Consider the following 70,715-nt stretch of genomic DNA (forward strand, 5'->3'; position numbering starts at 1 on the left):
AAAGTAATGGCCAATGATTCTACCACAAGAAGCTAAAAAAATATATTTAACCCAAAGTAGGAGAAAGAAAATAAAAGAGCAAAGAATCAATGAAATCGAAAAAAGAAAATTAACAGAGAAGTCCAACAAAGCAAAAATTTGTTATTTAAAATTAATAAAATTGGCTAATGTCTAGTTAGAATTATCAAGGCAAAAGGAGATAAAACACAATATTAATATACGGAATAAAAAGGAGAGTATTATGACAGATCCTACAGATATTGAAAAGATAATAGGGGGATATTATGAAGAACTTTATGTTAATAAATTTGATAACTTAGAAGAAGTGAAAAATATCCTTTGAAAAACACCACCTTATGAAACTCATACAAGAAGAAAGAGAAAATCCCATCTTTGCTAGCTGAATTTGTAGTTAAAAACCTTATACAGATTGAACTTCAGACCCAGATGTCTTCACTGATAGATTCCTTTTTTTTATTATTTTATTTATTTATTTGAGAGAGAGAGAGAGAGCACAAGCAGAGAGAGGGGCAGAGGGAGAGAAAGAAGCATGCTCCCCACTGAGCCGAGAGGCCAATTCGGGGCTTGATGCAGAGCTGGATCCCATGACCCTGAGTCAAAGGCAGATGCTTAACAAGCTGAGCCACCCAGGCACCCCTTCACTGATAGATTCTACCAAACATTTAAGGAACAAAGTAATAGCACCACCAAAAATGTAAAAAGGCAAGCCACAGGGCGCCTGGGTGGCTCAGTTGGTTAAGCGACTGCCTTCGGCTCAGGTCATGATCCTGGAGTCCCGGGATCGAGTCCCGCATCGGGCTCCCTGCTCGGCAGGGAGTCTGCTTCTCCCTCTGACCCTCCTCCCTCTCATGCTCTCTGTCTCTCATTCTCTCTGTCTCAAATAAATAAATAAAATCTTTAAAAAATAAAAATATAAATAAATAAATAAATAAATAAATAAATAAATAAATAAATAAAAAGGCAAGCCACAGACTGGGAGAAAATATTCACAGCACATATATCTGGCAAAGGATTTGTATTTAGAATATATAAAGAATAGAGAACAAATATATATAATATATAATACATATTTTATATATATAATATACATCATACATATATATACAATATATAAAATAGTAATAAGTCACCCCAATTTAAAAAGAGGAAAAGGAATTGAAAAGGAACTTCACAAAAGAAAACATTGAATGGCCAACAGATATATGTAAAGGCGCTCAATATCATTATTCATCATGAAAATGCAAATCAAAACCATAATGAGGTACCACTGTTCACCTGCAGGAGCAGCCAAAAGTGCTGGTGAGGATGTGGAGCCCCTAGAAATCTCATACATTGCTGGTGAGAATGTAAATTGACATAACCTTTATGGAAAACTGTCCATTTCTAATAAAGCTTCGTGACCTATTTTATGTCCTAGCAATACCTCTCCTATGTTTCATATATATATATAGTCATGTACATATTCATATATACATGAAACATACATCCAGAAAAAAGACTTACACATGAAGGTTCATAAACAGCTGTATTCACAATAGCCAAGAAGTAAAAATAATCCGAATATCCCTCAATAAGAGCATAAATAAATAAAATATGGTATTTGGTACTACCCAGCAATAAACGGAATGAACTACTGATAATGTGCAAGATGGACAATCTCAGAAGTATTATACTGAGAGGCCTGACACAAAAAAATTCATACTGTAAAATTTCATTCATAGGAAGTTCAAGATCAGACAAAACTACTTTATGGATATAGAAGTCAGTGGTCACCTTTGGTGGGAAATAGGCAGCTACTGGTGGAAAGGAGCACAAGGAAACTTTCTGAGAGGTGGAAATGTTCCCTATCTTTATATGGATGGTGGTTACATACATAAAATGTATACATATGTAAGAATTCATTAAAATGTGTGCATTTTAGGGAAAAAGTCTCTTCAACAAATGGTGTTGGGAAAACTGTACAGCCACATGAAAAAGAATGAAACTGGATCGCTTTCTTACACCATACACAAAAATAAATTCAAAATGGATTAAAGACCTAAAGGTGAGACCTGTAACTCAACACCAAAAAAAACCCCACAAATAATCCAATTAAAAACTGGGCAGAAGACGTGAGCAGACATTTCTCCAAAGAAAACAACCAGATGGCCAACATATACATGAAAAGATGCTCAACATCACTCATCATCAGGGAAATGCAAATCAAAACCACAATGAGATATCACCTCACACCTGTCAGAATGGCTAGAATTAAAAAAAAAAACAAGAAATAACAAGTGTTGGCAAGGATGTGGAGAAAGGGGCCTGTTGCTGGGAATGCAAATCCGTGCAGCCACTGTGCAAGACAGTATGGAGGGTCCTCAAAAGATTAAAAAGAGAACTACCCTATGATCCAGGAATCAAGCTACTGGGTATTTACCCAAAAAATACAAAACACTAATTCAAAGAGATACATGCACCCCTATGTTTATTGCAACATTATTTACAATAGCCAAACTAAGGGAGCAGCCCAAGTGTCCATCAATTGATGAATGGGTAAGGAAGATGTGGTGTATGTGTATATATATATATATATATATATACACACACACGGAAATTATTCAGCCATAAAGAGGAATGAAATCTTGCCATTTGTGACATGGATGGAGCTAGAGAGTATAATGCTTTGCAAAATAAGTCACTCAGAAAAAGACAAATACCTTATGATTTCACTCATGGAATTTATGAGCAAAGAAAAAAAGAGAGAGTGACAAACCAAGAAACAGACTCTTACTAGAGAACGAACTGCTGGTTACCAGAGGGGAGGTGGGTGGGGGGGATGGCTGTAATAGGGGATGGGGATAAAAGAGTACACTATTCATGATGAAAAAAATTAAATTTAATTTAAATTTAAAACCACAGCATTCATCATAAAAAATTGTGCATTTTATTGTACATAAATTATGTCTCAAAAACAAAACCCCACATATATCTCATTTCTTTTGAAAGCATGAGACAATCTGGCAACACAGAGCCCACATTTGGCCACAGTTGGCTGAGGGAGTGCACATGCCACTTCACCACAGACCCCACCACTCTCTGTTGCTCACCCCCAACCCATCCCACTCATTTCTGCTACCTGCCTGCGCCCAGATCCAACCACTTTAGCACATGGGTCAGGATGGGAGCCCTGATGAGGGGACCACAGCAACCGCCCACACAGACCACCAGCTATCGGACTAATCAAACTCTGGTTGTTTTCTGCCTGGCATTTGGAAGTAGGTCTCCTTCCTTCATACTGAGCCAACAATTCAATGGGGGCAGGAAGCCTCCAAAGAGAGATCCTGAACTTCTGAATAATAAAGACTGCTCAAGCAATTAACTGGAGAAATTAAAGAAATGTGACAGTATTTGCATTCCAACCTGGTGAAGCAGTTCACATTGATTACATTTTTTAATCATTTAAGCAAATCATGTGCAAACTCTATTTTAACAGTAATGTGCACTCCCTGTTGCCCAGTTCAACCTCCAGATACAGAGCTCGCTCTTTGTCTCGTGGCTGTGCTGGGGGGGGGCACTGTGAGCAGGAAGCTGACAGTGGTGGGCCCGGGCATCACGTCCACAAGCCAGGGTCACTGGGCCTACTGGCCTGGCGCCTCTCGGTTGCAGGCTTGTGATATTCGAGTGATTTGCCTACTGGTCAGGCCCAGTCTTGACCCTTCAGAATGAATATTGGCCAAATCAGGGGGACAGGGTTAATGGGCCCATGGGAGGTCTGGGAGGAGCATGATGGAAGGGGCCAGGGCTAACGGATTCAGAGGAGGACTCATGAGGCAGTGCCTATTTACCAGCCAGTATGAAAATTTGTAATATTTATTAAGCAGCCTTATCATACCAGTGGTACTGGGCTGGAGCTCCCGCCAACTCTTGAGAGCCAGATGTGGGCACCTCTTCCCAATTCCTCATTTAGTGACACGACAGTGGTGGCTCAAAACTGGCCACAGTGGGAATGTTTACACCGTGGAGATTGGCAGGAACTACAAAACAGCACTCCCACCCCACTGCCCACCACCTCCAAACACCTGTTCGCTTGCACACTGGTGAGAATGACTAAATATCCCCACAAGTATGTCCTACTTATATTCCCATTTTGCAGATAAGGAACTGAGGTGCAGAGAAGTCAAATGACTTGCCCAAGGCCACCTAGCTATTGGCCACTCAGCTATTAAGTGACAGAGCTGAGCTCAAACTTCACCGTTTAGGGGCGCCTGGGTGGCTCAGTCAGATAAGCATCTGACTCTTGATTTCAGCTCAGGTCATGATCTCAGGGTGGTGAGATAGAGCCCCGTGTCAGGCTCCATGCTGGGTGTGGAGTCTGCTTAAGATTCTCTGTCCCTCTCCCTCTCCCTTCTCCCACCCTCCCTCTCCAAAAAAAAACCCCCAAAAAACGAAAACTTGACCATTTAGAGCCAGAGTCCATACGCCTCACCTCTATATGACACTGCCCTTCTTCACTTCTTCCTCCCTCAAAAGCTTCAGTGGGCTATGGGCTCTCTGTCAGCCATGAAAGCAGAGAGCCTAAATTACTAGCTATAGAAAATCTGGCTTCCATTCCTCACAGGCAGGGAAGGCCCAGGCCTTCAGAAGCACACTCCATTACTCGGGCCGCACTTCTTGTTTTTTTTTTTTTTTTTTTTTTTGAGGTTTTTTTTTATTTATTTGACAGAGAGAGCAAGCGAGAGAGGGAACACAAACAGGGGTAGTGGGAGAGGGAGAAGCAGGCTTCCCACGGAGCAGGAAGCCCGACGCCGGGCTCGAGGATCATGACCTGAGCCAAGAGCAGACGTTTCACGACTGAGCCACCCAGTCGCCCCTAGGGCCGCACTTCTTAAGGAGGACAAGAAATGTTTGCATCTAATTGGGAAAAATTCCTCTCCCCCCACCCCAACCCCAGAAATGTGCCTAATGATGCCTTCTAAAATGCAAGGTTGAGTTTTCATTACACAAACAGGTGGACCATCCATACGCGGTGTTATTGGTAATGAATGGGTATCCACATTCCCGCTGGAGCTACAGCTGCCCCGTCCTGCCTTCCTCACTCAGGTACTGGGTGCAGAAACCCATCCAGACCCCTTGGACAATCCTGGCCTGGCCCTGGGCATGACAATGTCGTCCAGCCCTGCATGGGGACCTGAGAAGGTTTCTGGGAGATTCTGGCCAGCGGCGCCAAGACCAGATGGCCAGAGAGATTACTGCAATTTGATTTCCACAAAACCCATAAACTTGGATGAGCTAATGTTCCTTCACATGCATTATCTTGTAATCCCAGGGAAAGCTGTGCAGAGCATAGAGCCTGGCTCTCTCTACCTCCACAGGCGCTGGTGTGCTGGGTAATCCCTGCTCTCCTGGGAGGGGGTCATAAAGGCCAAGGAGCCCTGCCAGGGGGCTGGGGAAAGATTCACCATGGCCCTGCTGGCTCCTCAGAGCCTGGAATTTGAGGACAAGAGGGGAGGACCTCAGGTTCTCAGAGCCTTCCAGAAGGAACTGGCTGTCATGCTGAGGCCAGGCAGACTCCACATGGTGTCTAGACAAAAGCCCCAGGCTGGGAATCAGGACTCCCTGGGTCTCTCCCCTTTGCCTCTGGCTCTGCGTGAGACCTAAGACAAGAGACCCCTTCTCTGGGCCTCATTACCCTAACTATAAAGGAATTCACCTGCTCTGCCCACTGCTATGTGAGAATCTGGCCAGCACCACCTCCTTGTAGCATGTCAGGAGCTGCTGCTGGCCAGATAGGATCACTTGAGGCCACCCTGAGGCAGGTGACCACCCTATTGACTGTGCCCAATACCCAGAGGTGTCCCTCCTGGCTGACGAGGACTTGGATTTAAGTCCCAGCTCAGCCACTTTACTTCCCCAGCTCTTGGCTCCCCCTGTCTGTCCATCAGGAATACTGATATGGCCCTGCCTTCCTCAGGCATGTTGTAAAGTTCACATACATGTAGGACACTGGACAACGGAGGATGCGGCGTAACCGTCTGCTCAAAGTAAAAATATGTTAAAATGAATCAAATACCTGTGAAAATGTTTGGATGTTGGCATTATGCTTTTTTTCCCTGGCTCTGTGTTCCCTTTCAAATTTTACCTCCCCTGAGTTCCCACAAGCTCTTCATAATTCTGCCTAATCGTTATGAGCCCATGCTAACGTGTGAATGCCTTAGTTGGTGACTTCTGCCCCACCATTATCATTGCATATTTGCATTGGCCTTCGGTGCCTTAACTCAATTTGCAACAGGCAGTTGGCCACTCAGAGGCGCAGGCATGCAGGGAGGCTCTGCGGAAGGGCACCTGGGGCTTTCTGAAGCTGCGGGCAGCACAGCTTTTGGCCTGGAGGGTCTGGGGCTGTGTATGCATTTGTGTGTAGAGCCTCCCTGTGGACAACACATGTACTGCCTGGGACCCACCCTGATCACCAGCACCTCATCACCGGCCCATGACAGCCCCCATCAGCATTGGGAATCCAGCCTCCTAACATCGCAGATGAGAAAGCTGAGGTTCGCCCTGGGGTGGGGCATACGACTTGTTCCAGATCAGACAGTTCCTTAGACATTCTGTAGACAGGAATGAGTGATGGGTAACAGTTGCTTACGATTCCACAGGCAAGAATGCCGAAACAAAGAACAGCTTGCCCCAGCCAGTTTCCGAACTAAGAATTTAGATTGGGGGGGGCCAATGCACAGAGCACAGGTGCACCCAAACACCTGAAATCAAATTAGGGAAAGAGATCCCCATCCTCTCCTATTTACCTCGGGTACTGAGAGTCTCTGTGTTTCTGAAACGATATCTAGCCTACTGATGCAAAACCTGGTTACACATTAGGCTCCGGGAAAGTTTCCATGACTCAGTCAAAGGCTGTTCACACTCCACTCTCCAAATGGGCTCTGGCTGGAATGACCTGGATCCCATGAGGCTGGGCCCACTGCTGTCATTTGCTACCCATCCAGAGAGGGCTGAAGATGCCCTTGAGCCACGTAGTTCAAGAATACCACAAGCTCCGACCCAAAAATATCCGGGAACAGGGAGGAGGGGCCACCGTACTCATTTATTCAACAAATACCCAACACCTACTCCGTGCCAGGATTTGATCCAACAAAGATCCGAGAGCAGTTGGAATAAAACCTGTCGGTCAGGGAAGAGAATATCCTTAAGTGTGAGTGTCAGCAGAACAGCAAGTCGGGTCCAGTTAGGGGAAAAGTCACCCAAGCCAGGTAGGTAGGAAGAGGGAATTTAATCCAGGGAACTATTTACACAGGTGTTTGGAAAGACTGAACAAGAACGGGATGGTCAAACAATCCAGAGATGAGCAAGAGTAGAGGCCACCACCACCTCCGGAATGGAGGGACCGAGGAAAGAGGTGGTGCTGCCAGGAGTCTTGACTGTCCTGCAGGAATTGGAATCGAGAAGGCTGCTGGTGGGACTTGGGATCACAGAGGGGATACTGCCACCTAGGCAAAGAATGAGGAGAAACACGTGGCCCTTCCTCCACCCTCCCATCTCTAACCAGTACCTCTTACTGGCCAAACCCAACTGGAACCCAATGGCAAGGAAGCTTGGAAAATGCAATTTTCAGAGGTCAGCACCCGCCTCGATGTGTGCGTGCATACGCATGCGCACACACACGCTCTAGAGCACAGCGGGCGAAGGGTGAGGAGCGGCTTTGAGAGCAACAGGCAAATGACCCGAACGGCATGTGAGGTGAATATTCAAGTCTGTGTGTGATGTGAATGCTCAAGAGCACGCATGTGCATTATCAGTTTCAAAGCTGCGTGTGTATAGAATGTGCATGTGCATCTTTTAGTGTGACTGCTCAAGGGTGTGTGTGGATCAGATGGATTTCGAGGATGTGTATAAATGTGTGATAGGAAACCAGCATCCAAAGGTTTGTGTGTGATGTGAGCGTTCAAGGGTACGTGTATGTGTGATGAGAATATTTAAAGCTCTTGGGGTGTGTGTGTGTGTGTGTGCTGGGAATGTTCAAGGAGGTGTGTGTGTGCTGTGAATGCTCAAAGCTGTGTGACATGATGTTCAAGGGTGTGTGTGTGTGTGGCTGTGTGAGAGGACTGGTGAGAAGTGGGGATAGGAGAAAGGAAGTGTACAGAAACATTCTTTACGGACGTGGTAGAAAATGTGGCCATGTGTCTTTGTCAGGGACAGAGATGTATACAAAACTTGTCATTGTCATCTATGTCATCTTAATTTTTTTTTTTTTTAGGAAAATAATTTTCCATCCCAATGAGTGTCCCCTGCTCCCAAGCATTCACCTTTTAAAAAGTTAAATTCTTATTTTATTGATGCAGCTGCGGCTCAGGGAAGTTTTTGGACCTGCTTTCAGCCAGTTTGTGTGCCATACATAAAATCTACAATCATTGCTACAATCACCCCATATTCTTACTGGGTGAGGCTAGAATTACCCAACTTAAATCACTCCCATCTCTGGCTTAAGAACTTTTCCAAAACCCAAATCTCTCTCCTTAAAAAAAAAAAAAAAAAAAAAAAGTGCCAATTTGTCAGCCTTATGGCCAAGTCTCTTTGGGGTATGTGAGTTAAAACATACGCTTCATCGCCTGATAATTAGCCACTGCCGGTAAGAGTGTGCGGGGAGCCGACAGAAACAACTGGGAACCAGATAAATACCATAGAATCACATCATATAATTTTGATGTGATTATATAACTTTGACTCTTTAGAATTCAAACTACTGTTCAGGGATTTTTAAACGTGAGACTAATAATGTGTAAACAGTATGGGCATTTCCACTCACTGTAAATGAGCCTCCTGCTCCCACGGGCTCCTGCTCTGGAGTGAGCCTGAGATGGGTAAGGCAACTCCATCTTGGATCCTGAACGCCTATCTTTGTGTGAGCATCTCGTGATAACTGAATGTGGGTCTGAATGTGTTCTTCCAGACTGCCCCAATCTGGGCTTTTCCTCGGGGTACATACACCTGCAATTTCCCCTTGGTGACAGATACGGGAGTCCTAGTATTTTATATAACCTAGCCCCTAAACCCAAGCCACGGGTTAATCCTGTGCTCAACCAAATAAACCATGATTGGTTCCATCACGGGAGGAAACACCAGCAAAGTCTTTCTAAAGGATAGTTCAGTAGTCACTTTGTACATGATTTTGTGCACTGGCTTTAGAATCCAGCCCCTGGGAAGATGGGGCTTCACTGTAATAAGAGATCATGGAACCCATTCTCTTGGTTGGCAGGATGGAAGGATGGAAGTCATCCTTCAGATAACACAACTCTTAAGCATCTTCAAGATATTGTAAAATAATTCCCACACGTACTGCACTCCAGCCTCACAGGACTTCTTTCAGGCCTCTGTGGGCATAGGCTCCCTACTCCTTCCACTGCCCCAGCTCACTTCTCCTTGCTCTTCAGGCCTCGGCTTGGCCATGTGTGTCTGGGAGGCCTTCCCTGAGCCCCAGACCAGGCTGGGTGCGTAGCACTAGTGTTTCCATGGCCCCGTCCCCTTTGCTGGTTAATGGGTCTGTTTCCTTCCCCCACCCTCAGCCCTAAACCATTGAGAGGACTTTGGCCAGGAGCATTTTGATCAACATTTTATCCCCAGAGCTTGGCAGTCAAACCACCTCCTCCACAAATATTTGCTGAATGGTCACTGGAATGTTTCAGGAATTCACTTTGATGTTTAATAAACCTAAACGTCAAGGAATTCGTCTCATGTTGTAGTCTCCTAAAATCTCTCCTGCTGCATGCAAAGCTTACTGCCTCTAATCCAAAGGAGACTGACCAACTTCCCTTGTAGAAGTAACATACACAGTTGAGGACCACGACTCTTGTCATTCTCCAAGTTCAGTGGCTTCAACCTCTTCAGTCTCATTGTTCTCAACTCCAAATCCTCTTCATATGCTCCCAAACTACACCCATTCAGGCCTTTCCAGGGATCCGTGGGCCTGCAGCAGACTGGCCCTTGGTGACTGGTGCGGGAACTCGATGATACAAAGACAACTGTCTAGGCAGCATTGGGCAGCGGGTGGCTTTAGAGTTCAATCTTGGCTCCACCACACATTAGCTATGAGGCATTCATCCCTTCCTTCACCACCCCAAGCTGCTGACCAAAACGTGGGGAGAATAAAAGCTGCCATGTAGGGCTGACAGGAGAATCCAGTGAGGCAGTGGATGTGAACACGCATCTGTGTTGGCCGGTGGCACGTTGGCTTCAGGCTACCCCTTGACCCCAGGGGACATGGCACTGGGGGTTCTGCAGATCCTGGGCAAGGAGCCTCTCTCCAAGGTGGTGGCCTAAGGCCAGGCGCTGTTGAGATTGCAAGGGACAAAGTGGTTGTCAAGCAAATTCTGCCACCTTGTGGTACTCATGCATAAGATCCAACCCCACCTGGATCCTGAAGCCCCGCCTTACCCCTCTCCACCCCCACCCTGCTTCTTAGTGGTGGTGGTGGGGGCCCTCTCTCTTCTCAGCCCTGTCTATCCCAAGGCTTCCTGACCTGGAGGTGTCCTCCCAAACCCTGTAGTCCCAGGATGTTCCCAGTTTTGTCTATCAGTAGACCAGTCTACTCCATGGTCCATGGGTTGTATTAGGGCCATTTTCCCCCTGCTGGGCCAAAGGAGAACCCGAGCAGGGGTTCTCTCCGCCCACCTCAGTCCCTTCTTCAGCCACCCAAAAGCTACTCGGTGCCTGGGCATCTGATTCTTCAGCAATTAATGGTGTGTCTGTACTTGTAAATCTTCTCAACAAAACCTGCTGCTGGCTCCTCTGGCCCATTTGAGGAGGACTTGGGGCAGGGTAGCTAGTGTGTGCATGTGTCCGTGCGTGTGTGTGTGTGTGTGTATGTGTGTACATGCACACGGACCTACCTATTCCTTGCTCTGGACTAGTAATGCCCTTCCTGGCCATCTACAACCCAGCTCATAGGGCGCCCCCCACTGCCAGGCCCTCAGCTGCAGCACTGCTTCAGCTGCCAGGGCCTCTCCCTGAGCCTGTCTGTTCTGGATACCTCTCCTGGATGCAAGAAGAGCAACTCCCCTCTTCCCTTCCCCTGGGCCTCGGCACTGACATTCCAAGGTAGGTGGGAGGTGACTGATGCCTGCAGGTACTGGCTATCATCCAGGCTTCCAGGAAATACAGCAGAGAAGGGGGGACAGAGGCTGCCCTCAAATTTTAGGCAAACAGCCTTTATCTTGCTGTGTGTGCTTGCAGCTTAGTGATCTGTGAGCTCTTAATAATTAGGTCGCTGACCTTTTCGCTGGGCTTTTCCCCCTGCTGGGGTAATAAATGGGTCCGCGAGTCCATTCTGTTGTTAGTGCTCCACCGGCCAGCACCTAACGATGGCTCTGGATTGCCTGGCCCGGGGTGGGACAGGGCTGGCATGCCCAACCAGCTGGATGTGGTTATGGGACTGACCTGCCACCCACCCATTTTGAAATCGGCTGCTGGAATCCATTAATCTCCAATTCCCCATGTCCCTTTCCAAATAGGTCAGAAACGTTTGGTTGCCACAAGGTATCACCTGGAAAAGGTGAGAATGGGAGCTGCAAAAGCTAAAGATGGTACAGGTGGGTTCGGGAGAATTCAGGAGCCTAAATATGTTGGGTGGGGCAACATTAGCTTAGTGTTTACAACAAGGCATGCGCAGTGCGAAGTATTCTCACATACATGATCACATTACCTGAGAAAGAGGATCACCTTCCTCTTACAGATGAGAAAGGTCAAGTCAAGAAAACTTAAGAACTAGCTTTGTGCACGGATCTGAGCTCAAATGCTGATCCCACGGCTTACTAGCGAGTCACCCTAAGCAAGTTAACTAAGCTCTCTCTGTTCTCACCTATGAACTAGGGCTAATGTTGCCTGCCCTACTGGTTTGGATAGAAACGTATGCTGTAGGTACGGGCCCTGGTACCATTTCTCTGCTTGGCCAATAGTGACAGTACAAGTAACTTGTGTAAAAGGAGATTTCAGGATGGAGCAAGCAAGCCTAGTTGAGAGAATGTCTTATTTTTTTAAAGATTTTATTCATTTGAGAGAGAGCGAGCGTGCGTGCGTGGGGTTGGGGGCGGGGGGAGATGGGGGCAGGAGGAGCAAAGGTAGAGGGACAAGCAGACTGTGTGCTGAGTGTGGAGCACCACGTGGGGCTCCATCTCACAACCCTGAGATCATGACCTGAGCCGAAAGCAAGAGTCAGAGGCTCAATCGACTGCCCGGAGAATGTCTTTTAAAATAGGGTCGGGAGGCCACAAGGGTGGAGGAACTTAGGCCTGTCCTCATCCCTCATGGGGTGGGGGCGGGGGGGGGGGGGGACTAGGAACTTCTTGCCAGCTACAAGCCTTCAGCCTGGACTTCCCTTACTCACCACCCCTGAATCATTTCCATTCTTCACTTTGAAAAGAGCCAATTCAATCCCTCATTTGCATTAACCTAGTTTCAATCCCTATTTTGCATTGAGGACCTGAATGAGAGCTGTACTTGTGACCTTTGGCCTTTTTCACTCCTCAGGATGCACAGTGAGGTTTTTGCCTGAGACCGGGTATCCCAAATGGCAGAACTAATTGCCCAAATAAAACACCTGTTTGCTTAAATTTTCAGTGAATCCCTTCTAGGTTGACACTTGCCTAAGGTCATAAAACAAATTCAAACCCAGGTTTCCTGACTCCCAAGTTCAGGGCTCAGGGGGAAGGAGGCTGGTTCACTTAAATATTTTTTTTAAAGCGTGGCCACTGAAGCAGGCTCTGCCCTAGGATTTGGAAGTTCAGTTAGGTGTAGGAGCCACACAACTCATTGTCCTATAAAGTGCTAGGTCTAGAAGCACATACATGGTGCAGAAAAGGCACAGCAGGAGGGTCTCCTGAGGTGAAATTACCAGGAAAACGAGTTCGTAAGAGTGGTACTATTTTCTCCATACTACCAGCAAAGGTAAAAAATAGAAGTGACTGGAAATCACTTGGGAAGGCAAAGACCAGGAGGGAGTTCAACTTTTAGAGCAGGCTTCTAGTGAGCTGGGTAGTCTGTTTTACATGTCTTTTACACACACACACACACACACACACAGTGGCATTTTCTTGAGGGTGAACAAGCATGCCTCAAACCGTAAGTCCTAATCCCCACCTCTCACACCTTACTCTTTCTTCCTCCCACCGTCTTCTTGGAAGGTGCCCATCCCCTGAAACACAGAGAACATCACCTCTTGGTTCCCTAGTGATCTCCCCAAAGGATACACTAGAAACAATTTTTTGGTCATGTCTGGCAGCCAGTGGAAGATTCGAGCTGGCATTCAGCATATACAGTCATTTTGACCATAATGCCAAAAAAGCTTGCATTCTGTAAAATCAAACTCCAAAAATAACAAGGCTTCTGGGAAAGGGGGGCTAGGGCAGACCACACAGAAACAATGGGATTTTTGTGGCCAGAGCACAAATAAAACAGGACCAAGCCCAGTGACGTTACTGCAGTTAAGCTCCCACTGGCCACATGCACTGGTCCCTTGCACCCCTACTCCCGGGGCTCATGCTTCTTCCTGACACACAGAGACTAGTTCCATCAAAATAAAAAACGTGATCCAGAAAGGGACCTTCTTCATCAATTCTGTAAAACAAAGGGGAGGGTGGTGCCTTCCCAGCATCTTTCTTTCCACTCCATTTCCCTAGACAGCCTAACACAGTGGAGATGCTAATAGGGATTTTTGAAGCTACTAAACCAGCCTCTAGTCATAATAAAGGAAGGTACTTCCATAAAATTTCCGGCCTTTTTCTTAAGGTAATTCAATCCTGTCCCTGATCACTTCAAAATATTAATGTTCTGGGGAAAATGTTATAGGAACTAACCTAATTTCGGGTTATTCTGACACCATTTCTCTATTTACCAATTGTATATGTTATTTCCCATTAAAGAAACAACTTTATACCAAAACAGAGCATCTTAAAAACAGTCGTTATTTCTGGTACCAATTCCAATGCGTGAGTTCTTCCCACACAAAAAGCAATTCTCAGATGCTAGCTGGGTGTCCTACAATTCAGCTCAATTCTGACACCATCTACCTGGAGAAAGCATCAGATCCAACAGGTTAAGGGCTCAGTCCTACAAGATACCCCCACCCCCACCCTGCTCCCCCAACCCATGAGATGCCAATCACCTGTCCAGGCACCTGTGCTTCTGAAAAAGAGGTTCAATCGGACGTTCCAAGGACCACCCCCAACTTGGGTTCAAATACTTTGCTAGAATGGCTCACAGAACTCAGAGAAACATGTTACTTACTAGAATACTAGTATATTATAAAAGGACGTAACTCAGGAACAGCCAGATGGAAGAGGTGCGCAGGGCAAGGTAGGGGGGAAGGGTGCAGACCTTCCATGCTGTCTTGGAGCGCGCCACTCCCCCCAAATCCCCAAGGGGTCACCAACCCAGGAAGCTCTCTGTCCACCCAGCCTTTTGTATTTTTATGAAGGCTTCATTTCATAGGCAAGACTAATTCCATCATTGGCCATCGGTGATTGAACCCAATCTCTAGCCCCTCTCCCCTCCCAGGTCAGGGGGTTGGACTGAAAGTTCCAACCCTCTAGTCACATTGCTAGTTGCTGGTTCCCTGGCAACCAGCCCCAATCCTTAGGTTACCAAGGGGCTTTCTAAAACTTGCCTCCTAAACATAATGAAAGACACCTTGATTGCTCTCAGCACAGGAAATTCCACAGGTTTTAGGAGTTTTGTGCAAGGAATGGGTACAGAGACCAAATATATATTTCTTACTATAAATCACACTATCAGTCTTGAATATAGTCTCCACCTCACTCTGGTGATTCCTTCCCTTCTAGACTGGAGGTCCCTGAGGCGCATATGCAGCATAGTTCATGTCTACAACTCACCCCAAAACCCAGAAAGAGAAAAGCACCCCTGGTCCTATGTCTGCCCTCTCCTAGCACCCATGTTTCACTCCCGGGGCAGCACGACTGCCTGTGAAATCAGCAAGCCTCAGCTCGGGGACATCTCCCCTCTGCAATGAGGTTCAGGGCAAGGAGGACATATCAGGACTAGGCACCTCAAGTTTGATCACAGAAAGCAACCTCCCCGACCCTGAGTGAGAACACAAGGCTACATCGGAAGCAGAAACAGAAATCCCATTTCACCAGCTTACATCACACAGGCCAGCTGTCTGAGGAAACCAGGAAGCTGGGATCCAAGATGCAGCCTGGCTACTGGAACCATTATCCTACGCAGACGGAGGCATGCCTGACACCCGCCCTCCCTTCCACTCATTTAGCAAATGTTCACTGAGTGCCTTCCGCGTGCCAGGCACTGGGACCAGTGATGACTCAAGCAACACAAGGGGATCGAGAGCCCCAGCCCAGAAGCAAGAGATCAGCCTTCTCCTCCTGTACCATCAGTGACGTCAGACTCTTAGCCGAGTCCCATCTAGCCATGATTTCCCCTTTTGTAAAATGGAGGGGACAATCGGAGCCTGTTTATTTCACACAATTGTTTCAAAACAGATAGGACTAAATTGTTTAAAAATTGCTTAAAGGGCGCCTGGGTGGCTCAGTTGGTTAAGCAACTGCCTTCGGCTCAGGTCATGATCCTGGAGTCCTGGGATCGAGTCCCACATCGGGCTCCCTGCTCAGCGGGGGGTCTGCTTCCTCCTCTGCCCTCTTCCCTCTCGTGCTCTCTGTCTCTCATTCTCTCTGTCTCAAATAAATAAATAAAATCTTTTAAAAAATAAATAAATAAATAAAAAATAAATAAATAAAAATAAAAATTGCTTAAAAATTAAAAAAGAATGAAAGAAAAAAAAACAAGAAAGAGAAGAAAAGGGGGAACCTGAGTGGCTCAGTCAGTTAAGCACCTGCCTTCAGCTCAGGTCATGATCTCAGGGTCCTGGGATCGAGCCCCACATCGGGCTCCCTGCTCAGTGGAGAATCTGCTTCTCCCTCTCCCTCTGCAATCCCGCTACTCCTGTATGCGCGCGTGCTCTCTCTTTCTCTCTCTCATAAAAATAAAATCTAAAAAAAAGGAAAAAAGGAAGAAATTTTCCTAGGCTAGGCAGATACACTTTCATATCAAATACAAAGTGAGGAAAACACAAAATGGCTAATGGCTAAGGAACTGCATAGAACTAGTTTCTTTGCATGAGCCTAGAAGCTTTCACAGAACTCAGGGTTTTTAGAAGGTCAATTCATTTCCTTCGGTTCTCTCTTTCTGGGTCCAGGAAGCTAACTGATTCACTATGAAGTAACGCAAGACTCAACTCTCAGCCTGGAAACAAGGGAAATCACCCTAAGAGACGGCTCTCTCTACACAGGGAAAAGCCAGTCGTCCTCAAAGGACAAAATCAGCCGAGACCCACAAGGTGATAAACTCGTTTATTTCTCTGAATTTAGTTGGCTGCGTGCTGTTCCCTGCAAAGACGGGACAAGCACATAATGTCCTCGAGGTCCCGACCACAGGCCTGGTCGAGTATTGTCCACTGGCGGCCCCGCCCATCAGAGGTCCAAGAGAAATCTCCTAACCTGGGCCAGGTACTTCGGTTTCAAATAGTCACCCAGCTCCTCCTTACAGACCCAAACATGATGGCCCTTCTTCCTGGTCTGGGAGAAGTCTCCAGTTAATAGCAGTGCTTTGAAGAAGAATACTTTGGCCCCGAGGCTACTCTCTGTCCGCATAGCTTGAGGGAACTTGAACTTGTAGTGGCCACAGGGGGCATTTCCCAGGAACTTGGCTTCCAGGTTGTTTTCTGAAGGGAAGAGGGGAACATTTGGGAGATGAGGATGCACCCACCTGTTTACTCTGGCTCCCCAAATCACTGGGGGTCTCTGTGAGAGCCATTTCCAGCGCGAGGTAAAGCAATCCCTGAGAGTGAGGATGAGGGTCATTCCTGAAGAGCCTGTCCCCCTCTCCATCCATGGGCTCACGGGCTCTAGATTCACTGGGTCCATCCCATGTGCCAAGCTACTGCTCTCAGACTGAAGTCAGCGATGCCATTCAGAGACCACTACCTGGAATCAGAGCACCAAGCTTCTAGACTCAGCTCAGCCACCGTCTGCTGATGAAGGACCAAGACACTTAGTATCTGTAAAGCAAAGCTCATTAGCCTTTCAAAGGGAGTGTCATTTGAAAAGCATAAAAAGGACCCAATTTGACTACTGTGGGGTGAAAACACTGTAACCAAAGTTAAAAGACAAAGACAGATGGCTGGATATTATCTAGATCTATAACAAAGGGTTAACAGCAACCGAGCCATTTCAAAGGAAAGGGGAAAGGACAGATGAATGACAGCATTTGGAGAGCCAGCTAGCTAAACAGGAAAAATAAAGCTGGATTCCACCAACCTCAGTCCTCACATCAAAAATGATACCACACGGACCAAAGATTTAACAAGAGAAATTTCACTTTTGTAAAAAGACTGTGTATTCTGGATGGTGGTTTCATGGATGTTTAATCTTTTCTGAATTTTTCTGTATTTTCAAATTTTTCATTAAAGGAAAAAAAAAAACCCGAAAGAGTACTAGAAAAAAATGTGGGATACTTTCCGTATAATTTTTGAGAGGGAAAGCCCTCACCAAGACACAAAATTTTAAAAATCCATAAAAGAAAAAACTACTGGGGCGCCTGGGTGGCTCAGTCGTTAAGCGTCTGCCTTCGGCTCAGGTCATGATCCCAGGGTCCTGGGATCAAGCCCCGCATCGGGCTCCCTGCTTGGCCGGAAGCCTGCTTCTCCCCCTCCCACTCCCCCTGCTTGTGTTCCCTCTCTCGCTGTCTCTCTCTCTCTGTCAAATAAATAAAATCTTTAAAAAAAAAAAAAAAAGAAAAGAAAAAACTACATAAAACTAAATCTTTCTACAAGGAAAAACGAAGCATAAGAGTCAAAGGCAAAATGGCACACTAAGAAAAATATTTTCAACACACTCCACAAAGGAAGGGTGTCTTCAGGTGTAAGAAGTACTGAGGAAAAAGCCAACAAATCTACAAGAAGAGTGAATTAAGCATATGAACAAGGAGTTCACAGAAAAATAAATACCACTGACCTATAAACTCATTAAAAGGTGCTCAATCTTATTAACAACTAAAGAAATATAAATTCAAACAACAACATGTCATTACTGAAGTCCCAAAACTTGGGAGCTATCCACTGCCTGTCAAGGACAAGAGAAAAATGGGCACTCTCACACGATCGGGAGGGGAGAAATTAGTGTGAACCACTATCTTTGGCAAGAGTTACCAATTTTAGGGCGCCTGGGTCTCAGTTGGTTAAGCGACTGCCTTCAGCTCAGGTCATGATCCTCGAGACCCGGGATCGAGTCCCGCATCGGGCTTCCTGCTCGGCAGGGAGTCTGCTTCTCCCTCTGACCCTCCCCCTCTCATGCTCTCTCTATCTCATTCTCTCCCTCAAATAAAAAAATAAAACCTTAAAAAAAAATCCTTTAAAAAAAAAAGTTACCAATTTTAATTATGCATACCCTTTCATCCAGTGACTCTGCTTCTAGAACTTGATCCTCCCAGATACATTTCTCTGCCCGCATGCACAAAGGTGACTACACAAGGACGCTCATTACAGCTTACTTGTAAAAGCAACAGACTGGTGAAGTAAATGCAGTACACGTGTATTATGAAATCGTATGCTAGGGTTAGAAAGCGTTAAGGTATGGCTTCACATGCTGATAGACAAAGATGCTTAAAAGCTGCATAGAAGAGAAATGAAGGTATATAACCATGCTCCTACTATGTGGGGGAGAAAAATCAGATGAAGTATGTATGTACTTGCAATTTCTAAAAGGATATACCAAAAAAATTAAATAAATAAAAAATAAAAGGATACACCAAAAACTGTTAACAGGGGGTGTCTCTGAAACAGGAAAATTACTTCTCACCCTGTATTACATTTACTAGACACTGTTTTGATAATTTTCTTTTCACCATATATAACGAATTGCTTCTCTCAATACTAAAAAAACAAAAAACAAAAAAACCACTATTGGCCTCAGAAGAGGAAGTGATATATGATGTGAGCTCACCTACAACACAAAATGCCAATAGGGGGTATCTGTGAATAGTGGAATTACACTGGCTTTATACTTTATACTTTCCTGAATTTTCTCCTTATTTCACTGAATATATACTTATTTTTCTATAATCTGGAAAAAAAAGTTAAAAAATATAGTCAAATCAAGAAGAAAAAATAGTTCATTACAAACTGGGTAAAGAATCACAAAGAAATGCAAGTAGCCAGTAAACACATGAAAATATGGTCAATCTCACTAACAATCAGGAAAATGTTAATCCAAAAGAGATCATTTTGTACTAACTAGATAGGCAAAAATTAAAGAGACAAGTCCACGTGTCGGTGGGGTCTAGACAAACGGGTATGTACATTCTGCAGGACAACTGGACAGTACCCGTGGAAAACTTCAATGTGTTCATCCTTGACCATTAATTCCACCTCGAGGAATTCCATCTTGCAGGACTTGGGAGTGAGGTGCCAACGGGGAGGAAATAAATGGACTCTTTTACATGTATGTATATATATACACATACACACACACACATTTTTACATTTTTTGAGCTTTTCTTAGCCATTTTAATTATTTTCTATTATTTGCCGTTTTAATAACTTTGCAATAAATCAACATGTTTTCTTCGTTATGCACCTATTTAACAGTGGTATGTCATTCGTAGGTCTCCTCTCATGCCTATTTATTACAGCAGGAACGTTACAAGGAGGACAGTGAGTTCCGAGGTGGAAGCCCTTTCCACGTGGCACACGGGAGGGAGAGCAGAGCATCCATCATGTATGTGTGAGGGAAGCTGAGCACCTGAACAGTGATCCCGGTGAGAAACCCACATGCCACCTCCTCAGGGACAGCTGAGGCCGTGGGAGAACCGCGAAGATCCCCACCCACTCCATTCTGTCTCACTCCCGCTCTTGCAGGCCACACGGGGCCCTCGTGGGGAAGGAGCAAGGGGGCACTCCGTGCTGCTGCTTCGTTAGCAGGTGCTCGTGCTGGTGACAAAGGGCCAGTAGAGCGCTGTCGATACTGCCAAATCTACATGCTTAATAAACACTCAGCGGGCATCTACTGTGAGCTAGGCTGAGAGCTGGGATGACAGGCATGATACTGCCCGTACCTTTAAGGGAGTCAGAATTCTAGCTGGGGGGGGAGAAATGTGTCAATACACAGATTACAGGCGATGGAGTAAGTGAAACAGCGTGTTCTCCACTAGAATGTAAGCTCCCACAGAACAGGGGTAGTGTCCTGTTCCTCACGGTGACCCCATTGCCTGGACAGTGTCCAGCAAACGGGAGGCTCGGAGTAAATGTTCGCTGCATAAAGGTTACGGGAACCTAGAGGGAGGAGTAGCTCTGTCTACCTGGAGGCCTGGAGAAGGTCCCATCACAGAAGGTAAAATGTACAAGCTTAGTCTTCAAAACTGAGTAGTCAGACCAAGGAGGAGTAAACTGTTCCAGTCAGAGGCCAGGATGCCACAGAAGAGATGCATGAATGACCACATTACTGGAGGAATGAAGAAGGTCTGCTAAGTTGGAACTCAGACTATACGTCAATATGTGGTCAGATGGAATGGCAAGCTCAGGACCAGAGCAAATTTGTAGGTCATGCTTGAAAGTCTGAGCTTTTATGGGAAACCTTCTAGGCAGAGAAGTGTTTGAAAGGTCATTCTGGAAGCACTGAGGGGCATGACATGAAAGCAAAGGGGAACTTATTTAGCATCCACTTCAAAGGTCCAGTGCCATGGTTCTCAATCACTGTGACTTCACTCCCCAGGTAGTATCTGGCATTGTCTAGGGACATTTTTGGTTGTTACACTAGGGGGAGTGGGAATGGGCTAGCACTACTGGCATCTAGTGGGTAGAGGCCAGAGATGCTGTCAACCATCCTATAATGCTCAGAACAGCCCCCACAAAGAATTCCCTGGCCCCAAATGTCAACAGTGCCGCGGATGAGAAAACATGATCTGGTGAGAAGCAAAAAGGGTGACAGCTACCACTGTGGGAATAAAGAAAGAAATACTGAGAACAGACCAGGCAGGACTCGAGAACTTCGGGATGTCACAATGAGGTCAAAGATAACTCCGAGGTTTCTAGTTGGGTAAATGTATTAAGTGTCAGGCCAGTAAGCACGGCTGCAAGGATAAGAAGAGGTGCAGGCTGAGAGTGGTAGGACTGTCAATTTTGAAAGTACACACTAAATTTTTAAATCTCGGCAAGGGACAGGGAGAGCACAGGGATGGTGCCTGCCAGCCCGCATCCCCAGAGGGTATTTTAGCAGACCCCGAGATGTGTGTTGAATTGAATGCGTGCCCCTCAAGCCAACCATTTTAAGATAAGCAAATAAGCCTCTAGGCACTTTCCAGGTGGCGGCCCCTGTGCTGGGCCCTGGGGCAGAACCTAAATCACAGCAGAAACAGCTTTATCAGGGATAACAGATTGTCAAATACTGAGTCACCAAGAAATCTTCCTCAAAATGACACCAGACTGCCAAAAAATGAAAAATGTCCTCATTTTCAAAGAGACACTCAAAATTCAAAGTCAATTTTAGAAGGCAGTGGATTACCTAGACAGAGACATTCTGAGAGACCAAGTACTTCTTCAGGATCTGAAGTATGGGCTAAAGAGAGAATCATGAGTGAAAGGCTATATTCCAGATATGAAAGAACTAAACACACTTCATGTCTTTTAGTTCTCAGCACAATGATGTTGCTTAAAAAAAAAAAAAAGGGATTAACTCTATGCAGAGCAGATCAGGAAAAGATCCATCCTATGAAGAGGTGAAATAAAATCCACTTCCTCAAATAATCCATATATTAAATTAATCAAAAACATGGGAAAAGATAAAGCCAAACAGCAAATCATGATCATTTTTATGAACAATAAATAATGAAGCTTTCAGTGGTGTAAAAATTGAAAAACATTTTACTGTAAATACTGATGACTGGAATCCTGTCTGAACTGTTCCACTCGTGTTCCAAACAGAGACAGAAATGCCATTAAAGAGAAGGTGAGTAGGACCCACGATGGCTACCCACGACAATAAAATCTTACAATCGTGGGCTCAAGGGAAGATGTGGGCCAATTAAACCCGAGATGGTACTAGAATTATCTATTCCTGTGGAATATGCCAAACTGTGGAAACCTGGAAATGAACATTCTGTACTTTGCTGGGGAGACAACAAGGTTTACTGAGCAGAAACTGAAGCTCTCCATTTTTCAGGTACAAGAGCAGTTGTTAAATTTGCTGAATGAGGAAACCACGAAGATGCACCCTTACGCAACACCGACCTGCTCAAAGAGAGGCATGAGAGGAGGAAGGACCTACAATCAAACTCTTGAGTTCCGCAGAGGAGGTAAAGGCCAAACAAGAGGATCTACTCAGCCTACCTGACAGTTTTACCAACCTCCCCAGGCTTGGAGCTAAGACCAAGCAGAGTCTTTATGAAGGAGCATTGACTAAAATTTCCAGATCAAATCCTGTTGTCAGACCTCATGCTTTCCCTTCAGAAGAAGCAGCCACTGTGGTGGATATTATTATTTAGCGAGTGAAAAAGTAGATTTTAAGAGGAAAAAAATTCAACCCACACAAAGGATGGAAAAAAAATATGGAGTTCAAGAAAGCAAACACTTTTTACAAGTGAAAGAAAGAACTATTTCTTCTACCATCAATAAGACCAACATGCTATATTATAAAGAAAGAAAGAAAAGAAAAGAAAGTTTTAAAATCTCAGTGGAACAAAGTCTCTCACCTGATCTAAAATTCTTTCTAGGTGAAATTTTTATCGATTTCAAAGTTCCCATTAACAACACACTTCCAATTCTTCCAGCCATCCTCACAAGTCAGTCTGCAAATCCCACGGCTGAGTGTGAAGGGAGTCTCGTGAGCTTCAGATAGAGGCAGAGAACTCACCTGAGAGCGCGGCCAGGGTTCGCTCCGCTGTTCCCCGGAGGGTTTCCCCGGGCTGCCACTCTGCCTGGGGAAGCATCCAAACATCCTGGTCTCCAAGCTTCTCCTTGACCAACAGAACAAGGTTCCTGTCTAGCTTCCGGTGCAGTGAAGTTCTGTCATTCTTTTTATCGGCTTCTGTGAAGAAAAGGGGATCAGAGAAGACAAAAAGACGGTAATCTGCTAGAACCAAGGAGAAGAGAGTTTTTAGTCTTCCTTTAAGGTAGAGCTATAACCTTTACGCTCTTATAATCAAATTATGACCATGACCCATCTCTCTAATTCAGACCTCTTTAAGGGTAGAGTCTCACAATCTTAAGAAAACTACAGTGTAAGAAGACAAAACCAAAAGCTGAACTTCTCCTTTGAAGAGCACAATGCAAGGTACTTTGAACTGTTGGAAAAGAAGCTATACCCACACTACTTCAAACACTACTACTTCACTGGCTTTGACACTATCTATTACTGACTTAACTTGGCCCCACTTTCTCTGTTCTTCAGTCTCCATCTGTGAAACAAAGGTAAGAGAACTCAATCCTCTGCTTTAGGAGAGATTTCAGATGAAACACAGGAAACCCTAGTGGGAAAGGCTTAATTTCCCCCCACTCTCACTCCCAAACTCGGAGGTAAACTCAGATAACATTCATGAAGTTTAACTGAGAGAGAATAGGTTATCACAACACCCTTACCTCCCACTCAAAACTAACATCGGCCTTTAAAAATTATATTAGGCTGGAAATGAGGAACAGGGAAAAGAATTTATTTCTCTCCCACCTGAAAGAAGTTTTGCAATCATTTGCTACTTAAAATACAAAGCAGGGGCTAAGCAAATGTCCTCTGTCTGGGAACTGAAATACCCTCCTTTTCCTTCTTTCTTGCTGGCCTGAAAAGACCACAAACCTGTTACGCGAGCTCCAGGTTTGAACTGTAGAAATTTCTGCTCCCATACATCTTCCATATCCTGCACCAGCAATATATTCTGTTCATCTTCTTCTTCATCATACAAGTCAGCTTTCTTCTTTGCCAGTCGTTCGGCTTCATCCAAAGCACGAAGCTCATGGTCCGAATACATACTTCTCTCTACCTCAATCTGGGAAAATTAAAGGACAAAAAACAAAACAAAACAAAAAACAGGCAGAATAGAAAACAGAGCTATAGCACATTTGACATACTCAGAAGTTTACCACCCAGCATAACCAGACATACAATCAAAACACCACAGAAAAAAAAAAAAGAAGGGGCGCCTGGGTGGCTCAGTTGTTAAGCATCTACCTTCGGCTTGGGTCATGATCCCAGGGTCCTGGGATCGAGCCCCACATCAGGCTCCCTGCTCGGCGGGAAGCCTGCTTCTCCCTCTCCCCCTGCTTGTGTTCCCTCTCTCACTGTGTCTCTCTCTGTCAAATAAATAAATAAAATCTTTAAAAAAAGAAAAAAAGTCACCCGCACTTTGGGCTTGAGTTACATTTGCTAAAATGTTAGAATGTGATTGGAGGTCAAGCTGCTACAAAGAACAGAGGACTGGGACAGGCACTGCCTGCCCACTTAACCACACTCCAATCCTGTCAGTCCTTGATCTCACCATGGACTTCCCTGCCTCAGGGAGTTTACAGATGTTGTTCCTTTTTCCTAGAATGTTTCCCCTCATACTCGTCTCCTAGGAGATTCCTACTCATCCTTTAGATTTCAATTTAAATATCACTTTCTTAGGGAGATATTCCTTGACACTCCCCATAAAATCAAATTAGATGTCCCCGTTAAAACTTTTTACAGTACCCTGTGTCTTCCTTTATAACACTTAGCAGGCTCTGCGGTTATATAGTCATATGATTATTTGGTTATTGACTGGCCCACCTCCACTAGACTGAACACTCTGAGAACCAGAGGCATGTCTGTCTTACACATCTCTAGCACTTAACACAGTGTCTATACAAAATACGTAATAAATGATTATAAAATAATAAACTATTTACAGAATAAGTTTATAAACCAAGTAAAAAGTACGAAGTGAAGTTTAGAGCTCTCAGCAGCCAACACAGAAAACATCTCAGATTCTAGGGAAACAGCAACCTTCAATCACTACCTGTTGGGATTTGAGCCCCTCACAGCCACTACACTGAATATTTGCCCGTTTCCTCACTTGCCACTCACACTGACAGACTTTATCACTGTCACCTAATAGATGTGCCCACTACCGTCTCCTAAAACACCACATCACAGACTCTCTCCTCTCTACATTATCGACTACCTACGATAGGAACTAAGTCGTCTTGTCACCACCGCATACCTAGTGTGTTCAATGAAAAAGAAAAGCAACTCTAAAGAGTTGCCTAACGTGACAACAAAGACAGCCAATGAAAACAAACTTATTGAACACCTTCTATGTACCAAACCAACCCAGTAAGATGGACACCGATGCTCAGGTTGAGTACGCTGAAGTTCAGAGAGGTGAAGTGACTTGCCCAAGGTCACTCAGACCGGTGCCGGAGTCGGGATTGAACCGTGGCCCACGTGCTTCTGTTGGTTCCCCAACAGCACCTCGAAGCCGCTAGCCGCACCTCAATCCTACCTGTTGTAGTAGAGCCGCCATCTCTTCCTGCAATGGAGTCAGCGGCTTCGAGACCAGCGGTGGCCGCTGCAGGCACACCGCGCCCAAAAGGCGCCATGGAGACCCGCTGCTCGAGGGTGCAGCTGCAAGGGCCAGGCTGCGAAAACCCAGGCTACCGGCCCAGAGCCCCTCGAACCGCCGCCAGCCCTTCGCCACCCCAAACAGAGTCTGCCTTACGGACGCCGCCATTCTTCTACCCTCCCACAATGTACCGCGGCTCCCTGCGGGGTCCTGGGCCAATCCCATGCTCCCACAAGGCAGCGCGGGAGCGGTAAGACGGAAAGAGTTCTGTCGGGTGAACAATTAGAACGAACCATTCCAATATGGAGGGGTGGGCGAAGATCTCATGTTAGAAGGTTAGGGGAAAGGGAAGAAATTTCCAGTTGCCACTCGAAACGATAGTTATTGTAGAGCATTTAAATGGGAATAAAAATCTTAAGTGGACCTTATGAAGAGGACTGAGATGACTTTCCTTCTACGCCCTCCCCCACAAGCGCTCGTGGTGCGGGCCGCTGCAGCTGCGCCGGGCTCCGCGGTCGCCGCGGACGGAAGCTGACGGGGGTCAATCCAAGTCATGCAGGTGGTACGAAAGACGGGGTCTTGGTTCTTGCGGTCGTGGGCTTGGCCACCGACGCCCAGGTAAGAATGATCACACACACACACACACACACACACACCCCTGACTGCGCTCCTGCCTGTGTCCCTGAGCCGCCTGGACTGCAGTGGCCTTTAAGCCTGACCTCACCGAGCCTTCCTTCTCCGCAGGGTCGTGGCCGGGGCGCCGGCCTCCACCATCCACACCGGCGCCCAGCAGCTGCAAGACGCGGCGGCCAGTCAGGAGGTTGAGGAGAAGGCGGCGGCTCCGGCTTCGAGCCGCAGCAGCTTCAGGTGAGGGCCACTTAAGCCCAGCTGTCGGGACACCGGCACGGCCGTCCAGAGACCGAGAACCAGTGAATTCCCAACTTTGCCACTTGACATCTTTGGGACCTTATGCAAATTAGTACCTGAGCCCCAGCTTTCTCGTCTACAAATGGAAAGGATGCCGGGAGAGTTTGCGAGGATCAAATGAGATGAACCTTGGCACAAAGTGGGCGCTCTGTGAACAGTTTGATGAATGAATGAGTGAATGTCGGAGGTGTATAGTAAATATCACTTTTTCCCTCTGAGAGGGGTATCACGGCAGAGCAACAACCTTCCCTGGGCCTCGGATGCAAAATGGGAGTTGGGGGGCAGGGGGCGCTACGCTGTGGTGTAGATTATTGAGTTGGGGCAGGGTGGATTTTGTGCTCAGCCCTGAGGACTGGCCCATTGCTTTCCATCAGTGCCACGACCCCTATGTGCATTCACATCCATTTAACACATGTTTACTGAAAACCTGTTTGGTGCCAGGCACTGTGCTAGGGTGCTGGGAATACAAATACAAAAGATCATTCTTCCCCCACGAGTAGGTCACAGGCTACTGGGGAAAACAGACATGCAAGCATTTTCAGCATAATCTGGTCAGTAGTGTGCTGGAGGTAAGAACTGGTTGCTTGGAAGTATGAAGGAATGAGTGTCTCACTCCTGAGGAAATCAGGCAAGACTGCTAGGAAGATAATGTGGAGCTAAGAACTGAACTGAATGAGAGTTCAGCTGGACAACATGAAAGAGATGATTTTAGGCAAAGCTAGTATTCTGTGTAAAGGCATGCAGTATGAAAGCACATGGTATATTCAGGTGTCTGTGTGATGGCAGATGAGGCCAGCAAGAGAAGGAATCAGAAAGCTGAGGGTCTTATCTGTAACAGTGCGACTTTCACACTCTTCCCACTGTAGACAGTGGGGAGCTCCTGAAGGAACTTAAGCCAAGATCCTGTTGGAGTCATTCAACAACATCAGGCACTGTTATAAGGCATTAGGGACACATCAGTGACCAAACACCCAAAAAACCCTGCCCCCATAGAACTTAAATTCTAGTGGATAGGGGGCAGTAAATAGAAAACACGTAAAACATGAGGGTATGACAGATGGTGAGGGTGTGTCTAGTGTTTGGGAGGAATAGCAAGAAGGTCAGTGTGGAGGAGTGAGGAGTAAAACAGGAGATGGGGGAAGGGGATGAGTGGTGCAGCAGATACACGGGGTGCATCTGTTCCGGCTTGTAGGACTTCGTGAGGACTTCAGCTTTGACTCAGAGTGAGATGGGAAGCCACTGAGAATTTTGAATAGAGAGTTGAAATGATGTTGCTTCATTTTAAAGCGTCCCTTTGGCTGCCGTGTCGATATTGAACTGTAGAGAAGTAAGGATGGAAGCTGGGAGACGTCTTCTAAGCAGTTAGAAGATTTTTGAAATAATCCAGGCAGGAAATAATGGTGGCCTGGACCAGGAAGACAGCTTTTGGGGTAGGACATACAGAAAGTGGGACCAACAGGATGTGTTCATGTAAGGTGTGAGGAAAGGAGAGGAAGGAAGGAACACTAAAATTTTGGGCCTAAGCAGCTGGAAAGGTGGAGTCATCATTTCTTGAGATGGGGAAGGCTGCAGGAGTTCGGCTTTGCTTAAAATTAACATCCAATGGAGATACACTGTAGGCTTTTAGAAATGGGCTTCAGGGGACTGATCGGGGCTAGAGACACATATTTGGAAGATTCATCATATCGATGATGTTTAAAACCACAAGACTGTACAAGATCATCAAGAGAGCAAAGGTAGATAAAGAGGAGAAGAGGTCCAAGGACTGAACCCTAGAGCCAAAGAGACAAAGACGGAAACTCCTGAGAGGTAGTAATAAAACCTAGACGGATTTTTTTTTTTTAATGTAGTTCAAGGCTGGAGAGATCAGCTGTGTCAGATGTTGTTATGATAAGTCATTGTGCTGATGACAGAACTGCTCATTGGATTTAACATGGTGAGTTGGTTGGTGACCTTGCCTAGAGCATTTTTGGCAGAATAATAGGGCTAAAGTCTGGAGTGAGTTCAAGGAGAATAGAAGACAGAAAGAAACGTCAAGTGTAGTCAGTTCTTTGAGAGGGAGTAGAGAAATGGGCAATAGCTCAGGGAGGCTTTGAGATAAAGAGGTTTTTGTTTGTTTGTAGGTTGGGGAAATGACAGCATGTTTTGCTGATGGGAATGGTATGGGATGGAAACATTGCTGGAGTGATGTCCTTGACAAGTGGAGCATCATAAGAGGAGAGAAGGCAAAGATTGTGGGCACAGATGTTTGGTAGTGGAAGCTGGGAGAAACTCTGATTGCTTGTATTTCTCTACGAAGGTCATCAGCTGGCCGTGAGGAGACAGGAGGGAAGTGGAGGCTTCAGTAGACAAAGGAAGGTATAAAGTAGTCATCCAGGAGAGTGGAAGGATAATTGAATTGGGGACATGCATCCAGTGCTGAGGGCCCACTCGATGTTAGAAGTCATTAAAATAAAGCAGTAGTTCTCAACTGGGGCAATTTGGCCTCCAAGAGGACTTTCAGCAAGATCTGCAGGCATTTGGGGTTGTTACAACTCAGGACAGTGGAGAGACAACTAGTGGGTAGAGGCCAAGGATGCTGCTGAACACCCCGCAACACGCAGGCCAGCCCCTCACCACTAAGAATTATCTTGCCCAAAATGTCAATAGTGCTGAAGTTGAGAAACCATGCTATGTAGAGACCAGTCAACACTGGTGTGGATTTTTCTCTAGCCAGCTGTGCAGAGGCATGCCCAGGCTCAGAGTGGCTGGAGAGATGGATTCAGCCAGAGTTGGGGTTTGCCAGGAAGGTACGATGGAGTAAGAGGAGGCGGAGGACTGAGGGGGTATGCAAGGGAGCGATGATAATGATTGGTCATGAAACTTACTGGAGGCCAGGAGAGAAGAGAAGGCCTGGGGGTGGTGAGGGAAAGTGAACCAGTGGGAGAATCGGAGCGCTTGGAAGGGTTCCTGGAGTGGGGGTCGCATGGGTGTGCCTGGAAGTGCTGCTTGAAACCAAGGTCACGATGAAGTTGCAGACATGGCAATGACAAAGGCCAGGTATGACCACAGGAGGAAGTAGCCAGGCTAGGATAGAGGACACAGGATCATTGGAGAAAAGGAGGTCAAGAAACAGAAGCCATATAGTTGGAAGGATCTTACGGAAGCCGTACGTATAATTATGACAGGAGTGGTGAGCCAGGACTATCAACGCTGCATTTTTCTACATTTATTTGCATTTTTAAAAAATCATCTCTAGCCACAATTAGAAAGTGGGTTCCAGACCATGAGGCCAGGCTTTCTTTATCTGGGGATGGAACTACAGCGGACCCGGCCCAGGTCCCAGCATCTGGCGCACTGTCAGGGTCTGTTTGGCGTGGTTGCCCTCCCTCCCATACCTGAGCTGCTTGCGGTGGAAGTCAGCCCTCCCAGACCTTCAGCGGGAGAGAGCAGAGGCTGTTTTCAGTCCTCAGCCCTTCTGAAGAGACACCGTGTGTGCTGGCCCCTCCGTTTTCCTGGTTGTGAGCACGGATATGAAGAGGCAGCAGACCAATGTCGGAGGGCTTTGTCTTTCCTTTGTCTGGGCCTCCCCCGGTGAACCACTCGTTCGTTTGTACATTGGACCTGGTCGGTTTAGAGGCCTGATCTTGTCTGTGCCTTTAATTAAATGGTTCAAGTTCCAAATCTTCCCGAGTTCAGAACCCTTGCTGTATATGAAAGCATTACACTAGTATGGTCAGACTTTAGTAGGCTTAGTTTTTGGACCCCCACCCCCCCCGAGTCAGTAGGGGAAATGATCCCTGGAGAAATGATGATGTCCTCTCAGAGCCTCGTCTACTTTCCATCTTGGCTTGTAGGTTGAAAAGCTGGCAGCCTGCTGAGGGGCCGAATCGTCTCCAGATCAGGCCTAGCAGGGAGGAACACACTTGTAACTCTTGAAGACCATTGCGTTATTTTCTGTTTTGTTTTTAAAAACATCTCTAGGAAAGCAGGTGGGGCTTGGCAGCAGGATGGCTCTCCTCTAATATAGTATTTTCTAAACTGCAGTCCGTTGAATTTCAGGAGGCATGAGGAGGTATAAAACAGGTCTGGTGCGTGTAGGCAGGATGCAACAGCAGGCTTACTCACGTCTGGAATGTTGAAGGACAACTGTATGTTTGAATAAATGGAAGGACAGCGTTGCAGACTGGGCTTTGAATTGAGGCAGGTCTCCTAGGCCCAAAACCTGGCTTCCCTTGCTGACCCTGTTCTCCTATTTGTATCTCAGTTTCTCCACCTGCACACAAAGAATACTGACCTAGAGGTAGCCAGAGGACAGATTACAGCGAGATAGAGAAAGATCTTGAACTCAACACAATGTCCAGATCAGTGTTCTCAACCCTGGGTTCACATCTGGTTCACCAGGGATACTTTAGGAATAGATTCTCGGGCCCCATCCATAAGTGAGGCGTGGCGATTAAGCATCAGAATCACGAGATTCTGCCATTCAGCCAGCACGGAATGCTACTGGTTTAGGCTAGAGGTTGGCAAACTGGGTGCTACCCAAATCTGGCCAGGTGCCTGGTTTTTTGTAAATACCGTTTTACTGAAACACAGTCACACGCGTTAACTTACTGTTGTCTGTGGCTGTTTTTGCACTTAAGAGGCAAAGCTGAGTAGTTGAACAGAGACTCCGTGGCCAGCAAACCCTGAAGTATTTACTATCTGGCCTTTACAGAAAAGGCTTGCTGACTTCTATCATGGGGGATGCTGGATTTTTTTTTTTTATAGTAATGATACTATAAGTATTATTAAAATTATTTTGTCCTTTTTTATAAAATAGAGAGTCAAGATACATCTGAAACCAGAAATAGAGATTTGATTTTATTTATTTTAGTTGCAGAAAGAGTGTCCCATAGAGAGTTGAAAATACTGATCTGAATGTACTAGAAGGGACACAGGAAGGTAGGGAGAGTGGATTAAATGCTCTTTTTCTCCTAATGGAAAGTCACTAGATGTGTCCAGAGTCGACACTCGAGAAAAGACCACCTCGGCCCAGTGTTCGTGGGTACAGCTACAGCACCAGACCGACTGGGGGCAGCTACCCCAGGAATAGGTCCGGGGTGCAGCGCTGCTGGTTTTCATTGACTTAAAACAAAAAAAAACCGGGATTTACCTAAAGTGTTTCTTTAATTACAGCATTTACCCTCCAGTTCCAGGACAGGAGAGCCCTCTGAGGTGGGCAGGAAAGAAATTCGAGGAGATCCCAATTGCACACATTAAAGCGTCCTACAACAAGTAAGTGGAAGGAGCACCTGGGCAGATCTCGGCGGGGGGTCGGGGGGGCTTCTTTCTCCTTCGTGGGGGAGGGCAAGCCCAGGGGCCTGCGTTCCGCACAGTAGTGTTGATGCAGGGGTCCCCTGGCGCCCCTCCTCCCTGTTTTGAGAAACCACCTCTGTCTTTATAAAGTTTCTTCAGATTTCATGAAAACATGAACTAGGTTGGGCAGATCCTAGTGTTAAGCTTTCTCTGCCTGCCTTAGGACTAGTATTTCCTAGTTCTGCTCAAAAGTTGGAGAGAGTGTTTATTAGGGTGCACGTGTTAAGTGTTACTGGGTACTAGGGAACAGAGGATGGGTGAGATATACATGAGAGAGGTGGTTTAAGAGTCTATGATTTACTGACAAACTAACCAAAATGTAAATCTGCAAGTAAGTATTGTCCCTTTGAAGCACTCACCTTGGGCCACTGTGCACTGACCTCCAACCTCATAGGGCTACACAGAGTCGTGATTCAGTGCGTGACTTCCAGATGAGTGTTGGGGCCTTCCCAGGTGCATGTTGGCAACAGAAACCTTGCTGACCTCAGGGACAGCTTTGCAGGCCGGCCCCACTGGGAGATGGGCTCATTGCTTAGTCACAGCCTGCCCAGGAAGCGATTCAGAGAACCGTACAAGGGACTGTCGGTGGTCAGGGATGGCATGTGGAGCACAGCTGAGATGCCAGAGGATTCATCCAGCATTCATGTGACAAGCTCGAAGTGAGAGCAGCTGGGTTTCTTTTTCTCCCCTGCTCAGGCTAATAAGGACATAGGTTAGCGCTCTCTGTGTAAGCGCCTCTGCTGAAGTTGTGTCAGGGACAAGCAGTTCTCCTGCGCTTCTGTTCAGCACGGAAAACCCGGAGAGCCCTGCCAGGGGGAGAGGGCAGTGGTAGCCAGGCCAACAAGCAGACGGTCCGGACCCGGGTCCACCCACCGGCCCCCTCAGCATGGCTCCTCCACCTCCCTCTTGACCGGAGTCCTCAGGGAGCTCCTCAGACCAGAAGATTCAGTGATGTTGGCCACGGGGAAATGAAATGCATGTCTAAATATTTCTTGAAGTCAGAGATGACTAGAAAAGTTTCACTTAAAAAAAGTTTTGTGATCGTGGAACAGAGTGTCATTAGCATTAAAATGATCCAATATGGGAATATTGCTCACTTTTTTAGGTATGATAATGGTTTTATGGGATTTTTTTAAGTCATTATCTTTTAGAAATATATACTGAAATATTTACTGATGAAATGATGGGTCTGGGATTTGCTTCAAAATAACCCATTGTAGAGGAAGAAGGGAGTAGAAACAGAGTTTATAGACAAGACTAAATTGGATAGGAGTTAATTCCTGAAGCTGGGCGATGGGGTCCATGGGTGTTCATATACTCTTCTGTTCATTTTCGGGTATATTTGAAACTTTCCCTAACAAAAGCCTTTTTTTTTTTAATTACCTGATGTGAAACATGTAACTTCTTAGAAAAAAAGCCCGACAAAGGTATCAAATCTTAGACACTTCTTCTGGATGACATTTAACCACCCCGGATTCTGCAGCTTCTCTTAGACTCCTAAAACAAAATACCACAAACAGGGGGCTTAAACAACAGACGTGGATTCCTCAGAGTTCTGGAGGTCCAGGAGCAGGGAGCCAGCGTGGGGGGCTTCTGGTGAGACTTCCTCTGAGTCTCAGGTGGCCGGCTTCGCGTTGTGTCCTCTCATGATGGAAGGGGCGAGGGAGCTCCCTGGGGCCCCATTCGTGAGGGCTCCACCTCCACCCTGATGACCTACCCACATCCCAGAGACCCCCCCTCCAAATACCATGAGGTTTGGGGTTAAGATTTCAACATGAATTTTGGGGGGACACAAGCATGCAGTCCATACAGAGCAGTCCTTAGATGATATGACATGTCCGTTTTTGATGAGGTTTAGGGGGTGATTCTGACCTTTCTTGACACCTGCTGTAGGAGTTCGAAAAGCATTCATCCGAGAAGCTCAGAGGGGAAGTGGCCGAGTGCCCTTTTCCTTCGCACATGGGCTTGCAGGGGCCTGGCTTCAGTACTCTTACTTCCCTGACCGGTCGTTAATGTGCTGCGTGCCTCCCTGCTTCCCCAGCACACAGATCCAGGTGGTCTCGGCCGCTCACCAGCCCCTTGCGCGCACTTCCTGTGGCACGGAGGGCTTCCGGAACGCCAAGAAGGGCACGGGCATCGCCGCACAAACAGCAGGGATAGCCGCCGCTGTGGTAAGTGTGCTTTCTGGCTCCTTCTGTGGTGCTCCGGCCTCCGCATGGCTGATCGCCGTGAGGAGGATTCTCCTCGAAGCAGTGGTGTCCCACAGCTCTTGTTCGATGCCCCAACCTTGGCGGCAGTCTGAAGAGGTCTGTCTCTCTCCTTCCCTCATGCGATACCGATTTCATTGTGAGCTGTTGCGGACCTTTCTAGAAGCCAATTGGCAGTATGCTCCTATTAGTATATTTATTGACCATCTACTATACGCCAGACCCTTTACATTCATTACCTTAAATGTTCAGAAGACGCTCAGAATTACCCGCGTTTTTGAGAGCCAGTTAAGATCCAGAGTGCTGCTTGCTTTGAGTCATTGGTCCGGGGCCCCGGCCTGTGCGCGGTCTACCATAGCGCCGGCCTTACGGAGTTCACGTTCTGCCAAACAGGAAGTATTTCCTGAAGGAAAACCTTGGCCTTCAAACAAAGCTTGGTGCCCCAAAATATTATTTGCTGTGTATTAATGATCATCAAAATACAATACAGATTTTATATACTTGAAATGTCAGTGTTAATAGTGGCTTCTGCCTGGTAGGTTGAGTGATAAATGATAACACTTAAAATTTTCAGTGATTTAAAATAACGCTTTTTAAGTGGGTTATTTAAGCGAGGCCTTAAAATTCTGCCTTTACTGAGAAAAATGTGAGCCATGTTCAGAAATCTCCATCAGGTGGCAGTGCTGCCCCGGGTTAACAGGGATCACAGTTGGCTGTAAATCTAGAATCCGACATGTGCGGTGCTCTCTGCCCGCGTCTGCCTAGCACTGTGACCATCTGTCCTTTACTGCCGTCCCTGTTTTCTGCCTGTTTACATATGTGGGTGTCTTCTCCCCGGAGCGCTAACCACTTGCTCCTCCTCTCCAGAAAGCTGCGGGCAAGGGCGTGACCCACGTCCGAGTGGTGGTGAAGGGCCTGGGCCCAGGGCGCTTGGTAAGTGGCCGGGAGGCTCTGCAGCGTGTGTGCTTCCTTCATGAGAGAAACGGGGCTTGAGCACAGAGTCAGGAGAGTAGACAAACCCTCTCCTGGATTTCCAGGATGGCTTGAGTGTCTTTCTGGTCTTCTAACCTACTGAGCTTCTCAAAAGCAAGCCCAGGTCACCGAGTTTAATTCATCAGACCCTTATGGAGGACTTGCTGTGTGCCAGGCACTGGGCATAGGAAGGTGCTCCGTGGGGGACTGTCACAAGTGGGTCCCCCAGTACAGACTGGTGGGTGTAGCGGTAAACTCGTGCCCAGGATGCTGGGAGCCCACTGGGTATATCCCCAAAGAGGTGACATCTGTACTAACTTTTCAAGAAGAGCAAGGCATTAGCCAGGTATGCAACGAGGGAGGGGACATTCCAGGCAGAGGACACTACAAAAAGGTAATGCTTAAGGTGGGTTGGGATTTACAGGTAGTCTTGGTTTTCAGATCATAAAGCACAAGGTGGGAAGTGGCAGGTGCTCCTAGAGAAATGGACAGCAGCGAGGACGCAGTGAAGGGGTTTTGTTGGGAGTCTGTGGGGAGAGAACAGAATCAGGATTGTAGGGATCAGAGCCCCCACCCCGTCCGTCTCCAAGCCCTCCGTGGACGTGCTGGGTCCATGGCATTTCTGCTGTGCCTTCTGCTCCTTCCAGTCTGCCATCAAGGGACTGACCATGGGCGGCGTGGAAGTGATCTCAATCACAGACAACACCCCCATCCCACACAACGGCTGCCGCCCCAGGAAGGCTCGGAGGCTGTGACGAAAGGAAGCGTGTGGCTGAACCTGGCAAGTCCCACCTCCAGCTGGACCTCATAGAAGGCACACTGTCCGAGCTCTCCCCAGAGCAGGGCTTGCTGGAGACCCCCTTGCATGGCAGCCTCGCTTGTCCCTTCAACTGGAGACCGGGGTGCAGAAGGGACTCGAGAGGAGCCCCAGGGCAGCTGCGGCGCAGACTCCGCAACCAGGAAGCGCTGCTCTGCAAGCTAGACGCACCTCTGCCGCCTGTCGTAACATGTGAGCTTTGGCTTGCCGAGTTGCGGGCAGTGATCCCTGTGGCCTTCCGAGAGTGAGGGCGCAGGGCGCCTGGGTGCCGCAGTCTTTTGAGCATCTGCCTTCCGCTCGGCTTGTGGTCTCAGGGTCCTGGGATCGAGCCCCGTGTCGGGCTCCCTGCTCGGCAGGGAGCCTGCTTCTCCCTCTCCCTCTGCTGCCGCTCCCCCTGCTCGTGCACTCTATCTAATAAATAAAATCTTTAAAAAAAAAAAATGAAAGGGAGGACGTGACTGTGAATGGGGAGGGGAGACCTCAGGCGGAGGGGGAAACGTACGCACAAGCCGTTGCTTACCCGGCAGCCTCCTCCCTGCTCCCAAATGTTTCCTTTCGGGCCCCAAATGGAGATCTGCTTGCCTCCTCCCTCTGGAGTATTCTGGGGGTAGAAATCCCACCGATAACGGGCATATTTAAAGTTAGCGCCAGTGGTGTGGGAGGACTGCCTGAGCTCCCCCATGGTGGCGTCTCCCGCGCACGCGCTGGGGCCTTCAGCAGTCCCAGCGCCCGAGATGGCCCGAGATCCAGGGACCCCGAAGGGAGGAGGGAGAGGGGTATGAGATGGGATTCTCTCGAAAACTGGCTGGATGGAGGGATGGGCAGGAGCAGTGGACGGTGGGGAGCCCAGGCAGGACTAGCTGCTCAGTGATCGCTCTCAGCTCCCAGACACCACACGGGAGCCCAAGGCGAGGGGTCTAGAGACCGGACAGGAGGGACCCCGCCTCCTTGGGCACAGAGAGGGCCAGGGTGGAGAGCATCGCAGACAGGAGGGAGCAGGGCGCGTCCTCAGGAGCGCCGTTCCTCCCATGTGAGCAGGGACCAGGGACCAGCCGGCTGAGCACAGAGAGGTAGTGCGATCAGCCTGGACTCCAGCGACTTCATCCACAGGTGTCCTCTTAGGAAAGTGACTGTGTTACACAAGGTTGGGGGAGGCGGTGGGGCGGAGACCACAGCTTGGGCATGAATTTAAAAGGAAAAATGTCTCCCTACCGCCTTCTCTTCTGTCCTCAGCAGGATCTGTAAAGGTTCGCTTGTGACCCTTGACTAAAGAAACCCCAACTAGAGACCTGCTGGATTAAGGCCATGGCCGGAAGGAGTTCCGCCGTCTCACCGTCAAACTGCCCATAAACGTGATTCATGAAAACACATGAGCGAGTGCTCATGCAGCTCCTGAGAACCGCTCTGGGATTTGATACGGGTTAGCCTTTATTCAGGTGGACAGAGGACAGTTGGACAGTTTATCAGGCAGGGCCCAAGCAAGAAACAGATGGTTCAAAAGGTTGAGAAGGTTAATGAAGGCTCTTTACAGAGGTGTGGGCAGGCTTGAGGGAATAAACACCCCGGAGCACTCAAGGACTAGCCAGAGCCCGAAGCCGTGTGTGTGTCCCTGTCCCCCCCGCCCCCCCAGCAGCTGGCAGGGGCAGGAACAGGAGGAGCACAGCCTCTGCCAAACCCTGGCCTGGCCGAGAAAGGAAGGAAATGCCCTCACTGCTCCCCTCCCTCCGATCACCTGCGGGCATCCCAGTGGCTGAACCCAACCAGAAGCAAGAAGGGAGGGGAGCAGGCTGGTGTGGTCCTGGAGGGTCGGCCTCCTAGGCCACAGAATGGTGTCCTCTGTCATTCCTGAAACCCTCCATACACTGTCGTGTTAGAAAATGTTCTTTTATTTACAGGAGGGCTTTGAAATGGAAGGGAGTGCTCAAGCACGGACAGGACACTGGGAGCTGTACAAGATCAATGGCCTTGGGCCCAGAAACAGGTGCCCGGCCTGTACCACCGCCAGATCCCACGGTCCAGGTATGCCAGAGAATGCGCACTGCCTTATCATGAGCTCTCAGTGCTGTGTCCAGGCTCCGAGGGGCCAGTGAAGCCGTGCTCTCTGAAACTATTACCTCTTCTTCATTGGTCTTGGCCTCTTCTCGGGAAGACTAAAGCACAGTCACCAAAGCCTGACCGATTAAGGCAGTCATCATTGACTTAAAATGCTGGCCGCCCCACCCCCTGCTGCCATAGTCCTGAGAACAGGTGGGCCGTGTGCTCGCACCTCCCTGGGGCAGAGAAGAGGCAGAGCTGGGCAGTGCGGCCCGAGTTTGCACAGAGTGTTGGCATCAGCTTGTGTGACACACTCCCTCCCGCCCTGCCATCAGGGCCTCGGATCATTTCCACGAGGGCATCCTCAGCTTTGCTCCTACCGGCTCAGAGCTGGTGGCCCAGGCCTGGTTACATCAGGGAAGCCTCTACGCAGGCAAAGGGACAAATACGACTTCTTTCCTTTCCGCATAGATGCAGTGTTTTCCCGTCTTGGAGCCAAGGTCATCACCTGACACTGAGATGTACCGTCACCACCAAAATAAGCCTGCCTGACACTCGAGTCCCTGGATGATGGCAGAGTATCTCTGCGCTTGAGGGGAAGCCATTCTCCAGTCGCCTCTGCCTGCAACCTCACTCTGACGTGTCCATTCAAAAAAATGCATATATACCTTCCCCCTGGGCTCCTTTATCCTTTCTCTCAATTCCTTTCTCCCAGTACTGGATAGACACATTGCTTTGTAAATCTGAGTAGTACCAGTGCCAAGTGATCGAGAGCAGTCACTGCCAAGGCAGAAATCGTTCACTCAACCGAATTAAGCAAACATAGGTTGTTTTGCACAAACAGGTCAGGCACCGCCGTGACTGTCCTGTATGCAGCTCACAGTCTAAGGAAGCTAGACAGACATGGGGCCAAATTAGTCAGAAGTTCCAGAAAAGAAGCACGAATGGCCCCCTCAGCTTAAGGGATGCTAGGGAAGGCTTTCTGGAGACGGCAGGCAAAAGAAGCAACTGGATCAGCGGGCGCCCTTAGGATCAGAAGCTGGCAAAGCATCAAGACCCAGGTGAATGAGTTAGGGGTTATCGGGTTACGGGATATGGCTTGGTTGGCATGGAGGATCCTGGGGTTCAGACTGGATAGGAAGACAAATAGAGGGAAAAGCTGACCAAAGGATGAGAGAAGAGGAAGGAGTCAAACACGAAGAATAAAGAGGAGGTTTGGCAGATGTAGAGAGGGGGAGGTGGGCGTGTGGAAGTTTCTAGACAAGAAGGAACCTGAGTGTTAGGGACTTTCAAGCTCGCTCCTTTACAGGTGATGAAGTTAGGTATGTAGGCGTCTAAAACCGAGTGGGAATAAGAATCCCAGAGGTTTAAGGCAAGAAACTCTGAGCTGCGGGAAAGAAAGCTGTCAGTCTTACTGTTGAAGCTGCAAAGGGAAGTTGGGGAAGGGGACAGAGAAGAAGGCTGTGAGGCTGAAGGCCCCCAAACAAAGTGGAGTGGCCCAGAGAAGAGGACGGCGTGACCCCAACCCGCAGCCACTGCGCATGTGTGGTGCAGAGTTGGGGGAACTGAGCTCTAGGGGCCGGGGGGTGGCTGGAATCCCAGGGTGGACGCAGGCTGCGGGCTGGGGTGGGGGTGCCCGATGCGAAGGGAGTACACACAGAAGGGCCCGGTAGTGCCTGAAGGGGGCAGGGACAGGGACCTGCCGTAGCCCCGTCAGCCCAGGAACCTGCTCTGCTTCTAACCTGCTTTTGTAAGGAACACAAAGATCAGAAACCATGAAAACATGCTCAGTCTTGGGGCGCCTGGGTGGCTCAGTCAGGTAAGCATCTGCCTTTGGCTCAGGTCATGATCTCAGGGTCCTGGGATCCAGCCCCACATCAGGCTCCCTGCTCAGCGCAGAGCCTGCTCCTCCCTCTCCCTCTGCCTGCCGCTCCCCCTGCTTGTGCTCTCACTCTCGGTCTCACTCTCTCTCTGTCAAATAAATAAAATCTTTTTTAAAAAAAGATGCTCAGTCTTACTAGTAACCAGGAAATGGGAATTAAAATGCATGACCGTCATTCCCCAAATGATGTGAATCAAAGCCATGGTGGGGGTGAGACTGTCCAGGAAAACAGTGGAGAAGGAGGAAGACAAGAGGCCAAGTTATAAATGCTGGAGGAGGACAAGGCTGCAAACGAGGCGGGGGTGGTGTCTCGGAAGCCGAGGGACAAAGTGCCGGCTGTGGCTAAGAGTTCTAGCAAGATGAGGACCGGGCAGGGCCACCTGCATTTGGCAACACGGAGGTCACCACCCGCCAAAGGGAGAGTGGCTGGGAGAGAGTGGGAGGTGAGGAAGGAGGCCGAGCGAGTCTTCCTTCCGGTAAAGGCTGTGTCACGGCAACAGGGAACGTGCCAGGACACCAGCACTGTCCCCCGAGACATGGTGGGCCGGGACTCAGGGTGTGGAGGCACCCTGGCCTCAGGAAGGAGAGGCAGGTGGCTTAGATCTCACAGCCCTCAGCAAGGGGGCAGGAAGCCAGGCCTCAGCAGGGAAACTCCGGGTGACAGGCGTGTGGCTGGAAGCTGGAGACAGCAGGGGGTTCGACTGGTCCCCAACAGCACAAACAGAACATCCTTGCAAGCAGCACTCAGGGGACCTTGCTTCCCCTCCACATTGCATACAGTTGTTTGCAAAGAAAAGGGCCGTTCCTCTCTGATTGCAGGGAAGAGAAATAGCGAGAGCCTCTTCAGCGGGAGGTTCGGCAGTGTCTGTCACCACGGCAGACAATGGAGCTCTGGCTGCACAATTCCCCTCTAGGAATTTATCCTGCGGGGCGGCCCTGTCCCAGAGAACTCCCTGCGCCATAGAAATGCTCCATCTCCCCACTGCTGCCTTGTTAGCCACCAGCCCCGAGGGGCTCTGGAGCCCTGAGATGTGGCTAGCATGACTGAGGAGCTGAATTTTAAGTTTTCTTCCATTCAAGCTAATTGAAACGTGGAGAGTAGCACGTTGCTGGCGGCTACTATATTGGTCAGTGCGGCTGAGGGCCTCTTCAGGTGTGGAGCAAAGATGCAAAGATGCATGTTTCCTGAGGCCCTGTGGGTAACGGCCAAAGACTGCAACCTCAATGCCCATCGGTAGCGGGCCAGCTAAAGGCATTAGGGTGCATCCATGTAATGGAATGTTAGCCCTGAAACAGACCAACAGGTACTGCTAAGTGAAAAAGAAAGGGGTTGTGGGGGGACAATGTGCATAGTACAGCCATTAATTTTTGTACAAAGGACAGGATACATGTCCATAAATATATATGCATTGAGTATCTGAAAAGACATACCTCCAAATGGTAGCATCTCTGCGGGAGGGAAACAGTAACTGGGAAAGAGGCGGAGAGAAGACTTCACTTTTTACCTTCTCCATCCTTACAATAGAGTGCCATGTACACATTGGTGCTTATTCAGATTAATTAATGAACCAACTAAAATAAAATAAAAGAAATGAAGGACTGGTTTGTTTAAAAAAATGTATAGAAGCTGCAGAGTTAGATATTATATAAATTATCCGCTAAAGTATGCATGTAACTTTTTTTTTTTTAAAGATTTTTTATTTATTTTTTAGAGAGCGAGCGAGAGAGAAACAGCATGAGAGGGGCGAGGGTCAGAGGGAGAAGCAGGCTCCCCGCTGAGCCGGGAGCCCGATGCGGGACTCGATCCCAGGACCCTGGGATCATGACCTGAGCCGAAGGCAGACACTTAACCATCTGAGCCACCCAGGCGCCCTAAAGTATGCATGTAACATTTTTAATAGATATTTTAAAAGACCCTGTAATGCCTCCCCCCCCCACCCCAATCCTGCTGATGGTCCAGTATTTGGGGGAAGACACCTGACTTGGCTCGGAAATTTGTTCTGGTAATCAATCTGGCTTCTCCCCTCTGCCTGCCCGGGTTCGAATTAAATTGGGCACATGGTCTGCGATTTAGCATAACAAGTCTTGCCAGAGAAGCTGGCCTCCGTGTCTTTATTGCTTGGCTGGAAGGAGGGGGCAGACAGAGCGCAGTGTTCTGTTTCCATAGTGCCCCGAGGCAGCTTAACCACCTTGGATTTGCGTAATCCCCTTGAGCGGAAACGAAATGTCAACTAAGGGGCAGCAGAGTGTCCAGGGGGCCCTGGCCAGCGGAACAAATGTCGACGAGACCCAGTTGAGCAAAGACTCCGCACACAGGCTGCCAGGCCACACTCCCCTTCCCCCATCAGACCTCAGTTTCCCCCTCAGGTCAAAGAGGGGGTTGAGTGGGATGTAGCTCTGGCATCCCAGGAGCCTGCGGGCCGTGTATGGCCGGAGGAAAGCCCAGGTCCTGAGACACGAGTGACCGCGTTGGGGGAGAGCCTCAGGGGTGTCCCAGAAATGCAATGGGCTCTTCTCCCCCAACCCCGTGCCTTCCCCAGGGCTCCTCCGGCTGCCCATCCCTTCTAGCCTGCTGAGGGGGGACGAGCTTGGTCTTTGGAGACCAGCTCTGCATCCATCTGAACCTCTGCTTCTCCCCCTCTGAGGGCTGTTAGGGCATTTGCTAAGATGAGCGGGTACTGCGCTCTGCACAGCAGGTGCTCGCGCAGGGGGCCCCTCCTCCCCTCACAGCGCTCCCTCAGGCTCTGGGCTGTGGGGACCCGGCCGGGAACACAGTGGTGAATGCAGGTGCGGGCCCATCTTGCCGCCATCATCAGCATTACTTTTCAAAAGCTTTTTTTTTTTTTTCCTGTGATTTTAATCAGAAAATGTTCTGTAGGAGCCAATCACCTGTCCTCCTACTCTCTTAAATCCACTCAACTGTAGATTAAGCCAGATTGTTACAAATTTGCAGCCAAAAATTAAATTAAAAAGCCAAATGACTCAAGAGTCTATCCCTCAGGGGTCTCTCTTCCCTTCCTCCTTCCTTGAAAATCTATCAACACTCAGATACAATATGTGTGAAACCCGGTCGCTGCCCTAAGCAGCTTAGAGGCTAGCGGAAGAGACAAATTCTGGAAAAGTCCATTGTAATACCATCGGTACTACCACAGAACAGGGGCACCCGTGTGTGTTTTCGGGGTGCAGGAGGCAAACTGCTATTTCTGGGTGGGAGAGAGCCGAGAAGCACCAAGGCTGCTGAGTGTCTCATAGCAGGGGCCTGGGGGGCTGCAGGTGCGCCCTGGGTGGGCCCTGCACAGACGAGCTGAAGGGGCTCCCTTCTTGGGCTCTGCTTCCCGGGCCCCCTGAAGATGGAGCTCTCCAGCCCCTGAGCCATGTGAGCCAAGGACAAAGCTGCTTCCAGCAGAGGACAATCAGGGGGTCCTGACAGCCCCGCCCCGGGGGGGGGCACTTTTTTTTTTTTTTTTTTGTCCTGTCAGGATTGGGATAATTGGAGCATTACGGAAATGCATTTCTCACCTATTTTCTGTCTGATTGAAAAGTACTTTGCAGTCATTTAGAGCCCTCACACCCCCTATAATCAGAGCTCACATCGCTCTGACGGAGGCAGGAAACTGGGTCACCACGTGGGCCCAGGGCCTCCCAGGACACAACCAGCAGAGTGCAGGCCCACCCCCCTCACAGGCCCCCCAAGGACATAGCCAGCTCTGTGCAGCCCCCTCGGTGAGGGACAAGTTTCAGGGAACAGGCTGAACTTGGATGGAGTCTGACAGGATCTGGTTTTATTTTCCTCTCATCACCGCCTCAAATCAACGATGTCAGGCCTCCCTTTCTACACCGCTGAACCTCCAGCCCAGGAAGACACCATGGCTTTGTTGTTACTTTTTAAAAATTTTTTGGGGGCGCCTGGGTGGCTCAGTCATTAAGCGTCTGCCTTCGGCTCAGGTCATGATCCCGGGGTTCTGGGATCGAGCCCCGCATCGGGCTCCCTGCTCAGTGGGAAGCCTGCTTCTCCCTCTCCCACTCCCCCTGCTTGTGTTCCCTCTCTGGCTGTCTCTCTCTCTGTCAAATAAATAAAATAAAAATAAAAATAAAAATAAAAAATTTTTTGGAAGGGCGCCTGGGTGGCTCCGTCATTAAGCATCTGCCTTTGGCTCAGGTCATGATCCCAGGGTCCTGGGATCGAGCCCCGCATCGGGCTCCCTGCTCGGTGGGAAGCCTGCTTCTCCCTCTCCCCCTGCTTGTGTTCCTGCTCTCGCTATCTCTCTCTGTCAAATAAATAAAATCTTTAAAATAAATAAATACATTTTTTTGGATTTTTTTTTTTTTTAGTTAATATATAGTGTAATATTACACTTAGTGATCCAACACTCCCATCCATCACCCGGTGCTCATCACAACAAGTGCCCTCCTTCATCCCCGTCCCCTATTGACTTCTAAGAATAAGTCCCATTTGGATAGTTAGCACTCTCTTTCAGGGATCCAAAGTCCAGCCAAACCCATAACAAAACTTCCATCTGGCTGTCCTGCACTTCTCCCTGCCCGTCTGCAGCCTCTCTCAAGCATGGCGGGAAGGCGGGGGGATAGGATGGGGCTCCTTCCCCAGTGCCCACTGAGCCACAGGAACCTTGGGGATGCCCCACTGACCCCGGCCCCACCAGACGCCAGCAGCATGGCTTACCCAACCCTGACTCTGCCCCTGCCCTCCTCCACCAGCCTCCCTCCTCCCAGCCCCTCCTGGCAGGAAGCAGAAGCAGGTACCACAGTCTGTCCACGGATGTTCTACCCGAGCTCCCAGAGACGCCTTAGGTACTTCGCTCCCAAGAACTCTCATGTAGAACCCGGCCTGAGAGGTGGCTTGGAGCAAGTTCACGCCTTTCCTGCAGCTGGGCACTCTCCTCTTCCGATGGGCACCCCGAACTCTGCCAGCCCTCCCCCCATCACTTGACTTCAAAGCCCAAGGCATTCCCGGCCCTATGTAAGGTCTCACCAAGTAGACTGGGAAGGAAGAAGAGACCATCCCCACCCCGCTGCTTTGGCCGGGGAGATGTTGGAGTTTCTCCAGCTCCATAGGTGTTGAAAGGCGGTTGTGGTAGGGGCAGCAGTGTCCCCACCCTGGGGTCAAGGAGAGGCAGGGGTCTGAGGTCACCCACACCCACACTCGCTCTGAAAGCCCAGCCTTCCTGAGCGGACAGGGGCAGCAGCTCCCTGGAGGGTCTGCCGGGATGTTCTGGGCCCTTCCGACAGCGTTGTAAACACCTAATATCCAGTAACAAATCCTTTTCAACTGAAAACAGCCAGAGTAGTTTCTGTATCCTGTTAACTGTACGCCTTTCTGAATTTCCAGTCTCTTCCTTCGCCTGGATGGCGTGGCAGTTGCTGGATCTGTTTTGATACCTTTTATTACATCCCGCATGGATGCGACTAGTCCTCATCCTTGACCGTGCACGCGAGTCCCCAGAAGACCCTTGTTAAAATGCAGGTGTCTGATTCTGTGGGTCTTGGATAAGGCCCAAGAATCTGCATTTTTATTTTATTTCATTTATTTATTTGACAGAGAGAGACCCAGCGAGAGAGGGAACACAAGCGGGGGGAGTGGGAGAGGGAGAAGCAGGCCTCCCGCGGAGCAGGAAGCCCGATGCGGGGCTCGATCCCAGGACCCTGGGACCATGACCTGAGCTGAAGGCAGACGCTTAACGACTGAGCCACCCAGGCGCCCCAAGAATCTGCATTTCTAACAAGTTCCTGGTACTGCCTTTGCACTAACCCTACTGCAGGCCTGCTGAGTACTTAGCATCTACTGCCCTCGGCTGTGGGCCTTTAGCTGCAACACCAAGGCAGCAGGAAGTGGCCCCTTTACCATCCTGCACAAGCGGGGCTGGGCCAGGTGAGTGGGGGGCACAAAGGTGAGTTAGACGCACTCAGGGCCCTCTAGGATCACAGCGAGTAGCTCGTACTGCGCACAGAGCCTGGTGGGCAAGGGGAACACAGCCTCCTGCCTCCTCCACACCTTGTGAATGAAGAAGTCTCGCTTCCCAGACACAGGTCACCAGTGCTTCCTGGTTGGACTCGGGTTTTGGGGACCAGCACTGTAGAAGCACAGGGGAGCAAGGCAGACACTCTGGCTGGAGCTGGGAGGGGGAGCGGGCTGTGGCTCTGAGCTGGGTCTTGGCACCAGTGACAGGGTGGAGGGCATCATTGGGGAGGAGGCAAGGAACAGCAGAATCACTACTGAGAGGAAGGGAAAGGGGGCTGGCCAGCCACACGCTCTGGAAACAGCCCCGAGACAGGGTGGGACAGGGTGGGGTGCAGTGGGGGCAGGGGCAGGCCGGGAATGCTGAGAGGAAGGATTGAAAGGGGGCTGAGGCCACGCTGGGAAAGCCGTACAAAGGAGTTTGGGGTGCGCCTAAGGCTCCTGAGCAGAGCTGTCAGAGGCATGACAACGTCCCCGAGCAGAGGGAGGTGGTGGCCTGAGGAGTGGGGACACACGATAAAAAGGTTCTGAGTTCACATGCCCTCCCACTGGCCCGGGGTTACAGGAACCCGGACCTTATTATTTATATTTTATAAACAGTCTATTCATTCAGGTGGCTTTCATGTTTCTTCAAAAGTTAGAACACTAAATGGAACAATAGAAAAGGACATGTTGTCTATTTAGATGACCTCATAAACATGTGCCTTCGAGGGGAAGGTAGAAAATACTGAGCGCAGCACTCAATAAACATGGGTTGTGTGTGTCAGGTGAATGAGCGTGTAAGGCCAGAGCAAGATGCCTGGGGTGGGGGGGGTGTCCCGGAGGAGTCCGGGTTGCCCCGATCAAGGCGGTGCAGCCTATCCCTTTGGGACCATCCTCTCTGTTCCTGCATCCGTAGCCCCGAGTCAGCAAAGTGGCGACTGATCACTAGGAAATTGCAGATCTTTTCCCTGAAATGTCTAACAGATATCTTGACCTAACATGGCCAACATAAAACCCTTTCCCTCTCCCTGTCTTACCCAAGGCAACTAATGGAACCGCTTGCCCAGTTCAGGGCGGGAAACTTTGGACGTGTCCTTGATTCCTGCTCCTTACCCCTGTGCCAAATTCCTCAGCTGGTCAGTTGGCCTCACCTCCAAATTAGATCCCATTCTGACTTCTCACCATGTCCGCTAACCCCCTAATCTTGCCTGGCCTGATGCCTGGCCTCCCTGTGTCCTGTCATGCCTTCCCTCAGACCGACCCATTTCCCACCCAGCAGCCAGGGGGGTCTTTTTAAAACGTAAACCAGGGGATGTCACTCGTTTGTTGCTTTGCTTGTTTAGCTTCTGCTTGTTGGCAGGAATGTAACTCCACAAAGGTGGGGGCTCGTGGATTTGGGGGGCCCAGGGTGGAAGAGAGATTAGGCCCGTAATGAGTGCTCAGCAAAGGGTGGGGGCGGCGGGGGGGTAGGGTGGCTCACCTCTAGCCTCAGTTACTCAGGGCTGCCCCCACCAGCTCCACACTGCAGAGGAACACTCCCCAGCTGCTGGCTGAGCCATTTTCCAGAAAAATACCATAAGTGTTGGAGGGCATTACGTAAAGTGATTTTTACAATGGTTTTCTAGAACATTTCTGGAGAAACATTCCAAAACAATAAGTAGAAAGGATCTGGATTACCAACAAGGTGAACGGCTAAAATGATATGTAGGGGTCGATTCTAGAGTGTTACCCGGAATTCAAAACATTAGCCAGTGTCTGGTTCTGAAGAGACCCCACAGCAGTGTTTCCAAATGTGGCAAAAGAATTTAGAAATGAAGGTGAGAGATATTTTTCTTTTGCTTTTTATTAGGTACTTAATAAGTATTTACCGAATGAATCAACTGCTTGTGTAATATGAAAAAGAAGGTATGCCCAAAATGTTGCTTTTAGGTGTGAGACGGACTGGAATGGCTGCAGAAGCTGTATTCTGGAAAGGGGTCACTAAGGAACCCTAGCATTCCACACTCACCTCTGGGGGCTCACCCATGTATTCTCTGGCCCCAAGTTATGCAAATATTTATTTTATTGTCCTCCTGTTTGAAATGTATTTTTGATAGCTGCTTCAAGCCCTTTATGAAATGAGACAGGAAACAGAAGGGCAGACAAAACAAATGAAACCAGCAGACCCAAATCGGAGGTGACAAAGAGGCCCGGGAAGAGAGGAGACTTGAGAGTAGGTCAGAAGAGACTGTCCGTCCCAGTTACGGACTCCGGGCCCATCATTCTAGCTTTACATCTTCCTTTCTGGAAGGGAGAAGATTCTCTGATCAAAAAGCACCCGGCCAGCAAGAGGTGGGAGATTCCATGGCCTGAGCCATGGCCCTGTCACCTCCTGCTGCCATGGGGACAGAGATTAGCAAGTGCTAAGCTTCCAGGGCTGGGAGGTGCTGGCAGGACCAGCCAGAAGGGCCCACTATGCGTCTCCCCCGATGGTCACTGAGGTTGTTGGGTACACCTAATCCAGCTGTCAGCACACACTCGCCCTGCTCTGCAAACAACAGCTGGTCTGGGCTGGGCTCCATGGCTGCCCATCTGCCACCCGCCCCCCCCGGCCGGAGATTCACGGGTGTCTTTAAAGGCCCTTATCCCTTGGAGCATCTCCCCTTGTTCCCCTGGCTTGGATCTATGGCTCAGCTGGGGATTTTCCATCCTTCCCACAGAGCTTTCTGCCGCCAGTGAGTCCCAGATACGCCATCTGCCCTCCTGTATCCCACGTCCCTCCCCGGGGCCCCTCACCGCACGCAGGGGTGAGGGAGTGACAGTTCAGCAGACTCTGAGGTCCAGTTTGAACTCTGGTTCCAGCTGTGTGACCTTCGGCAAGTTACTTAGCCTCTCTGTGGCCTAGTTCCTGATAGAAGATGGAGACAATAGGAGGCACTCCAGAGAGCTGAGAGGATTAGCACAGAGAAGTTTGCACAATGTCTGGCTCAAGTGCCCAAGAAAATGCCAGCTGACCTTCCAGAAGGCACCTTGGGCAGCAGACATCCCCTTTAACTCAAGCGGGGCCTTCAGCTCTGTGTGTCTGCCCTGCAGTGAGGACAGCCAAAGCAACAACTTTATAATCCTCTTCAGCACGTGTCCTGAAACCTAGGAAGGGACCTTAAGAATCCAGTGGGAAGGGCACCTGGGTGGCTCAGTTGGTTAAGCGACTGCCTTCGGCTCAGGTCATGATCCTGGAGTCCCGGGATCGAGTCCCGCGTCGGGCTCCCTGCTCAGCGGGGGGTCTGTTTCTCCCTCTGACCCTCCCCCCTCTCATGCTCTCTCTCTCTCAAATAAATAAACAAAATCTTTAAAAAAAAAGAATCCAGTGGGAAGACTATAAAGCGAAAGGCCTGCCCGTGAGTTTTGGCCCTGTCGGAGACCCCCATGTTGTTCTGAGTTGCTTTCCCATTCTAAAAATTGGGAATTATTTTGCCTCATCCTCATGACTCCAGCAGTAGGTTCTTGACAATTGTACGCTACTTCCAGATGTGAACTGGCTTTAGAAGAGGCAGTTTTGGCGCGAAGACTTCAGTAGCTGGGACTCAGGACTGCCCTAGGAAGGGAGCTGCCCACGCGGCCCTCTCGCAGAGCTGGTGGGAGGGGGGTGGCTGGGAGAGCCTCGGCTGCAATGCCCTTCACGGGAGCTGCTCCTGGCTCCCTCTCGGAGCTCATAAAATGGAGGGTCCCTCAAACCCAAAAAGAGATTCGAATGCTGGGGGAACCAAACAAACACCAATGTCACTCGATGGTATGAAAAGCAGAGCTATAGGCTGAGCCCACTAACATCACTCAAGAGTGAACGGAGGCCTTGGACTTGAAACTGCTGGGAGGCTCTGAATTAGGCGCCGTGTGAAATGGCCCTCAGTTCTGTGACACTTGAGTCCAGCCACAGCTTCGTATTTTCTGGAGAGGACAGCCTTCCATGGCCTTCCTCTGCACGGCCACCCCCTCCCCGCCGGGCCAGGCTTCCTGTTGGCCTGCGGCTCCCACGACATAAAGCACGTGCCTAGAAGGTGCCTGCAGGTGGAGGCAAGCCAGCCTTCGTCTACACAGCGGGGGAGCCTTGAGGTGGTGGCTTCCTATTTGCACCTCATCAATAAGAAGCAGCTGGAAGGGAAGCCAGAACCAAGGGTTGTCGTCCCCCGTGGTCTCTCCAGAAATGGGAAAAGCTTAGGCCTTTCCTTTCATGGGAAGGAGGACAGGAAAATGCCTGGTTAACCCTTCTGACACTCGCTCGCTCCACCCAGGCCCTCGGAGAGGCTGTCCGCTCCCTGAGAGGGTGCTTTCTGCCACCCGTGTCGGGCACGGACTGTGTCGGGCGTGTGGCCCTCATTTCATTCTCACGACCCTGAAGTCAGTATTCTTGTGTCTATTTACTGGTGAGGAAACTGAGGCTGAGCGAGGTGACACCAGGGGGCCAGAGATGGGTAAAGGCTGGCGTCAGAATTCTAGAGGCCAAACATGCTGGCCTCACTAGACGTCCTCCCTCAGTGAGAGGTGAGCGAATGTGCCCTCCAGCTCTGCGCTCCACTCCCACCTCAGGCTCTCGCGGGTGGGGTCCCCACTGCCTTCTCCTTTGCCAGCTGGCCCGGCCCTGCATGAAAGCAGCTGGGGCATCAGAATCCGAGAGAACTGGATTCACTCCCTGAAGATGCCCCTCACGGCGTGCGTTATTTGGAGCAAGTTACGTCTCTGGGCCTTGATGGGCTCATCTGAAAACAAGAATATGGTTCCTTCTTTCACAGAGCTGTTCAGAAAGGTGGAGATGCACGGCAAGGCAGGACATTTCTCAACAAAGCTTTGGATCCGGGCCACTCGGGCTCACATCTCGACTCTTCCGCCCAGTGACCAAGGGCCAGTGGCTGAGTGACCCAGAAATGTCTCCTCATCCCTCCTTCCTGGTCTTCCAGGTGCTGACTGCAACAGTGTCTGCTTCGTGAGGTTGTGGGGAGGATTTAAGGTGCTAATGAGCATGCGGTTCAAAATACCATGCTTGGCACACAGTAACTGATCAATTGACTTTAGCTACTGTTGTTGTATTTTCTTCTCAACAAAAACATTGCCCGGGGTGATCTTGGCCCTTCCATCCTGACCTCCAGTCTAGAACTCTGGCTCTCCAGGCTCATTACCCAGCCTCCTGGGGATGCCTCACTGGGTGTCCCACAGAAAACCAACCGTGTCTGATACTGTTCCTTCCACGACAGCCTCCTCCTGGGTCCCGAGTCTTGGATTTTATCATGTCAAATCCACTCTGGAGCTGGAGCGGTCTGAAAACACAAATCTGACACAAAATTTCTCGGATGACACTCTGCAGGGCTCTCTAACTGCAAGCCCTCAGCAGGCCACCCCCTTGGGCGCTCTTGGCCTCAGGGAGAACCTTGGCCTCTGGTCTTGTACGCCAGTCCCCTAACGGGCCCCTCTGGCTGGGGTCTCCTTCATCCCAGGCTAACCCCTGTCATCCTTCGGGATTGGGCTTGGGTGGCATCTGTGCCAGAAGTTGGCCCTGACCCCACCAGTGTGGGTCAGCCACCCCGGGTTTCTGCTCCCGGGACCCCTTGTGCACCTCTCAGCTGCTTTCAGTGAATCCCCAGCCCATCTCCTTGTCTAACTCCCCAATGGGTCCGGAAATGCAGGACTGCAAAGGTCACACCTTCTGGTCCTTTCAGCCCAGTGCCTAGCTCAGGCTCTGACATGCCGAAGCAGCTCCAGAAACGTTTGTGGAACGAATGAGTAAGTACAAGGGGACCTCTGCAGGCGCAGCCTCCCTCACCACTGTGGCTGCAGATGGGCGTGCAACAGGCGTGAAGTGGGGTTACACAAGCTAGTCTAGAGGGGCCCTAACCACGGGGCTGTAGGTCTCCTGATGGCGGCATGAAAAAGCAGGATATTTTACAAATCCTCAAAATTGTAAAATCACCACATGTGCCAAATAAAGCGTGTCATTGAGCAGCACCTTGCCTCACAACATCCAGTTGCAGCCTCTACGGAAGAAGCATCTGGGAGGAATCGGGGGGCCTGAAGTCAGGCCCCTGAGCCACCATCTCTTAGACGCCGTGAGGAATGGCAAGTTCAGGTTCAGGGTGGTGGAGGCCACTGACATCTACCTCCCCACGCCCTCTTTAGAGCCTCAGGAAACCCAGGGATGAGGCTTTCCTTTTCCCCTTGTCCAAGACGGGGTGCTCCCAGGGCACCCCCAAGTCCATTCTCACAGGCAGACTCTGCCTCCTATGGGGGAGATCATTCTCTCTTCCCCAAAGTCTCTCCACTGCACTTCACAATCCCAGCGGACCTCTCTAGACCATGTTACTCTGTGTCATAACTAGTGAGGTTCTTTCTGTCTGCTCTAATCATGAACTTGAAGGAGGGGTGGGATGGGTAGTTCAAGGGTCAAGAGGTTTAGGTACCACATCTGGCTTTGCAGGAATACCAGGTTCAGATCATTTACTTCTTTTAGGGAATTAGCCCTCAACCCAGGGACCCCTTGCCCGCGCTCCCATGCTAGGCTGTGACAGCGGGTGGACTGGCCACCCCCTTGTCTGGAGAAAAGCAATCAGATGTGAGGGCTGCCTGTTGCTAGGAAGCCACTGGCAACAGCTGGCTGCGAAATAAGTCACGTCCTTGGGAAAGCATGTTCCTGGCCGCTAATTAAATGCTGCTGCAGCATCTCCTCCTTCGGGGAGCCACAGAAATGCGCTGAATTAATGCAGGCAGGAGCAAGCAGGGAGCAGCGGGTGCACAAGCCTGTGAAGGCCCCTCCTGTCTGTACAAAGGAGAGGCTCGCGGGGCAGGAATGAAAATTGCTCAGCCCCCGGGGGCTAGTAAACAAAACCCCGGCGTCAGGTGCTGCAGCTCAACTAGCCCACTGGGTGCGCACCTAACACCACCTCGGCTGCTCCAGGGCAATTCATTGGCTAACTACTTTTTTAAAAAACCCATTAAATCCCACTTCTGGCTCTATATCCAAGAGAACTGAAAGCAGGATCTCCAAGATATATTTGCATACTCATGGTCACAGAAGCACTATTCATGATAGCCGAGAGGCGGAAGCAGGCCAAGTGTCCACTGATGGATGAATGGATAAACAAAGTGTGGTATACCATATAATGGAATATTATTCAGCCTTGAAAATGACGGAAATTCTGACACAGCTACAACATGGACAAACCTTGAGGACATTATGCTAAGTGAAATCAGCCAGTCACAAAAAGACCCCGAAATGGACAAATACTGTATGATCCCACTTACAAGATGTCACTAAAGTAGTCAAACTCATAGAAAGCACAGTGGCGGTTGCCAGGGGCCAGGTGAGGGGGAAATGGGGCATTACTGTTTAATGGGTACAGAGTTTCAGATTTGCAAGATGACAAAGCTGCAGAGATTGGCCGCACAGCAATGGGAATATATTTAACAATACTGAACTGTACGCGAAGAGATAAGCTGGTACATTTTATGGTTTGTGCTTTATAGCAAAGAGGGCACGTACTGCATGGAGCACTGGGTGTTATATGCAAACAATGAATCATGGACCACTACATCAAAAACCAATGATGTAATAATGTATGGTGACTAACATAATAAAAAAATTTCTAAAAAAATTGAAAAAAAAAAACTCATTAAAAATGTTAAGTAATACATGCTGACGTTAAAGAATTACAAAGATAAAGGAAATAAACTAAAAAGTAAATGCCCACCTTCCCTTGCTCCCAGGTCTGCTCTCCAGAGGTAACTACTGTTAAGAGCATCTTCAGTATTGCTTTCCAAAGTCGTCTACGACTCAATGAGCATGTGTATATTTCTATCTATACTGACTTCAATTTCAGTACATATTTTAGGGGTTTTTTTTTGTTTTTTTTTTTTTACTTTTACAAAAAATGGCATCACACTAAACACAGCTGCTCAATTACTAGTAACAGCTCACAGAGCTTTCCAAATCAGTATGTACGGACCTGCCCCGTTATTTTTAACAGCTGTATCAGATCCGATCTTATGAACATCTTATCATTTATTTTGTCTGTCCTCTATGGATACGCAGTTAGTAGTTTCTACTTTCTCATAATGAAAAAGCTGCAATGAAATAGCCTTGCACATAGTCTTGCTCACGTATGCTTAATACATAGAATTTAACTGGGTTTTAAAAATGAGCCTTTATAAAGACACTGCTCTTTTGTCCTTCAGGAAGTCTGAGTCAGCTTACTCCCCCACCAACAGTGTGGGGAGAGCACACTACATTCTTGATGATATGGGGTCATCAAACATTTAACCTTTGCTAATCTGATGGGTGAAAAATAAATATCACAAACATTTTCATATAGCTCTGGATCTGTGTATTTATTTTTTCTGTGAACACCCTGCTATTAAGACTCTTTGCCCATTTTTCGTTTGGGATTGTTCATCTTTTCATTATATATTTTTAAAATGTTTTAGACTAAGGAAATCAATCCTTTGATAAATGTCTCGTCATTTGTCATTTGATTTTTGATAATTTTTGTTATGAGTAAGTTTCCATTTGTTTTTTGCTTTTTTTAAAGATTTATTTATGTATTTATTTAAGAGAGAGAGAGAGAACACAGAGGGAGAGGGAGAAGCAGGCTCCCCACTGAGCAGGGAGCCTGATGTGGGGCTCGATCCCAGAACCCTGAGATCATGACCTGAGCTGAAGGCAGACCCATAAGTTTCCATTTGTATGTATTCAACTTCATTGGCTTTTTTCCCCCACTTCTTTTTTTTTTTTTTAAGATATTTTTTTTTTATTTATTTGACAGAGAGACAGCACAAGTAGGCAGAGTGGCAGGCAGAGGGAGAGGGAGAAGCAGGCTCTCCGCTGAGCAGGGAGCCCGATGCAGGGCTCGATCCCAGGACCCTGGGATCATGACCTGAGCTGAAGGCAGCTGCTTAACAACTGAGCCACCCAGGTGCCCCTTTCCCCCACTTCTGAAAAGGGGCTTACTCACTGCACAATTATAAACCGAAATCGGGAAGCCAAGAGCACCTGGGTAATCACCGGTCCACTTTGTGAGGGTCTCCCGTCTTTCTCTGACCTTGGCATTCTGCCTGCCCTTCCCGGAACCCACTCTTTGCAAGACCCACAGAAATGTACCTGAGTTCCACTCCAGCTCTTTCCACTCTGCCTTTTCAAAAAATCACTATTTTCCTAACACAACACTTTTCAACCTTCTAAAACTCATCCCCCTATTTGACAACCAGGACAATCTCATGTCCCCCCAAGATTTTGAGGAGATGTGTCTCAATTATGAATCCTTTTCTTCTGCATAGCCTCATCAGAGATTTTTTTAACTCTCTGCAATTTGTAATATGAAAACTTAACATTTTTTCATTCTCCCAATAAAAATATCAGCTTTTTTCAAAAGAAACCTCCCTCAAGATTCTAACATGCCCACTACCTTGATTTTATCTGTAACCTACCCTGAGTTGACAATCACTTTTCAGATAAGCTTTATTCTTAAAAAAAATTTTAACCAGATTGACATTTAAAAATTTTTTTTAACAACTGACTTTGGAAAACAATCTAGAGGCAACTTATTCTGAGTAACACATCCTTCCTTAAGGACAGATTTAAAACCTCCTAACGCCGCAAGCCCCCCCCCCCCAAAAAACCTTTAAAAACAAGGGAGAAGAAACTGAGTTTGAAAATCACCTTTATTTTCCTTCTGCGTTCCCCCACTCAGAATATTTCCAATCCCTCCCTTTTTTTTTCCTTTTAGTAGAAACATAGACCCCTCTCTGCTCTTTCAACAATTAATTGAAGCTAAGTGACTGTCTCCTCTCCTAACCCTGGGAAGTTAATTACTAAGTTTGGAAGAGAAACAGTAGCTGACGACCAGGACATCTCTAGTCTGAGGAAGATGAACAGCACGTGCAGCACAGGGCCCAGGAACCCCGCTTCTGGTGGCAGCCAGGCCTTCATCATCAGAGTCAGTAAAACAAGACACAGAGAAGCCGCGGGCTCCCCCAACACGGCCATCCACTCCGTGGCTCCTTCTTCCCAACTCCGCGCTCAGACTGGTTACCTGGCAGCTTCACTGAAGGCGCAATGGGTGAGCCAGAGTGACACCAGGGCACCTCTCTCTTTCAGACTGGGAGAAAGGCGCAGGCATACCTCATATTATTGTATTCCTCAGACACCACGGTTTCACAGGGCAAACCCCACGTCTAGCAAGTTTATTGTTCTAATAGCATTTACTCACTTTGAGCCTCTGTATCACATTTGGTAATTCGTGCAGTATTTCAGTTTTTCATTATTATATTAGGGCCATCTGTGACCCGTGATCTTTGATGTTATGTAATGGTTTTGTGTGGGTTCGGACTGCTCCGTCCACCAGCTGTTCACCCCTCTCTCTCCCTCTCCTCGGGCCTCCCTGATCCCTACCTGAAAGTAGGCCAATCAACAACCCGACGATAGTCTCTAAGTGTCCAAGTGAAAGGAAGAGTCACACATCTCTCACTTTCAAAAAAGCTAGAAATGAGTAGGCTCAGTGAGAGGAAGGTGTGTTGAAAGTCTAGATAAGCCGAAAGCCAGGCCGCCTGCCCCAAACAGACAAGTTGTGAATGCAGAGGAAGAGTTCTGGAAGGACATGAGAAGTGGCTACGCCAGCGAGCGCACGACTGATAACCAAGTGAAACAGCCTTACTGCTGATACGGACAAAGACTTAGTGGTCTGGACAGAAGCTCCAACAGCCACAACATCCCCTTAAGTCAAAGCCTAATCCGGAGCAAGGCCTCACTCTCTTCAATTCTGTGAAGACGGAGAGAGGGCACGAGGCTGCAGAAGACAAGTCTGAAGCTAGCGGAGTTGGTTCATGAGGTTTAAGGAAAGACGCCGTCTCCGTAACACCAAACTGCGAGGTGAAGCAGCAAGGGCTGATGGAGAAGCCGCAGCGAGGTCTCCAAAAGATCTGGCGGAGATCATTCATGAAGGTGCTTCCACTACACAATGGATTTTCAGTGTGGACCAAACAGCCTTCTATCAGAAGACGATGCCATCTAGGACTTTCACTGCCAGAGAGGGGAGGTCAGGGCCTGGCTTCCACTACACAACGGATTTTCAGTGTGGACCAAACAGCCTTCTATCAGAAGACGATGCCATCTAGGACTTTCACAGCCAGAGAGGGGAGGCCAGGGCCTGGCTTCCACTACACAACGGATTTTCAGTGTGGACCAGTCTTCTATCAGATGATGCCATCTAGGACTTTCACAGCCAGAGAGGGGAGGCCAGGGCCTGGCTTCCACTACACAACGGATTTTCAGTGTGGACCAGTCTTCTATCAGATGATGCCATCTAGGACTTTCACAGCCAGAGAGGGGAGGCCAGGGCCTGGCTTCCACTACACAATGGATTTTCAGTGTGGACCAGTCTTCTATCAGACGATGCCATCTAGGACTTTCACAGCCAGAGAGGGGAGGTCAGGGCCTGGCTACAAAGCTTCAAAGGACGGGCTGACTCTACCGTTAGGGGCTAATGCAGATGCTGACTTTAAACTGAAGCTTGCACTCATGTGCCATTCTGAAAATCCTAGGGACCCGAAGAATTAGGCTAAAGCCACTCTGCCTGTGCTCCATCAACGGAACAACAAAGCCCGGACAGTACATATGTTTACAACATGGCATACTAAATATTTCAAGCTCACTGTTGAGGCCTACTGCTCAGAAGATTCCTGTCAAGATATTACTGCTCATTGACAATGCACCTGGTCCCCCAAGAGCTCTGACGGAGATGCATGAGGAGACGGATGTTCTTTGCACACCTGCTGATACAACATTCATCCTGCAGCCTATGGATCTAGAAGTAATTTCAAGTCTTATTATTTTAAGAAATATATTTCATAAGACTGTAGCTGCCACAGATAGTGATTCCTCTGCTGGATCTGGACAGAGTAAATTGAAAACCTTCTGGAAAGGATTCACCATTCTGGATGCCATTAAGAACATTCGTGATTTACAGAAAGAGGTCAAAATATCAATATATCAACATTAACAGGAGTTTGGAAGAAGTTGATTCCAACCCTCGTGGATGACTTTGAGGGGTTCATGACGTCCGTGGAGGAAGTCACTGCAGATGTGGTGGAAACAGCAAGAGAACTAGGAATAGACGTGGAGCCTCAAGACGGAACTGAACTGCTGTGATCTCATGATCAAACCTGAACGGATGAGGAGCTGCTTCTCGTGGAAGAGCAGAGAAAGTGGTTTCTTGAGATGGGATCGACTCCTGGTGGAGAGGCTGTGGAGATCGTTGGGATGACAACCAAGGATTTAGAATATTACATACACTTAGTTGCCAATAAGGCAGAGGCAGGGTTTGAGAGGACAGACTCCAATTTTGAAAGAAGCTGGACTGTGGGAAAGAGGCTATCAAACGGCATTGCCTGCTACAGAGAAATCGTTCATGACAGGAAGAGTCAAATCGATGCAGCAAACTTCACTGTTGTCTTATTTTAAGAAACTGCCCCAACGTTTAGCGCCCACCAGTCCAAGGCAAGACCCTCCACCAGCAAAAACATTACAACTCACTGAAAGCACAGACAACAGCATTATTTAGCCATACTTTGCACATTTAACAGACTATAGCATAATGCAAACATAGCTTGTATGTGCACAGGTAAACAAAAACATTCGACTTGTTCTATCGGGATACTCATTTTCTTTCAGTGCTGTGGAAGGAACCTGCAGTATCTCTGAGGTGTAGCTGTATTCGGAAACCTTTTCAGAAACTCAAAGGTTGGGGCCTATAACTTACAAATTCTTATGTTCTTAGTTCCTGGCACTTTGTAGGTCCTCAACAAAATTGAAATACATAAGTGAACAAATAAGCCAACCTACACACTAGTGTGAAGAGGAAGAAATATGTGGAATATATTTTCAACCTCAAATAAAAGATACCTTTGTTGGTCGTGCCCCCTGTAAGGGAGGGAGTGGACACAGAAGCACAAAAACATCAGAATTCCCTATTAATGTTATTGGTAATCAGTAAAATAGACCTATATAAATCCAGGATTTGAATGGATTCTGACACAGGCTGGATTACAGTTTTACCTATGTAATGATGAGCAAATCACTTAGTCTCGGCATTTTTCAAATACAAGGTGTTATAATGCGAAACATACCATTATTTGTGTGTTAATTATATATTGTTATATGACAAATTACCCCCCAAATTCAGCAGCATAAAACGTTTATCTCACACAGTCTCTGAGAGTCAAGAATCTGGAAGTGGCTTGGCTAGGTGGCTTTTTTTTTTTTTTTTAAGATTTATTTATTTTAGAGAGAATGTGCACATGAGTGGGAGGGGCAGAGGGAGAATTTTTTTTTTTAGTATTTATTTATTTATTTTAGAGAGACGGGGGGAGGGCGCAGGGGTAAAGGGAGAGAATCCCAAGCGGACTCTGTGCTGAGTGTGGCTTGGCTGGGTGGTTCCTCTTCAGGGTTTCCCCTGAGGCTGCAGTCATCCATTGGCTTGACTGAGGCTGAAGGATCCACTTCCAAAATGTCTCTCTCACATGGCTATTAGCAAGAAGCCAAGTGGGTCTCTCCAGAAGGTTGCCTGAATGTCCTCATGACAGCTGCTTTCCCTGAGTGAGTGATTCAAGGAGGGGTGGGGGGTGGGAGTAGAGTAGATGCAGAAGCCTAGCCCTGAAATGCCTTTTATAACCTGGGCTTGAAAGTGACCCGCTCACACTTGTGCCGTTTTGTATTAGTCACACAGACCAACCCAGATCCAACGTGGGAGGGAACTACACAAGAGAATAAATCTAGGAGATGGAAACATGATGGGCCACCTTGGAGGCTGGCTACCAACAATGCGTCACTAACAAAAAAGAACCCAGATAATAATACCATGACAAGGCTTTCTTATTACTTGGAACTACTATTTTATACTGTATTAACCATGCCTTTTATTTTTTTGATGCTTTGACATGTTAGGACCTCACTGACCCTATAGGGACTGGCCCTCCCAGAGTTAGCTAATTCCTAGAGATAGCAAACAACTCACCCGGGAGTGTGCCTTTATTTGCACACCAACCAATCCAGAGCCAATACCCCAACCACCTCCTTTATGGTAATCTTACACTCTGGGCCACTATCTGCCTGCCCAAATACCTCAGAGCCAGGTATCAGACAACTAGGAACAGTCCCTATGTTCCAGAGCACACCAAAATTATTCCCATTAGCCAACCTTGCCCTGTTCCTTCTCATAGAAACCACAATAAAGGGAGCCTGGATGGCTCAGTCGCTTAAGCGTCTGCCTTTGGCTCAGGTCATGATCCCAAGGGTCCTGGGATGAAGTCCCGCATCGGGTTGCCTGCTGAGTGGGAAGCCTGCTTCTCCCTCTCCCTCTGTCCCCCCTCCCCCCTGCTCATGCTCTCTCTCTCTCAAACAAATAAAATCGTAAAAAAAAGCTCTAAAAAAAAAAGAAAAAGAAAAAGAAACCGCAATAAAGGCCCTCACCTACATTTCCCCTGCTCCCCTACCTCCTGAGTGACCCAGGTGCTTCCCCACGGAAGCAAGGCACGCCATGCCTCCTGTGTCTAGAGACCTGTGAGGAAAACAGACTTCTTCCTTCATGACAGTCATCTCCATGTCTGTGTGTCGAATTAAAACAAGTCCTAGGACCCTTAAAACATATACTTATCCAAAGAGCATTTTAGGCCTTTTTTTGGAGTTAGAGGCAGGAGGGGCATGCTGAAGAACAGCCAGTGTCAGCCTTTTTCATCTGACTTCAGCTCTAGTGTCATCTTCTTCCTATGTGGAATCACATGGCCCCTGGAAGTTAATCAGCTTCTGTTCAAAGTCAGCATGAAGTTTCCGACAATTTTGGTTCACACCTTAGTGATTAGTCCTGTGCTTTGCATGAATTGGTCACACCAGGCCTCTCACTGCATTAGAACTTCTTCCATTTATTCCAAGGCATGTGATAGCTTTCCCTTCATTCATGTGCCCCGTTTGGTGTTTGACAGGCAATCCTTGTGCACTAATCTCAGCATGCCAATAAAACCTCATTTACCAGTGGTTATCTTGCTTTCTTTCTTAGTTCCAAAAAGCCCTTGGTTGCTGCTTTGCAAAAATATATGGCCTCACATTCATTCCTTCAGTGGCAAACCTTTGCTTCACTAATACCAAAATTAACCATGCTACTCTGCATCTGTACCTGTCTGTATACAAAATAACCTTTCATTTCAGCACCAAATCACAGTGTAATCTTTTTGAAGACATTTTATTTATTTTTTTTTTTAAGATTTTATTTATTTATTTGAGAGAGAATGAGAGACAGAGAGCATGAGAGGGAGGAGGGTCAGAGGGAGAAGCAGACTCCCCGCTGAGCAGGGAGCCCGACGCGGCACTCGATCCTGGGACTCCAGGATCATGACCTGAGCCGAAGGCAGTCGCTTAACCAACTGAGCCACCCAGGCGCCCTTTGAAGACATTTTAAATAGCATGCACATGGTATCCCCAATGCATATTACTCAACAGGGCTGATGACAAGTGTGTCACATGAACATGTGACAAGAGCAGTGACGTCACAGTCACTGTCTAGCATCACTGATAAGACACTGATATTAGATACACTCCAATTCTGAAAAATGCATCCCCAAATTGATGAAATAAAGGAACACCTTCCAATATAAGGTACTTACCTAGCTTCTGGCCCCACAGTAAATGCTTAATACATGTTCACAATCAACAACAACAAACTCTCAGCAAATAAGGCTCCTTGGTGCAAAGAAGGTCAGGAATGTTCTGGTCTTCTCAGACATGGCTCTGCCGGGGACAGAGGCTGTGGCAGTAGAAGGGCACCACCTCAAAAGCCCCTGGTCTCCTGTGCAAGGGTTGGGCCTGGAGAAGGGGCAAGCTCATGCTTCTCAATCAGCAAGGAACGAAGAGGCACCATCGGGGCTGAGTAGAGTCTCTCTAACATGAAAGAGGCAGGAGCCTCCCACACAGACCAAAAAAACTAGAGAAAGGCAGCTAGCATTTATTAAGTACTTACTGTATTTAGAGCTTTAATTAATACTCATTTAGTGCTCACATCAGCCCTGCAAAGTAAACATCAGCCCATTTTACAGAAAAACTGGAACTCAGTCAAGTTATTTTATGAAGCCCAGGGTTTGCACCTGGCCCCACTCACAAGCCTGAGCTGTTCCTGCAGTTCTGTCGGGACACCACGGGTAAAGAACGAGTCCTACTATGTATCTCTCTCCTCCTGCACTATTTCTGCTTCTGATAATCAAATGTCGTGTGATGGAGAGAGTCTTCAGAATTTTTCTTTTTCTTTTTTTTTTTAAACAGCAGAGGGTTACAGCTATAAAGGGTATACACTGAGCAGATGAATGTTGTAAATAAAACTGCCCTCTGGAACATCAAAATCACTTAATATGCTCAACTCCTTTCGAAGCACGTAGTGCAGAGAACTGTTATGCTGATTACCAATAATTATAATCCATTCATTAAGGAAGTCTCTAAGGGCTTCTACAAAGGAACACTTCATGGCTGAGATGGAGTTACTCGGTGTACTTGAAAATAATGAAGCTACTGTTCTTTTAAAAATTATCTAATTTAGGCTTTTCACTGATTTACACTGTGCTTCTCTACAAGGACTCTGAATGAAAGAGGTTTTGCTGAATTTAAATGGAGCCTTTCTCTCAAAGGTCCAGAGCAACTTGGCACTGATCATTGACATGCCGGCCCCTGCAGAGTAGGGATGAGAGGAGAGAGTTTCAGGGAAGAACTGAGATCTGAAAGAGATATCCCTGGAAGTCTCTGCTTTTCTTAAACACTTTGATTCCAAAGAACTTGCCTCTCCAAAGATTCTTGAGATTCACTGGACATCTGTAGAGAGAAGGCACTAGAATTTACTGAGAGCAGCCTTAAATCCCTTAGAAACAAAGTTAATATGAACACGTAGGGGTTGTGAACTTCATATGGGTCAAGTGCTCCATGAGCTGAATGCTTTCTCATTTTAGTTACATCCTTTCAGGTACAAGAGGCCATCCGAGGTATGGATGCAGGGGGCTATAGGCGAGCCAGGCATCTTACATAAATCCAGGAACAGGAATCATAATTGGGCCTTTTCAAACCCAATCTAAGAAGGTACCCAGCCAGCAGGAATTTCATGACTCTTTCCACAGGGGACCAGCCTTCCTCTTTGCATCCATTAATTTGCTTTCAATTATAAGAAACAAAAAACCCAATTCGAAGTGCCTTAAACAGTATGGAAACTTATTGTCTCACAGAACTGGAAATCCAGCTATAAGGTGGGTTTCAAGGTTGTGTGATCCAGTCAACCGTGTCCTCTGTGATCCGGGTTCTTTCCTCTCCATTCTGCCCTCCAGGTCAGCTTCCTCCTCAGGCTGATTCTTTTTGGATAGGATCATGGGTGGTGGATAGTGGAACTATGGGCTACATGGTTCCTCACTGACATTTTCAAAAGAGAAATGTTCCCCCAGCAGTTCCAGAAACCTTTACCTCACAGTATCATTGACCTGACTTAAGTCACATGACATTTGTAAACTAATCCCTTCTGCCAACTGCTCTTGACCTAGTTCTAGTTCTGGTCACTAACAAGGAGTATAAGATTACCATGCTTAGTTTAGACTGCCCAGGGCATATCCCCAGAGTGAAGTCAGAGGTGTGGGTGGTGTGGGGAGAGGAAGGGGATGGAAAAAAAGGAAAACTGAAAACAGTTCCTAAGTTATTGCCTGAAGTAAATGGGTAGACATTGAAGCCATATGGTAGTTCTTGAAAGAAAAACAGGTTGAGGGGGTGGCGGTGGGAATCAAGAGCACTGTTTTGGATGTGCTGGTTTTGAAACACCTATTAGATATTCAAATGCAGATGCCATGTAAGCCACGGGATATAGGAATTTGGAGATCAAGGGAGGGGTCAGGGCTGGAGTTATCATTTTGAGACACATCAGCATATAGCTAGAATTTAAAACCTGGGGAATAGAAGAAATCAATTAAAGAAATTACAGACAGAGGAAATGAAGTGAGGATCCAAGGCCAAGGGCTGGGGCACTTAGTACCTACACGTAGAACTGAAGAGGAGAAGCCAGCACAGGGACCAAGAAGCAACAATCAGCAAGGCAGGAAGAAAACCAGAAACACGTACTGTCCTGGAAACCAAGAGAAGCAAGTGGTTCTTGATAGAGAGAGAAATGAGTTATGCCCAATGTCGGGAGGCTGAGTGTGAGAGGGAAAGGGGTGAGCGCAGAATTGGCACCTGGAGTCACTTGGACACAAGCTTCAGTGGAGTGGGAGGACTGAGGCCTATGTGGAACAGGCAGAGGAAAAATGGAACGTGGTGGGGTGACAGCGTTTAATTTGGACAACTCTCCTGAGAAGTTTTTCTGTGAAGGGTAACAGAGAGATGGGCGGTAACTAACGGGGGAAAAGAGGCCAAAACAGGAGGTTTTAACGAAAGAAGATCCTGGAGGGTATCTAACGTGCTGACAGGAATGACCTATCAAGAGGAAGATGCAGGAAAGAATCATCGCCGGAGCGAAGACATGGAGAAGTCAAGAAGAGACAGGATTCAGTGAGCAGGTGGAGGAGCTGGCGTGCTATAGAAGCAGGGGTACTTCACTCGGGAGGAAAGGCAGGGAAGGAGCGCACATGCCAAGTCACGTGGTTGATATGGTGAAAGATAAGGGAATTCCCACCTGTTTCTATTTCTGTCACGGAGTGGGGGGCAAGGTGATCATGAGAAATGGGAGGGGGAGTTGTGAAGAGAAATGAAGGTGTCAAGCAGCAATTCCAGGGAGTGGGAGAATAAACAGACGAGGAGGGTGTATGAGGGCTGCTCAGTAGTCAGACGTAATGAAAGATACGAACAGGGGAGTGGATGAGTAAGGTGGAGGGAAGTACAAATTGAGCTTCAAAAAGGCGAGGAAATGGGCCCAGGGTCACAGAGCTAACGGGCAGGAAGGCGGCGATTCACACTGAGGCCCAAGTGACTTCACACTCCGTGCTCTTTCCACGCTGCAAGTCCCTCAGGCACAACTGATCGACCCAGTACAAAGACAAAGCTGCAGGTAAAGTGTGTCTACAAAGAAAGATTCCTTGAGCCCCACAAACGTGACTGCTGTGGGACCCTGATTTTGTTATGACCTACAAAGAATCTAGGAGGATGCCTCAGTATTTCACCCTTCCCGATGCCACCCAGGGATGTCATCCTAACCCTCCCGTTCTCCTTTGGATTGCCACCTACAGGCCTGTCGGCTTATTTCCAGTCTCTAGTGCCCCTGACTTCCAGACTGCTAAACACGGTCTTTGTGAAATTCGGATTAGTTCTTCCACTGCACAAAATCCTAGCACCACGCACAAGACTCTTCTTCACGATTCGGCCACATTCCCCTGGCCTCCCCCACAGCTCGTGCTGCAGCCCTGTTATTTACCATTCCACAGCCCTGACGGCCCTTTTCATGCTTCAGCACCTTTGGGCATGCTGGAGCTCTCCTTGAAACGTCTGTCCTCAGCCCTGGTTCACACGACACACTCCCATTTATCCAGTTCCAGTGTCCCTTCCCCAGAAGAGCTTTCCTTCTCCACCTCTCCTTCATCCTCCTCCACCATTCCCAGACAACCGCTATAGGGGCTTTGGCCGTACTGCATTAAAATTCTCTATTTCTCTCCTCATCCTCCACATCAGAGCACAGCATCTACCTGACTCATACTAGGTGCTCAAATCCTGTGTTGAATGCTGAATGAGAGTGAATTTAGCTGTTCAATACCAAAGATGATGAAATGAGCTGAACTGCTTTTAGTGGGGCTCAGTGTCTCACACCACATTTGTCATGTTCCCAAGGAATGTCAGAGGGATACAGAATCCATCTGCATCCATAGCACCTTTCACAACCTGCTCTGAAACCCAACATTTCGAGGCTGCTTTCAAAGTCAGAGGTTACTGAACAAGCTTACTACATAAATGGTGGATACATTACGCAAATGAAACATAAACAGCCTGACCAGGCCGCTGGAGGACACCGGCCGAGACCGTACAGAAGGAGGTGGGCCGGAGCCCAGCAGGTGTCTGCAGGAGCTGTGATGGCTCGGTCGTCCAGGAACAACCGGTCTGACGTCTTCGGCGATGCCAGGAGCCTGCCAGCTCTCTCCCCAGTCGCGGTACGTGCTACACAGCGTCTGTACGTGCTGTGGCCAAAGAGAACTGCTCACTCCTCCACCCGCATGACACAGACGGTACAGATGGGAGCATGCTTCCTCATGACAATGTGCAATTATGCCCAGTTCCTCCAGCTGTAACAATTACCAGGAGAAAACCCCGGGGAAGGAAACAGTCCTGGCCGAGAAGGCTCTTCCACACTGGCACACACCACTAAGTTCTCCCCAGGGTGGCTGCGGGAGCCACGGCCTCCAGCCCCTTTCACGGTCCGTCCCGGAACCCACAGAGGTGAAAAGCATTCGGTGAGATCAGGACATAAGGCAATCATCAAACGGGATATATCTAAGTAAGAAAATACCAAGGCTTTATTATTCTTTTTTTTAATATAAAGACAGCCCTGTTGTCGGCCACATGGAAGGATGTGCACAGTTCCTGTGAGTCAACAAGACATCCCTGCTTCAGACTGCATATACCATAATGCCAAAGAACGGACGCCAAGGGGGAACGGGGTAATGCTCTCATCTTCATAGCAACAAAATGCAAAATAAGACAAAAATTAAATGGACTTAATTAATGCTGGACATTCCCACAGGGAAAAGACCAGAGGACTTTCAATCAATCAGTAGTTGGGGACAATAACAATTCCATTAGGCTGAGCCACCCCTCGCTCTTCTCTCTGGCTCTCCCCATGTGAGGCACCACAGTCTGGAACCAACAAAGCTGGCAGCCAGGAGCTCTTGTTTCAGAGTCCACCGAGATAAGCGGGGGGCAAGGTCTTGGAAGACCAGATAATTGGGCTTTGGTGAGGCACCTACGTGCAGCAGTGTCGCATATGGAAGTTGACAACATACTCAGCATTAGTCCTCTGCACCGAAATAGCAAAAGGCTCAAACGGGTGAAAGGTGAAGGCAACAAGGCGTCGCACTGTGTGGTTGATGGGGCGGCCCAGTAAGCCTGCCTGGATCTCAAACTTGAGCAGACCAGAGTCCCGGGCATAGAACCTGAACAGAACAAGGAGAGAAAGAGAAGATGGTATAGATATTCACCACCATCTGGGAATCTGCACAGCACGGGAATGCAGCAACTCGTTATTTAATCTTACAGTATCTCCTCTTACATCAGCCCCAGGTTACCAGAAATGCAAAACCGCCTTCGTCTGAGCAGCTCATTTTATGCACAGGGGCATTATGAATTTTGCTGCGCTGTCCTGAATCACTGGGTCATTTCTCTTTCCCAAGATGACCCTTAGTCATGGCCTTAACTACAGCCTACCCTTTTCCAGAAAAGCTGCCCCGAGACTGTCTAGGCCAGGCTAGAAATGAAATGCAAGCCACGTGTATACTTTTAAATTTCCAGGTAGCCACATTAAAAAAGGTAAAAAGAGAAAGGTGAAATTAATTTTAGTAATATATTTTATTTAACCCAATACTGGTATCTAAATTATTACTGTTTCAACCTATAATCCAGGTTAAAAAAAAAAACATTAATGAGGTATTTCACATTCGTTTTTTGTATTAAGCCTTTGAAATCTGATGTGTGACACGTGAGCACGTCTCAATATAGACTGGTCACATTTTAAGCGCTTAACAACCACATGGGGTGAGTGGTTACTATCCTGGACAGCGCAGATCTTGGCCCATATTTGAGTTTTTCATTTTTAAGAATAGATTCTTTCGGAAGGTCCTTCTTTTTCACACACAAAAACAAAATACTAAGTAGTTCTTCATTTTTCATCTAATACTTCCATTCATCCCCATACTTAAAGACATTTTCCCATACGCAAAATAAGCGTCCTTGGGTATCAGGAACTAGAGATGTTCAGGGGTTGAGGCTGAATTAAGAGAAGTCCTAGAAAATGAAGAGCTCTGAATTACAGAGGTCTATAACTTCCCTTTTGGAAAGCAAACATATGGCAGATATAAAGATATTCATAGCCTCTGGCTCAATAATCCCAGTTCCATGAATTTATATCCTCAGAATTTAATTTAAATGGAGGACAGAGTGATATGGATAAAGACGGCAACTCCAGCACAGCTCCCATGTAAAAATGCAGGAGAATAAAGGCTCAGTGACAGGGGACTAGTTCAGTCAACTGCAGTACATCTAACTGAGGGAATAATATGCTGTCATTAGGACTGTAACTCTGAGGACTATGTAACAACACACACACAAAAGCAGGCTACAAAGAACGACGCTAACCAGGATTACAACAATGTCCATGTGAACATGCGTACTGACAAAGACTAGAATGGAACATACAATACAGGTGTTCAAGTCATGGCATTTCCTCTTCCAATGCCTTTAGTATCCGCACATTTCTCATTTTAAATTAAAAATAAGTGAAAAACCCCTTTAGTCAGCGGCAATAGGCATTCCCAAATTTGTTACTTAGGTTACTCTCTTTTCAAACTAGAAAGGCAGGTTAGAAAGGAGAGGAATGTATCTCATGCTACCTTGACAATATCAAACGAGGCCCGTGATATGCTTTTATGTGTGAAAACCACAGTCACCTTACCCACACAGTCCCCAACACACAAAGGGCTTGTAAGGTAAAGTGGATTGTTTGAGCTTCTAAATCTAACTACCAGTTCACAGGAAATGTGCGAGGATGAGAGAAATCGTAAATACTCCTCCAGGGATACAGTGAGCAGACTCCAGAATGTGGGCAACACTACAAGACAATTTCACTGCCAGGAAAATAAGAGGGAAGCAGAACCTATAGGGTAAAATGGACTTAAGGGAGTAGCGACCAAATGCAATGTATGATCCTGATGGGAACAAATGGAACCATAAAAAGGATATTTACAAGACAACAGTAAAATGTGAAAACTAGGTACTTGGTGGTCGTCATAAAGTTTTGATAATTTTCTTAAGATAGAATAATGGTATGGAGGTTATATTTTTCTAAGTCCTTATTTTTTAGAAATTCATGCCGAAATATCTATAAGTAAAATGTTATAAAATCTGAGATTTGCTTCAGAATAATCAAGGGTGGCAGTTGGGGGGTGGGGAGTGGATGGAAAGAGATGACAACATTGACCATGAGTTGATAACTGTTAAAACTGGGTGATGGGTACGTGCAGGTTCATTATACTCTTCCACGTTTTATATGTTAAAAAAAATAAATTAAATTTATATTTATAATTTATAAATAAATTCTATAATTAAAAAAAAATTAACTGGTTTTTGGAACATGGCTGCAATTTCCCAAAGGAAATACCATGAGCGGTGATTAATTGTTTAGAATGTGTTACACAAGCCTATTTAATACACAATGAAGCTGGATCATGAAACACTACCCACCACTGTTCCCATGTGAAAAAGGCCTTCCACTCCCCAGCTAAGGGTTCCAGGACCACACCTCCCCTGAAATCACCCCATGGGTGGTGGTGGTACCAGGTCCTCTCCCTAGGACCTAACACAGCACACAGAACAACACAAGCTCCCAAAACGGAGAGAAGGGGGGGTCTGTGGAGTGGGCATTTGTGAGGGAAGGACTACTTAGTTTTCAAGGTTCTAGCAATAACACAGTAGTCTACACTCCAAAATTTCTCAAGTGAGGAAGCAGGAGTTTCTCCAAAACCTGCCTGTTCCCCCAAATTATCTCTGCTATCTTTTCTACTAAATAACATGAGGGGATAAAATCATTTGAGTGAAATAAAATTAGAAAGTCTCAACTATAAACACTACTACGAAATGATGTGTGCTTTCCTACCCTGGATACCTTTAAAAAGGAACAACACTTATCTGAATTGGATGTTTTGACGAGAAGCAAAGAGCAGAACTCCTTAATTTATGAGACGAGTGCCTACATGATCAAAAACACTCACCACATTATAGAAACAGCCTGTCCTTCCAATTCAACCCATGAGTACAAGTGGGCACAGTCACAGTGGAATGAGGTCCAAGGAGACAGAGAGAGAGAAAGCGGGCCATCTTTAGCCCTTAGGCAGTTAGCAGCTGAAGCAGTGATGGTGTACCTGATAGGGTGATCTCCACAAGTCTTGGGTCGCTCCATGACAGACACCCACTTGTCATCGTAGCTGAAGAGAGACAAATCAAGGTAGGGGCTACCGCTGTAAGACTGGGCACTGATGGGGAGCTGGCCCAGGAGCCGGCGCACTGCCTCTGTGTGCCCTCCGTACTTGGCATTTACAATAGTGTCTTTAAACCTAAAAGAAAGCACCAGTGAGGAAGGCTGCGTTAGCAGGCACGCAAAGCTGCCTTGGATTTTAAATTGATAAAACATGTCTAAAAACAACTCATTCTGTAAATAGAAATCTAGATAGTGAAGGAAATCAGAACTCTCACACATCCCAAATCTGCCTGCCTACAAATATTCTCAGAAAACAGAATTTGAAGTGGGAACATTAAATTACTTTAGAAAAGTTAACAAAGACTCTCCAAACAAGCTTAAAATGAGTGTAACTATTCTATGACAACACTTCTGATACTCAAATCTACTTCCCCCAAATAACAGCCTCAGCATTAGAAAGGAGTTACAGAGCGCAGAGAATCCCGTGGAGAAGAGCAGCCTCTCTCTGACTCTTCTTGGGATCAGTTATAAGCCAACTTTCATCAAAACTTTCGATAAATTCCTTATCCCTCGTTTCAAGTCTTGGAGCTAGCTGCCTGTACTCGCACAGAAACATCGGTATCTAAAGACCAAGAACATGGACACAGAGTCACGTATCTCACTTACTTTTAGTAATAATAACAAGAGAGCAATTTTTTCTCACAACTGTCATGAATACTAAATTTAATACCCTTTGACCAAGTATTTCTACTCTTCTAGAAATTTACCCGAAGGAAGCAATCCCACATGCAGAAAA

General features: G+C 47.8%; 3 protein-coding genes and 1 pseudogene across 4 annotated transcripts in view; 2 read left to right on the forward strand and 2 right to left on the reverse strand.

Annotated features, from left to right (window-relative positions):
• Nucleotides 1–16,312: 16,312 nt before the first annotated feature.
• On the reverse strand, nt 16,313–25,777 carry MRPL46 (mitochondrial ribosomal protein L46). The gene is made up of 4 exons (XM_021680527.1): nt 25,540–25,777; nt 23,874–24,063; nt 22,938–23,111; nt 16,313–16,756 (listed from the first exon to the last, which is right to left on the reverse strand). Exons 1-4 carry the CDS (start codon nt 25,765–25,767, stop codon nt 16,506–16,508), a joined length of 843 nt encoding a protein of 280 aa, XP_021536202.1. The 5' UTR covers nt 25,768–25,777; the 3' UTR covers nt 16,313–16,505.
• Nucleotides 20,769–22,451, forward strand: LOC110572169 (annotated as a pseudogene).
• Nucleotides 25,778–25,920: 143 nt separating the features above from the next.
• Nucleotides 25,921–36,200, forward strand: MRPS11 (mitochondrial ribosomal protein S11). 2 transcript variants are annotated; one of them, XM_021680528.1, is made up of 6 exons: nt 25,921–26,217; nt 26,344–26,466; nt 31,684–31,782; nt 33,905–34,034; nt 34,938–35,003; nt 35,690–36,200. In XM_021680528.1, exons 1-6 carry the CDS (start codon nt 26,153–26,155, stop codon nt 35,795–35,797), a joined length of 591 nt encoding a protein of 196 aa, XP_021536203.1. In that variant the 5' UTR covers nt 25,921–26,152; the 3' UTR covers nt 35,798–36,200. The 2 variants fall into 2 exon arrangements, with proteins under 2 accessions (XP_021536203.1, XP_044773953.1); XM_044918018.1 differs by lacking the exon at nt 31,684–31,782 and having other exon boundaries at nt 35,690–36,161.
• A 30,028-nt stretch (nt 36,201–66,228) lies between these two features.
• The window catches only part of DET1 (DET1 partner of COP1 E3 ubiquitin ligase), a 21,506-nt gene continuing 17,019 nt past the window's right edge, over nt 66,229–70,715 (reverse strand). Inside the window, exons 5-6 of the mRNA XM_044918034.1 lie at nt 69,864–70,055; nt 66,229–66,884 (exon numbers count right to left, since the gene is read on the reverse strand). Coding sequence (XP_044773969.1) covers nt 66,695–66,884; nt 69,864–70,055 — 382 coding nt within the window. The 3' untranslated portion in view covers nt 66,229–66,694. The remainder of the gene's footprint in view (nt 66,885–69,863; nt 70,056–70,715) is intronic.

This window comes from Neomonachus schauinslandi, chromosome 9 (genome assembly GCF_002201575.2).
Source record: "Neomonachus schauinslandi chromosome 9, ASM220157v2, whole genome shotgun sequence".
Lineage (NCBI taxonomy): Eukaryota > Metazoa > Chordata > Mammalia > Carnivora > Phocidae > Neomonachus > Neomonachus schauinslandi.

What these genes read in the sequence shown, in the direction of transcription:
- MRPL46 (XM_021680527.1), bottom strand. Translation starts at nt 25,767, where the DNA reads ATGGCGGCGTCCGTAAGGCAGACTCTGTTTGGGGTGGCGAAGGGCTGG. An exon ending in ACCTGGAGCTCGCGTAACAG is followed by an intron (nt 23,112 to 23,873) that starts GTTTGTGGTCTT and finishes TTTTCTTCACAG; the next exon opens with AAGCCGATAAAAAGAATGAC. An exon ending in AACCCTGGCCGCGCTCTCAG is followed by an intron (nt 16,757 to 22,937) that starts GTGAGTTCTCTG and finishes TCTTCCCTTCAG; the next exon opens with AAAACAACCTGGAAGCCAAG.
- MRPS11 (XM_021680528.1), top strand. Translation starts at nt 26,153, where the DNA reads ATGCAGGTGGTACGAAAGACGGGGTCTTGGTTCTTGCGGTCGTGGGCT. An exon ending in TCGAGCCGCAGCAGCTTCAG is followed by an intron (nt 26,467 to 31,683) that starts GTGAGGGCCACT and finishes CTTTAATTACAG; the next exon opens with CATTTACCCTCCAGTTCCAG. An exon ending in GCCTGGGCCCAGGGCGCTTG is followed by an intron (nt 35,004 to 35,689) that starts GTAAGTGGCCGG and finishes TGCTCCTTCCAG; the next exon opens with TCTGCCATCAAGGGACTGAC.